At 43.2% G+C, this 72089-nt stretch overlaps 1 protein-coding gene across 1 annotated transcript; it reads left to right on the plus strand.

Annotated features, from left to right (window-relative positions):
* Positions 1-10716: 10716 nt before the first annotated feature.
* Positions 10717-52180, plus strand: RASD2 (RASD family member 2; the record flags this gene model as incomplete). The annotated part of the gene is made up of 2 exons (XM_082266191.1): positions 10717-10987; positions 51651-52180. The coding sequence occupies 2 exons, from the start codon at positions 10717-10719 to the stop codon at positions 52178-52180; spliced, it is 801 nt and encodes a 266-aa protein (XP_082122317.1).
* Positions 52181-72089: the final 19909 nt, after the last annotated feature.

The following is a 72089-nucleotide window of genomic DNA, read 5'->3' on the forward strand; positions in this document are numbered from 1 at the left end:
CTCTCGGGTTAGTGCTATGAAAATGTTTGTGGGGTATAGAAGGCACAGTGTCTGAACGGAAATGCGTTTCCTGCAATAATAGGATCTATGTCCTAGACTTTTGAAAGTGGTATAATATTTGTTAAACCGATTATAATTTAGGGAGGCTACTCTCCATTCTAAGGAGGACGCCATGTTGGAAGGGGTAGAGATGTGCAAGCCAGAGCAATCTTTCTTACACCATGTAGAGACTTAGGTTGATTAGAGGGGAGGAGCAATAGAAGGAAGGGGGAAATGGAAAAGAGGCAAAGAAAAGAAAACAGATGAAGAAGCATATAAACATGTGAGTAAACAGAAAAAGTTTGTAGGTTGGGCTAGACCTGGAAAATGTATGGCAGGGTCAGAAATCCCGGACCGGGCATAATGAGAATCCAGGTCGGTAATGACATAACATAGTTGCAGGTATCTCCCATCAGAGGCCAAAAAGAAATAAAAAAAATAAAACTGAGAGCAACCGTTCCCACCAGAGCCCTGTGTAGTGAATGTCAGATTCGAGTCTAGCAAAACTATGTTAGACATATAACTCAGATCCAAAAATAGCTCTGTATACCCTAAGGTCTGGAAGCATGGAAGACAGACAGAGCCCCCTGCTCCAACTGACATAAAAAACAAAAAAAAAAAAAAAAACTTCAAACACCTATGATAACAAACATGACAGTTCACAAGAGAGGCACCAGCGGGCCAAGATGATCCAAACATCCAGCCCGCTGACGCCTCCCCAGCAGACAGCCACAAGGAGGCCTACACTATCAATGAACAATAGACAGGATGATAACATTGGTAACTTATTGAAGATATCACCGCACAGGCAGACGACAAGCAGACGACAAGTGTCAGAAGGGGCCGACGGTAAGGTAGGTCCTTTGCTATGTGTCTCTTGTAGTCTATTTTAGCCGCCCTGATTGCATTCTTACACTTCTTATTGCATTCCTTATAGTGTTGAAAACTGACAATGACCCCTCTGCCTTATATTTTTTTTAAAGGCCATTTTTTTCTCTTTAACCACTTTACGCCCGCCCACCGTCAAATGACGGCGGAGCGGTGCGACCATTGTTCTGGGCTGCCGTCATATGACGGCGGCCCATTCAGGCAGGGCAGGCGCGCGATCATGTGCGCGCCGCCCTGCACTGTCGGTGGCGGCGTGTCCCCAAGACACAGCGCGTCACCGGCAGGGGGAAAAAAGCCAATGGGCATGGCTGTTTCCCACGTGATCGGCTGTGTTCTAATCACACAGCCGATCACAATAGAGAAGCCCGGAAGAAGGCCGGGCATGCGTGATCGGGAGCGCGCAGCGCGGTCATGTCGGTGGCTCTGTGTTCCCTAGGAACACAGCTAGTCACCGGCAGTAGTAAACAGTCACTGACAGCTGTGAATCCATTCAAAATGTAAATACAGAGCAGTAACTCACTGTTACTAGCTCTTCTCCCCTCACACACAGTTTCCAGTGTGGGGAGAGCAGAGCCAGAAACAGGGAGTTACTGCTCTGTACACCTGTCAAAGTAAAATCACAGCAATAAAGGTCCCCACACAGTCCTCAGCCCCCCCAATTGCACCTGTCACCCAACAGTCACCTCATCAGTGCCCAGAAATTGCCACCCATAAGGCTACGTTCACATGTGAGCGTAGCGATCGCGGGCAGAATCACTGCAATCCGGAAATCATTGCAAATCGCGGGATGCCTGTGCGTTGCCCGTGATTTGCAATAGCACCCCAAACGCTGTGAGATGTTGCCGCGATTTCCGCCTGCCGAATCGCAGTAACATCGCGCAAACAACGCATGGCGCCCAAAAAAGGTACAAGAGTTTCTTTGGGGCGCCATGCGTTGTTTGCGCGATGTTACCGCGATTCGGCAGGCGGAAATCGGGCAACATCGCACAGTGTTTGGGGTGCTATTGCAAATCACAGGCAACGCACAGGTGTCCCGCGATTTGCAATGATTTCCGGATCGAGGGCAGAATCACCGTGATTCTGCCCGAGATCGCTACGCTCACATGTGAATGTAGCCTAAAGTTCACCTGTCACCAGAGACTGCCATCAGTACCGCCGTGCACCATCGCACGTCACCTGTTACCCATCGGTGACCATCGCCCGTCACCCCATCAATCACCGTCACCTGTCACCCCATCAGTCATCGTCACCTGTCACCCCATCAATCATCGTCACTTGTCACCCCATCAGTGATCGTCACCTGTCACCCCATCAATCATGGTCACTTGTCACCCCATCAGTGATCGTCATCTGTCACCCCATCAATCATCGTCACTTGTCACCCCATCAGTGATCGTCATCTGTCACCCAATCAGTCATCGTCACCTGTCACCCCATCAGTAATCGTCACCTGTCAACCCATCAGTCATTGTCATCTGTCACCCCATCAGTGACCGTCACCTGCCACCTATCAGTCACCTGCCACCCATCAGTGATCATCCGCAGTCAACCGTCACCCGTCGCACAGCCCATAACAGCCAGCATGTCAAAAAGGATGTACAGCAGCGAGGAGGCCCTTCAGGTCCTCTCCATGACTGATGAGAGCACCGGGGAGCTCTCATCAATATCCGAATCTAATTCCGAATCCGATTTGGAATTTGAAATCGCTAATAGTAGCGGATCGGAGATGGACTCGGACTATTCCTGTACACTTTCCTTTATACAATGTATTTCGGGGTGTAGTTTTTGCTATATACATGCAACCACTTACCGACCGCCTAACGACTATATACGTCGGCCATTAAAAGCTAAATACTGGGTTTATGGCAGCAGATAGCTGCCATAACCCCAGTATTTTTTTAAACGGCGGGCGGTCGGCTTTCAGATAAGGGTGGTCCCAGTGGCGAATTCGCCGCGGAATTACCCTTATGGTGCAGGGAAATAGGTGCCCCCCCCCTCCCGCCGCGTCCCAGACGTTTTCCCAGCTTACCGGACCCGCCGGCAGCGAGGAAAACTATCTGGTCCCGGATCCTCAGAGACAGGAAGTCGAGTGAGGGCAAGATGGCCCTCATTCGACTCTATGGTCTTGGAGGACCGGAGCTACGTCAAAAGTCGTTGCCTAGCAACCGGTTTAAAGGGTCGTTTTTTTTGTTTTTTTGTTTTTTTTTTTATTTTTCAACAATTTTTTTTTCTGCTTTAGTGTAGTTGTGAGGTGTGAGGTCTTTTTGACCCCGGATCTCACAATAAAGAGGACCTGTCATGCCTATTTCTATTATAAGGGATGTTTACATTCCTTGTAATAGGAATAAAAATTATCAAAACATTTTTTTTTAAAAAACTGTGTAAAAATAAAACATTTATAAATAAAATAAATAGTAAAAAAAAAATTAATGCGCCCTGTCCCCGTTAGCTCGCGCGCAGATGTGAACGCATACGCAAGTCCCGCCCACATATGTAAACGGTGTTCAAACCACACATGTGAGATATCGCCGAGATCGTTAGAGCGAGAGCAATAATTTGAGCCCTAGACCTCCTCTGTAACTCTAAGCTGGTAACCTGTAGAAATTTTTAAATTGTTGCCTATGGGGATTTTTAAGTACCAATGTTTGGCGCCATTCCGTGAGCGTGCGCAATTTTAAAGCATGACATGTTAGGTATCTAATTACTCGGCGTAACATTATCTTTCACAATATGGAAAAAAAATGTCTTATTTTTTAATTTTAAAAAAGTGAATTTTTTTCAAAAAAATTGCATTTGGAAGACTGCTGCACAAATATGGTGTGATAAAAAATATTGCAATGATCTCCATTTTATTCTCTAGGGTCTCTGCTAAAAAAAAATATAATGTTTGGGGGTTCTAAGTAGTTTTCTAGCAAAAAAATGATTTTAGCTTGTAAACACCAAGTGTCAAAAATAGGCCCAGTCTTAAAGTGGATAAATGGACAACTTTGGGTAAAGTGCTACTTGGATGTTGGGCCTCTGTATGTGGCTAGGCTGTGTAAAAGTGTTACACATGTGGTATCGCCATACTCAGGAGGAATAGCAGAATGTATTTTGGGGTGTAATTTTTGCTATGTACATGCTATGTGTTAGAAATATTGCATAAATGGACAGCTTTGTGTAAAAAAAAAAATGCGTTTTCATTTTCTTTCCACATTTTCCAAAAACTTGTGGAAAAAAAATGACATATTCAAAAGACTCCTTATGCCTCAAAAATTATACGTTGGGCTGTTTGCTTTCCAAAATGGGGTCATTTTATGGGGGTTTCCATTGTCCTGGTGCTCCAGGGCCTTCAAAATTGCGATAGGTTGTCAGGAAATTATATGTGTAATTTATGCTCCTAGAATGCCGGACGGTGCTACTTGGATGTCAGGCCTCTGTATGTGGCCAGGCTGTGAAAAAGTATCACAAATGTGGTATCGTCATACTCAGGAGGAGTAGTAGAATGTGTTTTGGGGTGTAGTTGCAAGTATACATATGCTGTGTGAGAGAAATAACCTGTTAATACGTCAATTTGTAAAAAAAAAAAAAAAATCTTCATTTTACAAAGAATTGTGGGAAAAAATTACAACTTCAAAAAACTCACCATGCCCCTTATTAAATACCTTGGAATGTCTACTTTCCAAAAAGGGGTCATTTGGGGGGTATTTGTACTTTCCTGACTTTTTAGTGTCTCAAGAAATGAGATAGGCCTTCAGTACATCAGGTGTGATCAAGTGTGATCAATTTTCAATGAATAGCACCATAGCTTGTGGACTCTATAACTTTCACAAAGACCAAATAATATACACTTATTTGGGTTATTTTTACCAAAGATAAGTAGCAGTATAAATTTTGGCCAAAATTTGTTTAGAAAAATTACTAATTTGCAAAATTTTATGACAGAAACAAAGAAAAATGAGTTTTTTCACAATATTTTCAGTCTTTTTTTATTTATAGCACAAAAAATAAAAAACCCAGTAGTGATTAAATACCATCAAAAGAAAGCTCTATTTGTGTGAAAAAAAGGACACAATTTTTTTATAGGTACAGTGTTGCATGACTGAGTAATTCTCATTCAAAGTGTGAGAGTGCTGAAAGCTGAAAATCGGTCTGGGCAGGAAGGGGGTGAAAGTGCACTGTAGGCAAGTGGTTAATATTACATTTTATGTTCTGGTTTAACCATCCAGATTCAACCTTAGCTCTTCTATATTTGTTGCCCATTGGAATGCACAGGATTGTACCTTTAACCACTTCTGGCTGCATGATGTCAGTTGACCTAGTGGGCTTTTTGAATGGAGATATGTGGGTGGTGCCTGCAGCTACAGGCATCATCAAAATATCTTTTCTTTTAGCTGGCGATTACCTGCAATGTAAAAGCCATCCTAGTGGCTCATTAGCTGCTGGAATGCTTTTACAGGCAGGGGACCTCCCCCTTATGCCACTCCACTGTGCGATTGGGAAGCCAGCGATCTGATCCGACAGTGGCGCGGGATTACCAAAGAGCAGCTATATGACCCTGGGAGGCTGAAGGGGACGTCATGACGTCACTTCCAGCTTTGGCAGATATAAACCCTTTCATTTTTTCCCCTAGATAGCAGAGATCAATGTTTTTTTTTTCATGCTTTCAAGGGTAGAGGAGATATCTAGGGTATTATAGACCCCAGATCTCTCCATAAAGAGGACCTGCCATTTCTTATTTCTATTACAAGAGACATTTACATTTTTTTGATAGGAATGAAAGTGATCAAAAAATAAAATAAAGGGACAGTGTAAAAATAATAAAGTAAAATTCGTTTTTAAAGCGCCCTGTCCCTCATGCTCGCACGCAGAAGCAAACACATATGTAGGTCCCGCCCGCATATGTAAATAGTGTTTGCGCCACACATGTGAGGTATGACTGTGAACATCAGAGGGAAAGCAATAATTCTAGTGCTACACCTCCTCTGTAACTCTAAACTGGTAACCTGTAAACATTTTTAAAGCGTCGCCTATGAAGATTAACCACTTGCCGACCGCCGCACGACTATCTACGTCGGCGGTCAGCCCCTCACAGGCAAACTAACGTAGGGCTATGTTGCTTGCTTGTGAGGGTCTAGGGAGCGAGCGCGCGCCCCCGGAGGCGCGCTCCCGCTCCCGCGTGGTCACGGACCCCCCCCCCGCGTGTGACCAGCGGACCCGATGTCCGCCGGCCACTCAGCGATCGGCGGGGGAGAGGGAGAATGTCAGGCAGCTTGTGTAAACAAGCTGCCTGTCATTCTCCTCGCTGCAAAGACACTGATCACATGGATCTACTATGTAGATCCGTTGATCAGTGTCCTTACAGCTCAAGCCACAGCCAATCACAGTAGAAAGCACGCCCCTAGGGACACACACAGCCCCTCCCTCCCAAATAAAGTTAACCCCTTCACTACCAGTGTATTTTTAAAGTAACAGTGCATATATATAGCACTGATTACTGTAGAAATGTCACTGGTAACCCCAAAAGTGTCAAAAATGTCAGTCAAGGGTCCGATCTGTCCGCCGCAATGTCGCAGTACCGCAAAAAAAATCGCAGATCGCCGCCATTACGCGTTAAAAAAAAAACAACAAAAATGACAAAAATCTTTCCCTTTGTTAGTAAACGCCATAACTTTTGCGCAAACCAATCAAAATACGCTTTTTGCGATTTTTTTTTTTACCAAACATAGGTAGCATAAAACAAATTGGCCGAAAATGTTAAAAAAATTTTGATTTTTACATTTTTTTTGGGGGGAATTTCATATAAAAAAATGTGAAAAATATTGTTATTTTTGCAAAATTGACGCTCTTTTTTTTGTTTATAGCGCGTGATCAAAAAATCGCAAAGGTGACCAAATACCACCAAAAGAAAGCTCTGTTTGTGGGAAAAAAAGGACGCCAAATTCGTTTAGGTACAGCGTCGCACGACCGCGCAATTGTCCGTTAAAGTCACGCAGTGCCGAATCGCAAAATACCCCCTGGTCGGAATGGGGGTAAAATCTTCCGGGGCTTAAGTGGTTAAGTACCGTAGTTTGACGCCATTCCACGATCGTATGCAATTTTAATGTCTGACATATTGGGTATCATCAGCATAACATCATCTTTTATATTTTACAAAAAAAAAATTGGGTTATACATTTTGTGATTTTGCATTAAAATTCATTAAACACTCGCCAACCGCTTACCGCATATATACTGCGGCAGGGTGGCTCTTCCAGGCAAACTGACATATGGATCCCACCCCCAATCATCATCGGGGAAGCTGATGCACGGGTCAGGCGGCTCCAATTGCACACCCGCGATCGCTCCCAGCTGAGAGAGAAGGACAGTCGGCTGTTGTAAACACAGCCGACCGTTCTTCTCCCTGGAATGGTCATAGAGATCAAGTGATCCTTCTATATAGTATCACGTCTCTATGGTCGATTCAGAAGCCACACCCCCCCACAGTAAGAATCACTCCCCTAGGCTCACATTTAACCCCTTGATCACCCACAGGGTTAACCCCTTCCCTGCCAGTGTCATTATTACAGTAACAGTGCATATGTTTAGCACTGATTACTGTAGTAATGTCACTGGTACCCCCAAAAGTGTCAAAAATGGCAGTTAGGGGTCCGATCTGTCCACCGAAATGTCGCAGTCCCGCAAAAAATCGCAGATCGCCACCATTACTAGTAAAAAAAACCAATAAAAATTACATAAATCTTTACCGTAGTTTGAAGACGTGATAACTTTTGCGCAAACTAATCAAAATACGCTTATTGCAATTTTTTTTTTACTAAAAATATGTAGCAGAAAACAAATTGGCCTAAAATGTTAAAGTTTGATTTAAAAAAAAAATTTTTTTGAGAATGTCATATAGCAGATTGTGAAAAATATAATTTTTTATTTCAAAATTGTCGCTCTTTTTTTGTTTATAGCGCAAAAAATAAAATCGCACAGGTGATCAAATACCACCAAAAGAAAGCTCTATTTGTGGGGAAAAAAAGGACGTCAATTTCATTTGGGTACAGCATCGCACGACCGCGCAATTGTCTGTTAAAATAATGCAGTGCCAAATCTCAAAATAGGGCCTGGTCATTAAGGGGGCAAATCCTTCTAGTCTTAAAGTGGTTAAAGTGTATTTAAAAAAAAAAAAAAAACTGCGTTTGAAAAATCACTTCTTAAATACCGTGAGAACTGCTAATCAGGAACACAAGATCTCCGTCTTCCCCCAGTCAGAGCAACCCCCACACAGTTAGAAAGCACTCCCAGGGAACAAATGTAACCCTTTGATCGCCCCTGATGTTAACCCCTTCCCTGCCAGTGTCATTAGTACAGTAACAGTGCATATTTTTTTAGCATTGATCGCTGTAATAATGTCACTGGCCCCCAAAAAAGTGTCAGGTGTCTGATTTGTCCACCGCAATTTTGCAGTCCCATTATAAGTCGCTGATTGCCACCATTACTAGTAAAAAAAAAAAAAAAATCCATAAAAATATTGCATCGTTTGTAGATGCTAAGACTTTTGCCAAAACCATCAATATACACTTATTGGGATATTTTTTTTTTTTTTACATTTTTTTTAATATGTTATAGCAGAAAGTAAAAAATATTTTTTTCAAAATGGTGGCATTTTTTGTTTATAGCGCAAAAAATAAAATACCACCAAAAGAAAGCTCTATTTGTGGAAAAAAAAGGACATCAATTTTATTAGGGTACAGAGTCGCAAAGTAAAGCAGTGCCATAACGCAAAAAATGGCCTTGTCAATAAGGGGATAAAACCTTCCGAGGCTGAAGTGGTTATTAGATCCAGCAATGCATTCTTTCTAGTCGGGCATCCACCAATTGGGACATAAGGTTGTCCTGTAAGACATTTAAAAAATGATGAGCCTTTAATGAGTGAGCTGTTTCTTCTGTCCAGTGAATATCTGGATAGTTGAAGTCCCCCATTATGATAGCATTGCCCTGCCTCACTGCCATTTCTAACTGTAATAGGAGATCCAACACCTCCTCATCCTTCAGGTTCGTGGGCCTGTGACATACCCCCACTATTAAATTCCAACTTGCTTCTTCCCCTTGAAGTTCCACCCACACAGATTTCACCTCCCCCCTTGCCCCATTTGCAATATTGTCTGTTTTCAAGCTGTAAATCATCCTTAATATGTAGGCACACACCCCCCTCCCCTTGACTCTGTCCCTCCAATACAAGGAATACCCTTGGATAGTTGCCAGCCAATCATGTGAGCTGTCAAACCAAGTTTCTGATATTCCCATAAAGCCGAAATCCTCCTTGTGTACCAGCAACTCCAGTTTATCACTAAGTGGCAATCTGTCTCTGCCATAGAACCAGTTACAGACTGAGGTGTTAGCTGAGCTCTCCAGGAACCCAAAATCCTCCTCCCTACACTAATTTCTCAGCCACTTGTTAAGTTCCCTAAGCTCCTGCTGCCTCTCTGGAGTGGCTCAAGGTACAGGCAGAATCTCTGAGAATACCACCTTGCAGGTCCTTCTCTTTAATATAGCCCCAAAGTCCCTGAAATAATTTTTATGACGCTCCACATTCCTCTAACTTTGTTATTTCTACCAATGTGTTCTATGAAAGCTGGGTTCTCCCCAGCCCCACCCAAAAATCTGTCCATCCCATCTGTGATGTGCCGAACCTGAGCGCCTGGTAAACAACATGTTCCTTGATCACGGTCTTAGTGACAAATTTCCATATCTGTCCTTCTAATGAGTGAGTCCCCTACCACCAGTATCTGCCTAACCTTGCCTGTATCCTTGCACCCCTCCTTACCCGAGCAGTCATTCCACTGGCAGCTAGGGGAGGGTGCCTGCTCTAGCAGTGCCACTCCTGAGCTGATATCCCCAACATTATGCAACTTGGCATATTTCTTGGGATGTACCAACTCAGGATTAGCCTCCCTAAGGCTCCTCCCTCTACCCCTTCTTTCGTCCAGCTACCTACCTCTGGCTCCTGTATCTCCATACCCCCTCTCCCTCTATTCTGGCCCCCCCACCAGCACCTGCTGGGTAATGTCCAAACTCCTTTCCAGGTTGTTGATGCTTCGTATTGTTGCCACCCGATTCTCTAGATCCAAAAAATCTGAGCTTCCAGAGAAGTTATTCGCTGTGTGCGCATTTGTTTTTTGGGGAAACCGTTTCTGTATTGGTTTACCAGTAATCTGAAAGAGCCAATTTAAATATTACATATACTGTATTGATTTACACATACTGATCAAAACGACAAAAATGCTAGTAAATCTCTTTCAACTGTAGGCTCCATTCACACCTGAGCGTATCATTTTCAGGTGTTTTTTTGGGCATTTTTCAGACGTTTTTTCAGGCGTTTTTTGGCAGGTGTTTGGAGGCAGGCATTTACATTTAACAAAAACGCTTGTTCTGCCAAAAAAGAAGCTCATGTACTTTTTTGAACTTCAGACGACAAAATGCTCAGATGTGAACAGGGGCCATTCAAATTAATGGGATTTTACTTGCTGGGCATTTTGAGAATTCAGAGATGAGCATTTTATGAGCTGAAAAACGCTCAGGTGTGAACAGGCCTTAGTGCTTGCTCCAATCTATTTCGATTTTCCATACATGTGACAGAGCAGACTGATAAACTCTGATTTCAGTAAACCTAGAATTAGAACCCAGCTTTCTACTGGTCTGAATGTAGTAAACAAAGTCAGATTGACGTACTTTTTGTATTTGGAACTTCTCTCCTTGCATTGCGTATTGAATAAAGCGATTAATGTTAGTTTTTATTACTTTCCCTTGTCACAGTTATAAGCCATGATGAAGACATTCTCTTCTGGAAGCTGCACACTTAGTGTCCCTGCTAAGAACTCTTATCGCATGGTTGTCCTTGGAGCATCCAGGGTGGGCAAAAGTTCCATTATCTCACGGTTTCTTAATGGAAGATTTGAAGAGCAGTATACCCCTACCATTGAAGATTTTCATCGCAAGTTATATAATATAAAGGGAGAAATGTATCAACTGGATATTTTAGATACATCTGGGAACCACCCTTTTCCAGCTATGAGAAGGCTTTCTATACTAACAGGTAAAACATTGCATTGTCATGTTTTTGAGTGTACTGCATTAAAACTGGAAAAATAGTCAGAAAATGAATTCCTACTAAATCACTTCATGCTTGCCCGTTTTGCTGGTATAACATAAGAAATAAGTGCCTATGCTATTTAAAATCCAGTAATACACTGCCTCATCTTGCGCTGCACATGCTCAGTTGCTCACCATTTTTGACATTGTGCTTAAAACCAGAGACCCCAAAGGCTGATCTGCTGACAGCCTAAAGATTTATTGCTGCTCAGGGGCCCTGGGCTTCATCTAAGACTCCAGAGAGAGAGAGAGATAGCATTTTACCCCTGTACAAATTATTATTAAGACCTTATCTGGAATATGCAGTTCAGTAACCAAACTGATAAGAGGCATGGAGGAGCTCAGCGTTGAGGAAAGATTAGAGAAACTTAATTTTTTCTCTCTTCTGAAGAGGAGATTCAGTCGGGGTAATTATCAACATGTATAAATACAGTACATACTGTAAGTGGTCCATATAGTGAACTTGATGTTGAGTTATTTTTCTTTAAGGTCATCACAGAGGACAAGGGGTACTCTGTACATCTGGAGGAAAAGGGATTTAATCTCCAAATATATAAAGGTTTCTTCACAGTAAGAGCTGTGAAAATGTGGAATATAGTCCCTCAAGAGCTGGTTCTCTCAAGCTTAGTAGGGCCTGGATTCTTTCCTAAATGTGCATAATATAATAAGAAACTAACATTTATAGGTAACGTTGATCCAAGGAATGTCCGATTACCTCTTGGGGGATCAAAAAGAAACTTTCTCCCTTGCCAGAGCAAATTTGATCATGCTTTGCTGTTTTTTTTTTGTTTTTTTGTGTCTTCTTCTGTATCAACTGTTGGTATAGGATTGTATTTTTTCCCATTTTATTGGTTAGACTGGATAGGCTTGTGTCCTTTTTTCAACCAGACTAACTATGTAAAAAGAAAAAAAATGGCAGCCTCTGGCAAGATGAAACAGGAGCACACACTCCTTTTGGTTGCATAATTATTAATGTGAAGTGTATGTTCCTAATTAAAGAACATTATTTTTTATCAATTTGTTATGGGTAAAGGGAAAAAAAAGCATATTGTTTACAATTTTCCAGCGCATATTACAGTGGGCATTTTTCAACTCTCTGCAAGATCTGCTTGATGTCATTGCTTCTAGTTGTAGTGGTCATCTCACACTTGTTACATTTGATAACATTTGTTACACAGATGGCTCATAGAAAAGCTTTTGTCTATTGTTCAAGCTACATACTGTATGTATCTTTGTTAATATTTAGTTAAATAACTTATTCTGTTTGTTTTTATATGTAACTTTATTCTCTTTGACTTTTTGTTTCTTTTATACCTTTTGAACAGGTGTGTTCTAAATAAGTAAAGAAAGGATGTGAGAGATGTATATTATTGGGAAATAAAGAAATTAACTGTTTATCTGAAATAAAACATTGAAGGACTGCAAGATTTAAAATATTCAGCTAAAATGAAACCTCAACATATAGCATTTTGGTGAAGGCCTATACCAAAATTAGTGTAAAATATTAAAAAGCTGGAAACAATACAAGGATACGGTTACAAAAACATGTAGCTATTTTATCCGATATCCAGGAATTCTAAGCAAGTTTATAATATCTTGTTCATACCTTCTCTTCTCTCTCCCCTGTGCTATGAGAGCTGTCTGTCATCACCTCTTACTTTTGCCAATTCCTTTATGTGCTATAAGCACTGTTTTTGTGTAAGCAATCCATTGTTTACCTTCTGCATGTCTGCAGCCAGCGAGCACACTTGGACTGAGAAGGAAGGATTCTGTATACTGTTTGCTTGGATAGAACGTTGAAGACAAAATAAAAAAATATCAGGGTGAAGAACAAGAAAAATCTGTCTATCTAAGCATTCTTCTATCTATATTTGGCTGGCTAGAACTAAATGGGTTGAAAGGATGGCAAGCCTTTGACTGGCCATAGATGGAGTGAATTTCTTTCAATACGGATTGCAGGTAAGACATATGATAACAGATTGGGGTACATTCAGCCTGCCCATACATGAATCGAACATCTATGGCCATCTTTAGTTAAATATATGCAGTTGCTGCCTTCTCCCTCCATTTAGTGATCACTTTTTCCGAAACTAAAGGGAAATCCTCCCAAAGGGACAGTGAAAAAAAACCTTGACAGGAGTTTTACCATTGACTATTCTATTCAAATCATTAACGAAAGCTTTAACCATAGACACACTTGAATTTTAACTGCACACCTTTCTGGTTAGTACAGTTGCATTATGAAGCAGGGGAGGGTTACTGATTACATAGTTAATCTGGTTGAAAAAAGGCAAAAGATCATCCAATTCAACCAGCAGAGAACAGCTGTTGAACATGGTTACGTCTAAACACCATATTCTGTGGCACAGAGAATTCCTTATGAACAGATAACACATAGGCATCTAGCTTCTGCTTTGTTTTCAATTACATTGTATGATTTACTTTTTAGAGGGCCTATATTATCAGATTTACTTCTCTTAAATGATATGAATTTCGAAAACTTTTTGGGGAGTTAAGTTAATACCATAGCAATTTTATTAAGCATTGTCATGAAATCCAGTGGAACAAAATATAGTACAGAATCACAAAGCAGGAACATAGTTGAAAAGGCCAGGAGAGGCAGCAGGTCAGGGCAGGCTGAGGCAAAAACAGTAACCAAGGGAAGTCTGACTGTAGTCTAAAGTCCAAATGTAGCCAGACAGGTACCAAGACATGGCTCTGATCACACACTGATTAAACGTCCTAAAATCTATGTAAGTACTTCTGACTGGGACCAAGTGTGCAGCTGCACTATGACAATGGTACAGTATGTAATGTCTGGCAAATGGTGGAGGCTACAGGCTGATCAGACATACAAGTCTCCTCTAGCTCCCCCAACCGACTTAAAAGGGTAGTAGCCTTACAAATCTTGCTGTTTAATCCCAGGCCTCCCAACAAGGACAATAAAGGAGCCCTGAGATTAAATGGCACCGACTTCATCAGCTTAGAGCGCAGGGCAGACGTAAAGGGTTCCATATCTGGACCCATCAATTCTGGAAACATATTTTTATCTGATTTTACAACCCATTTCACGTAACCTGGAAATACCCTCTCCTCTTGTTCTCTAGGAGGATATTTTCCAGATCACTAGGCTTAGTGTATACTCTGGCTATCCCATCTCTCACAAAGACTTATAGTGAAAAATTCACAGTAAACTTTAACAGTAAACACAGTAAGCTTTTTCACAGTAAACACAATAAGCTTTTTGCACAGCCTGACACAATTGTGGCTCATGGGTTAACACTACCATAACCACAGCTTCCTTGCCTGACAAAACAACACCGTCCGCCCCTTTATCCCACAAACGTAGGATCCAACTCAATAGGGGTTCCCCTGACCTCTGTTTGTATTACTTTGCCAGCTCATGGAGTTTAGTTTGTGTAAACTCCCTTACTACTTTAAATTCAACATCTCTGGGGCTGCGTTAATGCAACTCCCCACCTGCCATATCCTCTCTATCATGTTGCTTTTTCCTATGCTTAGTAATGAGAGGTCTTGCACACATTTCTTACTGGATGATCATCATCTGAAATATCAAACTATCTCCTCATTCTTACTATCATTTGAGGAGAGCACATGGAAATGGCAAGCAGGATGTCTTATCTAAATAAATAATAACCCTTAAACAAATAACTTAATAAGTAATAAAAGACCACACAAGAAATTGGTTTGGACAAAGGCCGTGGCTGTTTTTATTATTGGCTTAAATAAATATAAATACTTTGATACTTTATTTACATCTTCACTTTAAAGAAAAACGTCCAATGACCCAGTCACTACGGCTCGGGGTGACAATATAACATTAACATTTTTTTTAACCAACATTTTCCAAGTCACAGCAAAAATATTACACAATAAACTTAGTCGTCCACCCAAGCACTTTAGCTAAGGGGACAGCAAAAGCCAACAATTAATAACTGGCCGCGACAAACTAGCCAGAAAAGGGAGGGGGGGAGGGAGACAGCAGTCCGATAGCTCTTGAGGAGATGAAGTGACCCGGAGTCCCGCGGTCACTACTTAAATAGCCCATTACAGAACAGGTTAGAGCTGGATTAGCTCAAAAGAGCGGGAGGATTCGAGCGGGAGCGGAGCTCCACGCGCAAATCTGCCCAGTGATACCCCAAAAACGAGCGGGAAAGCCGCAATAACTCAAAATTCTGCCCAGAGACCTGCAACTTTGAGCGGGAAGTTTTGACCAGGAGTAACATAGGTCAAAAGTACAAACCTGGCCTTTACCTGCCTGGCTAATCTAGGCCTAATAGGAAACCTAATTAAATTATTTTACACCTATATTCTTTTCTTTTAAACCCCTGCTGTCATTCCATAGAGAAAATGAGAGGTTATAATAAACCCCATTTTCTCCATATTCTTACAATCCCAGTTTTGGGATGTGACAATGGCACGTATCCTAGCTTTACTAACCGATTTACGGCCCTTCCTTTTCCTTAAAGCATTAATTGATTTGGACATGAGGGCTGCACATGGCTCTTGCAAATCATCAGCCCGACTAGCAGTTGAACGTTCACACTCTGAAGCAACTGCTAGCTGGTCTTTTAATACCTTAGTTTCTGTGTCTGCCTTCTCCCTCCTTTGTGATTCAGCATAAAGAGCATGAAGAAAGTACCAACCAACTGTGGACACTGTCCTCTTCTCTGCTTTACTTAAATCTAAACCCTTAGGGCTAAAATCTACAAAATTATCTGGGAGTTTACCCCTCAAGGCAGTTTTAGATCCAATGGAGGTTATACAGGGCAAGAAGTTGTTTTCAGAATATTCTGATAATGGCATTTGCACAACTAGGATCCTGGGCCAGACAAATACAACAAGGTTAAACAAAAACTGGTGCACAACGGGGAAAGAGGAGTACTAGAGACCTCGCAAGTTTCACTAATTGGGCAGGGGGTCAAACAAATAATGGATAAAAATTCAGACAAAAAATACTCAACAGGATAGTTCATAATCTAGAAGTCTTTATCAAGAGGACAGAGAGGGCAATCTGTAAAAAAGATCTCGTGAACCGAACAGTTTGTTGTTTACCGGGCGCCCGAGTTCGGCACATCGCAGATCTGGCAGACAGATTGATGTGGGGGGCTGGGGATGACCCAGCGGTCATGGTGCATGTGGGCACTAATGACAAAGTTAAAGGTAGGTGGAGGATCCTTAAGAACGATTTCAGGGACTTAGGTAATAGATTGAGGAAAAGGACCTCCAAGGTGGTTTTCTCTGAAATACTGCCTGTACCTCGAGCCACACAAGAGAGGCAGAAGGAGATTAGGGAACTTAACAAATGGCTGAGGAATTGGTGTAGGAAGGAGGGGTTTGGGTTCCTGGAGAACTGGGCTGACTTCTCAGTTGGCTACCAGCTCTTTAGTAAGGATGGGCTGCACCTTAATGGGGACGGTACAGCTCTTTTGGGGAGAAAGATGGCCACCAAGTTGGAGGGGCTTTTAAACTAGGAGACGGGGGGAGGGCTCAGAAGTAGAGTCAGTCAGGAGGGAGCAGAGGACAGAAGGCAGCTGTAGTGTCAGCAGCAACAGTAGGTCCACAATGTCAATTGGCAGGTCTGTGCGGGAAAATCTCAGACCAAACAGGAATAAACATAACCGCCAATTGCGCTTAACTTCCGTAAAACTAAGAGGGGTATATGCTAATGCCAGGAGCCTAGCTAATAAAATGGATGAGTTGGAAATGTTAGTACATGAGGAGGACATAGACCTTGTGGGAATAACGGAGACTTGGTTCGACCCCTCACATGACTGGCTGGCCAATATCCAAGGGTATTCGGTGTACCGGAAGGACAGGGTAGGAAAAAGAGGGGGAGGGGTATGTCTCTATGTCAAGAACAATATAAAGGTGATAGAAAGGAGTGACATTACGGATGGGATGAGCATGGATTTAGAATCTGTGTGGGTTGAACTCCATAGGGAAGGAGAAAAGGGGAAAGTAATTGTGGGGGTTTGCTATAGGCCACCTAACCAAGGGGAGGAGGTAGAGCTGGAATTTTTAGCACTAATGGGTAAAGTGGCAAAATTGGGATCAGTCATCGTATTGGGGGACTTCAATTATCCCGACATTGACTGGGAAGAGGGGACTGCACACTCACAGAAGGCCCGTCTATTCACGGAAACCTTACTGGATAATTACATGTCACAGTTGGTGGATTCCACTACCAGAGAAAACGCAGTCCTGGATCTATTGCTCACTAATGACCCAGACATAATCTCGGAGGTAGGAGTCCAGGACAACCTGGGCTCTAGCGATCACAGGATGATCACATTTAGTGTAAATAACAATATAACAAGGCAAGTGGGGAACATAAGAACCCTAAACTTCAGAAGGGCAAACTTTCCAAAATTGTACTCATTGATGGAAAGGGTAAACTGGGACCAAACCCTGGGATCCCTGACCACAGAGGAAAAATGGGAATGCTTTAGGAACATATTAGGCAAAGGCATCTTGCAGTGCATTCCTATGGGAAATAAATTTAGAAGAGACAAAGCCAAACCTGGCTGGCTAAACTGTAGCGTCAAAAAACTTATTAGGGGGAAAAAATTGGCCTTCAAGAAGTATAAATCAGAGGGCACAGTATCGGCTTTTGAGCAATACAAGGAGGCAAATAAGAAAAGTAAACAAGAAATCAAGATGGCTAAAATCAACTTTGAGAGACAAATAGCAGAGGATAGTAAAAAAAACCCAAAGAAATTCTTTAAATATATCAACAGCAAAAAAACTAAGGCAGAGCATATTGCACACATAATTAACAATGATGGAAGGATGGTTACAGAGGACACTGAAAAAGCAACCGTGCTGAATGCTTTTTTCTCGTCAGTCTTTACACAGGAAAAGGAGGGGGTACACTGACCATGACTGTATGGTTAGTAGTAATACACAGGACTTGCCACTATGGCTAACAGAGGGGGAAATCAGGGAAAGGCTGGATAAACTTAACACAAACAAATCACCAGGACCGGATGGCGTACATCCGAGAGTACTCAAGGAACTCAGTAAAGTTATATCGAGACCACTGTTCCTGATCTTTGCTGACAGTATTAGGACAGGAGATGTACCAGGGGATTGGAAGAAAGCTAACGTGATTCCAATATTCAAAAAGGGCCAGAGGCATATCCCGGGAAATTATAGGCCTGTCAGTTTGACATCAGTAGTATGTAAACTTCTGGAGGGGATGATAAGGGACTATATCGTACAGTTTGCTAAAGACAACAACATCATCAGCAGTAATCAGCACGGGTTTACAAATGGGCGTTCTTGTCAAACCAATCTCCTAACATTCTACGAGGAGGTGAGCTGTGAGCTAGATAGGGGGAGACCAGTGGATGTGGTGTACTTGGATTTCGCTAAGGCGTTTGATACAGTTCCCCACAAGCGCTTAATTTATAAAATAAGGTCTGCAGGTATCGATAGCAGGGTTTGCTCTTGGATACGGAACTGGCTAAAAAGGCGTGTCCAAAGGGTAGTAATAAACAGCGCATACTTAGACTGGTCCTAGGTGGTAAGCGGGGTCCCCCAAGGCTCAGTCTTGGGACCAACCTTGTTCAATTTATTCATAAACAACATTGAGGTCGGGATCAGTAGTTCGATATCAGTTTTTGCAGATGACACAAAATTGGGCAGGGCAATAACTTCACAACATGAAGCAGATATCCTACAGAATGACCTGGACAAAATAACGGAGTGGGCAACGACATGGCAAATGAGGTTTAACGTGGAGAAGTGTAAGGTTTTGCACTTGGGGACTAAAAACATAAAAACACAATACACGTTAGGAGGGGAGCCCTTGGGGGAATCAAAAATGGAGAAGGATCTGGGAGTCTTGGTTGATGATAGATTAGGAAACAGCATGCAATGTCAAGCGGCAGCTGCCAAAGCCAGCAGAACATTAGCATGCATAAAGAAAGGGATGCATTCCAGAGATAAGACTATAATCCTTCCATTTTATAAAACTCTGGTCCGACCGCATCTGGAGTATTCTGTCCAGTTCTGGTCGCCAGTCCTCAGGAGGGATGTGTTGGAGCTGGAGAGAGTCCAGAGAAGGGCAACTAAACTAATTAGGGGATTGGAGGACCTTGACTATGAAGAGCGTCTACAATCGCTCGATTTATTCTCCCTGGAGAAGAGACGTCTGAGGGGGTACATGATAGCAATTTATAAATATCTTAATGGGGATCCCAGCTTAGAAAAAAAGCTGTTCATTCGAAGGGATTGCATGAGGACTCGAGGGCATACAATGCGATTTAGAGGAGAAGCGTTTTATCCTCAGGCAACGCGGGGGGTTCTTTACTGTTAGGGCAACAAGATTGTGGAATTCTCTACCACAAGAGGTGGTTTCTGCGGGTAGTATGGTGGCTTTCAAAAGACTCTTAGACTTACATCTCAAGGATCAGAACATTCAGGGGTATGTGAGATGATTACAGCCACACACACCTACACAGGTTGAACTAGATGGACTATTATCTTTATTCAACCTCACCTACTATGTAACTATATATGTAACTATGTTTATAAAAGGTCCATAAATATATGAAATCCCAGAAACACACTCTGTAGGCAGCTCTTGTGACAAGTAGAAGATGCTTGGAGCCAACTGAAAGGAGAAAACAGGCGCCACTCTAAGTGCAGAATCTTGAGATTTATTAAAAGAACCAAAAGAAAGGTACTCACAAAGAGAGCAGTATAAAAAGCATCATTATGTATGTGGATGATCGCTCCGGTGTTTTGATCAGGATGCCTTGAGCGGTCGCGGTATGCAGGCTGTAATCGGTGGCAATCCGTACTTCCTGGTCGCGGGGACACTCTGTTGCCGATCCATCGTCACTTCCGGGATGCGTAATTGCGTGATGGCGCCGGAGGCTCTGAGGAAGAGGCAAGGCCTCGAAACGCGTTAGCCTTCCGTTTATATGAGACATCGGACTCTTCTATTTTGATGCTGTTTCATTGGAATCTATATGCTGATCTACCACGCATGTTTGTGAGTAGTTGATTTTAAACTATTGTTATTAAAAGCTTGCTGAGGATATTGCGCTAGGCTGGTGCGCCCTTTCTTTGTGTTTGTTTTACTACGCCGGCGACGCGTTCTCGGAGCATGCGCTCCTTCCTCAGGCCGATAATGCGCCATTTTGGATATGGGATTAAAGAGGTTGTACACCGAGAAAAAAATTTTTTCTCTTCTTTACATCCTGAAAGAGAAACCCATAATAAGCTAGTATGCATCGCATAGTAGCTCATTATGAAATACTTACCTTAGAACGAGCCCCCGCCGTGCCGTCCACTTACCTGTATGACGGGCGACATGTATAGTCGCCCGTCTTCCGGGATCGCGGCATCCGGCCATCTGATTGGCCGGAGCCGCGGTGATGTCACTCCCGCGCACGCGCGCGGGAGCCGACGGTCACGGCACGGGGCTCTGAAGGAACGGCACGATCTGCCGTTCCTTCAGAGCGCATGCGCCAGTGACGTCACTGGCTGCATTAAAGGTAAATATCTCCTAAACGGTGCATGTTTAGGAGATATTTACAGTACCTATAGGTAAGCCTTAATATAGGCTTACCTATAGGTACAACTTCCTGAGGAGGGTTTACTTCCTCTTTAAGTAGAGTGGAAGTCCGGACCAACTAGGTCCTAAAGCCCACCCTATCTGCCAAAAACGGCAACTGGGTATGGGGACTGCTTAAATATAATAGTGTAATACAGATTATGTAGATAAAATGAACTCTAACAAATTGATAACAATATATAATTTTAGCAATGGTTGAGAAATGGTAAAAGAAGAAAAATGATAAATAATAATAATGAAAATAATGAAAATAAAAATAAAATAAAAAATAATAAATAATATAAAAAATAATAATAAATAATAAATAAAAATGTAGTAATGAAATAAAAATGAAGGATATATATATATATATATATATATATATATATATATATATATATATATATATATATATATATATATATATATAAAATAAATTAATTTACATGACTATAATATGTAAATATGTAATTAATATATAATAAATATATTAAATAGATATGGAATAAATATGAATATAACAATATGAATATAAAATAAATATATACATATAATCATGTAGATCCATATGTATATATGAATAAACAGCCACATTATACTGTGTAGAGGATCAATGGATGGAATCAAAAAGATAATAAAAGTGCTGCCCTTAGTGAGAAGTGTACCTGTCATGTATGAACAGGTGTACCTGTATAAGCAAGTGTGCTTATTACGTAAAATAATTGAAAAATATTATACCTAGGGGCACATGCACGGAGGCAAATGAGGCAGTAATGCTTGGCTGAAGCTCCGCTCCCCGAGGACAGATAACCGCTGTATAAGGAGAGTTTCTGGATGTATTTTACCTCCCCGCTCTCCTTGAAGGTACCGGATAGCCCCTAGCTCAAGGCAATATGGTGTTGGTCGTGCACCGGCACAAAAACAAGACATAAAATATCAGACACACTGACCCACGCCCCTGCCAAGATGGCGGCGGCTGTGGCTTCTACCTCAGCCTCAGCACATATGACTGTGTGCCCAGTGCGGCCTGCTCAGTGCTCCATTCCCCCTCTGCTTTCTGGGTCACTCTCCACTCAGCCTAACCACAGTACTAACTTGCAGGAGAATTTAGACATTGAACCAGCATCCCCAGCTAAGACAGATGGAGTATATGTTCCAGAAATGATTGACTCAAACTTCTGACCATATTATCAACAGTCTCACTAAGTAGATTAGAGAATTGGGTTTCAGGAAGTAGTGGATGACACAGAAAACTACTCCCAAACGTATTACTGCAGAAATTGAAATTCTTTTATTACAATCTCGCCTGGAAGAAAATAGGGCTCGGCGCTCTAATTTACGCATTCGGGGCATTCCTGAATCAATGACTGATATACATGCTGGCACTCTTCCAAGAATTGCAAATCTACATCCCAGTTGACTGGAGATGGACAGAGTCCATCGTGCACTTACACCCAGGAAAACAGACGGTCCACCTTGCGATATTATAGCTAACTTTCATTATTATTGTACCAAGGAACAACTTCTTTCTGCAGCTAGGGAGAAAGATGTATTGAACTTCCAAGGTCACACTTACCAATTATTTGCAGACCTCTCTCCCCTCACCATTAATAAACGCAGAGCTCTGAAACCCCAGCTTCAAATTCTGCAGCAACGCCAAATCTCCTACCAATGGGGTTTCCCCTTCTCCGTCCACTTCACCTTTCAAGGCACTAAGCACGTATGTCGTACAGCGGAAGACCTGCAATCCACCCTTTAAGACCTACAGTTGACAGAACCATTACTAGTCACTGACAACCCGCGTTGCAGATCATCCTAGAGTTCCCCACAGTCTCACTCCCTGAAGACCGGTAAGAAAGCCAGACAGAGCCTGCATAAACATGGCCGCTTCATCTCTCCTACCCCTGACCCAACAGACTCAATGGATTGAGGTTATTTTGGTCTTTATCATTGGTTACACCTTATTGATGATTCTCTTTCCTATCTGGACTTCCTGTACACATTGGACGGAATGGTTTTATTGGCCTAATAGTTGCTGGCTCTTTCCCTCCTCTTTTTCTGCCATATATCCCAAATCGGATACATGTCAACTTTTGGTTGTCACCCTTTGATAGAAACTGGACTGGAATTCTCAGGCCCTCATTTTAAGAATTCTGTTTACTTCTAGGGATATTTATGTGTTTCACGTTAATATCCCTTTTTGTTTTTTTATATACCTTTTTACAGGTATTCTTTTAACAGGTACTTGTTGTTGATACCTAATATGTATGCCCTCAGACCCCCGCTGGCTTGTCAGGCCCCCCTTGAGGGTTCTTGGTCTGGTGTATCGGGGATCTGCGGGCATAGTACAGGCTTTTTTGCCCTCCTAGCTTATCATATTTGTTATGTCTCATGGTTCAGTTTTCTGTTCCCTCTAGGGATGTTCCGTGCGCTCCCACCAGTTACCCACAGGAGTCTGCATTTTATGGGACTCTTGACGCTGACCTCCTTTCCCTTGGTGGGAGACCTTTGTTCCCCCATTAACGGATACTACTTTTTTATGAGTATGCATATGTTTTTGCTTCATAGTATGTTTTTAATGCCACTTTATGCCCTCCTCTTTTTACCTCCCTTTTCTTCCTCTTATGCCTCTTATTTCACGTACTGCCTCGAGATCAGGACTTGCACTTCCAGGATATTACACAATTTTTCATAGCACATTGCCTGACAACCTATTATGGCCCCTCTGACGATTCTATCCCTGAACGTTCAGGGACTTAATAACCCTCATAAACGCACCAACGAAAAAAATGAAATGGACCTAAACTGTAATTTTTTATATTTGAGTACACCTCCATCCCAATTGAATACATATAAAAAGGAGATGATGGCCTGTGGGACTTTTAGATGAGGTGGACCTCATAAAACTCAAGTTGAAGTCACCAAAACAGAAACACCCTGCATCCTGCTGAGCACCGACGCAGAAAAGGCCTTTGACAGAGTTGAATGGGCCTTTATGCAGTCGGTGCTCAAGTATATAGGAGTAGGTGAAATAATGCTGGAAAGAATAACTAGGGTATACTCTAACCCGACCGCAAGAGTAAAGGCAAATGGGGTGTTGTCGGAACCGTTGAGTATAAAAAATGGCACAAGACAGGGGTGCCCACTATCCCCCCGGTTATTTGTGCTGACATTAGAGCCCTTTTTAAACAAAGTCCGACTAAATCAGGATATAAAGGGAGTCTTGATAGGTAAGGAACAATATAAGACTGCAGCATACGCAGACGATTTATTGTTCACATTGATAGAGCCAGAAATATCATTACCAGTACTCCTTGAGGAAATTAAACAATATGGGGAATTATCAAATTTCAAAATAAACTATAAGAAATCTGAAGCAATGGGAGTGGGATTATTAAAAGTAAATAAGGATAGAATAAAGAGCAATTTTGGATTTGCATGGGTAGAAAAAGCAGTGAAATATCTAGGGACTTATATACCCGCAAACCTAACCCAGGTATATGAACTAAACTTCACTCCCCTGATTGGAGAAACAAAGAAAATCTTAGAACAATGGAGGGGTGGCCTCCAGTCATGGTTTGGAAGAGGAAATTTAATTAAAATGAACATTCTGCCAAAATACTTATATATCATGAGAGCACTACCAGTTAAAATTCCGAACAGTTTTTTCAAAACTATACAGGGTGTGCTGGGTGGTTATATCTGGGCGAGCAAAAAAACGCGTATAGCGCGTAATATTATAACACTACCTAAAAATATGGGCGGATTGGCCATACCCGACTTGCGAAGATACTACCACGCCATTCATTTAAATAGAATATTAGACTGGTGGCACCATCAGGAAACTAAAAGATGGGTCCAAATGGAACAAGCACAAACGATGGTCTCATTAAAGAGAGCAATTTGGTGATATGAGACACTCCCCAAATCCCTGAAGACACACCCCTTGCTGGGAAATACAATAAGAATAGGGTTCCAGCAGAGCCTGAGACAAAATTTAACCTCAAGAGAATCCCCATTATATCCGATTTTGGGAAACCCCAAATTTACTCCAGGCCTAGAGAGACAGCATTATAAAAAACTGTGGGAAACAGGACAAGATGGTATCAAAACATTTGCGAACCAGCGGACGTGGCCTTCAATCAGTAGACTAATAGATGGGGAGGGAACATATAGGCTACTCTTATGGGAGGCATTTCAGTTGCGACACTTTCTAGAGTCGCTGCCAGAGCCGAAAAATTTAAGAAACCACTGACGCATTTTGAAAAACTCTGTGAAAAAATAGGAGGTATAGATCGCCCATTATCTATTCTATATAAAATGCTTAACATTCCGTTGAACTAACCAAACTTGAAATGGCTGGAAAAATGGAAAGCGGATCTAAACATAGACATAAAGGATACACAGAAACAGAGCATGTTTAGGGCAATATTTAGACCAACTAAATGCACTAAAATTCAGGAAATAAACTATAAAATCTTGACGAGGTGGTATAATACACCAGTTAAGATGCATAGGTGGTATATCCAAGAATCAGATAGGTGTTGGAGATGTGGAGAAGGGGAAGGTACAATATATCACATTTTCTGGAACTGCCCTGAGATAAAGAAATTTTGGTCAGAGATTGGTGACATAGTCCAAAAAGTTACAGACTTTAAAATCGAGGGAGAAGCTGCCTTCTGCCTTTTACAGATTCCAGGGCAGTCAGAGAGGAAATGTGTTAGATCAGTATTGCCACACATGTTGAATGCTGCAAGAGCATGTATTCCCCAACACTGGAGAAAAAGACAAGCGCCCTCCGTGTATGAGTGGGTAAGAAAATTAGAACACATCAATAAAATGGAGGACCTTGTGCTATCTGCACAACATAGACAGGAGCAATATAAAAAGACATGGAGAATTTGGAATTTGTTTATATCCTCGGATGCGGGTAAACAATTGTTACTACCATCATCTCAGATCGCGGAAAATACGTGAGAGGGAAAGGGTCGCTAACTCTGCCTGAAGGGGGCTGGAGGAGTGGGAGAGGGGAGGATAATTATTGTAAGGGGTTCCCCTTTATTTTTTTTATTTTTTTTTTTTTTAGTTAGGTTGTTGGTTGGTGCTTGGGGATGTAAGGTGTGCGATTGTGTGATAGTGGGTATGAATGAGGGGAGAAAGGGGGGGGGTAATACAGAAAAGAAGAGGGAGAGAGAAGGGAATGAACAGATAGAAAGAAGGAAGGGAAACAAGGACAGGATCAGAAGGTAAGGGTCAATTAAATATAAAGATGGGAAGAAAGACAGGACTGAACGAGTAGGAATAGAGAAGGAGACTTGATGTCTTAGCAATATCTTGTCTTAGTTGAATATTCTATAATTGACTGTATATTAATGAGTTGGAAATCTCGGGAGGACCTTATTAGTCCTCGGAGATAAGTAAATGGATGTGGATAATGTCTTTGCAACCCATTGATTTAATATGGTGCTGTATGATCTGTAAAGATTTCTCTGAAAACTCAAAATAAACGGATAAATAAAAAAAAAAAAAACTCAAGTTGAAATATATCTGGTTTATTGTATAGAACAAATATACAAAAGTAAAACAACATGAATGTTTGACATACACAAAACAGAACATGGTTATACAAATATATTAAAATATCTCGTAACAGTAACAATATGCACATCAATAGAAAATGTCTTGAAACTCGACGCACGGTTCGTGGGTCACATTGCCCACTCGTCAGGAGTAGGGTTGAGCGAACACGGACTGTATTATTCGTGTTTGTACCGAATAATTGGATTTTTGTTACCCGAACACGGACCCGAAAACTTTACTGTATGTTCGGGTAAAAATCCATGTTCGGTCATTTTATTTCCGGGTTTTGTATGCATTGGCGCGCTTTTCATGGCGGGCTTTCAACAGCCAATCAACAAGCGTTTAACTGGTGTGCCTTAAGCCATCCCAGCCATGCCTACAAATGTATTAGTAGCTGTGATTGGCCACCTGAAGCATGTGACCAAGTCTTTATAAGTTCGAGACCGAGCGCCGCTGTGTCATTATGCTGTAGTTCAGGGACAGAGCACACATCGTGCTGGCTGCTGATTAGGGACAGACAGGCAAAAATCATTTGTGTCCGAATAGAATTGAGGGACAGGTCGGAGTGTTTTAGGCAGGGCGAGTTGTAGGGCATTTTAGGGCGAGGCTGCTGATTTTTAGGGTCAGTGTTCTACAATCTATTTTGCTGTGTGGGGGGGGTTTGCAGTGACCGATCTTATCAATCCTTTTAGGGAGAGGCTGGAGATAGGCAGGTGTCAGTGGTCCACATCAATTTTGCTGTGTGTGGGGTGCAGTGAACACAATCTTTTTGCCCACTGAGGAGGAGGGAGAAAAGTCTTTTCTATCAGTCACTGTGTGCAGCGTTTTTCCTTCAGTGTTGCTGTGCTGACTGTGATAATACACTGCTGTGTTCACATGTGCTATTATTGAGTGATTTCAAAAGTTATACACTTTTTTCTATTCCACTATTCAATATACACCCTTGGGTTAAAAAAATTAAATTGTGGCATAGTCTGTACTAATCTAGTTAAAAATTACAAACTTAAAAGGGGAATTTTTTTTTCCTCCATAGCCTGCAGCAGAGCTGACCGATATAAGACACTGCTGTTCACATGTGCTATTGATAAATCACACCAATTTTATATCATATTTTCTATTCTGCTATTCAATAAAAACCTTTGGGTATAAACAATTAAATTGCGGGATAGTCTGTGTTGGTACGTGTGAGATACACCTTTCCAATTTTTGGGGTGCATCTCATACTTCCGAGGATTTGAGGGTGCTGCCTGTTCCGGACTCCTCCTACTCCTCATCCTGCCTTTGGGGGTACAAAAAATAGTAATTGGGGCCTAGTCTGGTTCTGTACGTGTGAGATACATACACCTTTTTTTTGATAATATTTTCTATTCCGCTATTCAGTAAAAACCTTTGGGTATAAACAATTAAATTGCGGGATAGTCTGTGTTGGTACGTGTGAGATGCACCCCAAAAATTGGAAAGGTGTATCTCATACTTCCTACTCCTCTTCCTCATCCTCCCTTTAGGGTACAAAAAATTTTAATCGGGCCTAGTCTGTGTTTGTATGCGTGAGATACACAGTTTTTTATCCTTTTTCCTATTCCGCTATTCAATATACACCCTTTTGGGGGTAAAAAACATTAAATTGCGGCATAGTTTGCCTATTTGACTGTGAGATACACCCGTGCGATACTGTTGTTGTTTTGTTCCGCTATTCAATAAACACCTTTCTAGGGCAAGATCATAAATTACAGAAATATGAGGAGACCGTCAAATAGGGGCCGTGGCCTGGGTCGTGGTGCTGCTGGTAGAGCTCCTGTTGCAAGGAGAGGACGTGGTCGATCTGTGCCAGCTACACGCACAAGTGAAACACCTTCCTCAAGTGTGAGTAGGTGACAGAACCTGCATCAGTATTTGGTAGGGCATCATACGCCTCTAGAAGTGATGAGGCCAGAAGAAGTAGAGGCGATAGTAGATTGGTTTGCTGCTGACAGTGCCTCCAGTTCCTTCACATTGTCTCCCACCCAGTCTACTGCAGAAAGGTCAGAGTTGGCACCTGCAGCCGATGTCCAACCGTGTTTCACCTCACCCCCTTGCAAATCAGGCAAGCAGTCTGAGCCCCAAGCCATACAGCAGTCTCTTCTTCTTTTTGAGGACTCTGTCAGCAGGGTTTCCCAGGGCCATGCACCTAGCCCTGCCCCAGAAGTGGAAGAGATTGAGTGCAGTGATGCCCAACCACTTATTTCTCAAGATGAGTACATGCAAGGACCATCGCTCCGATGATGACGAAACGCAGGTGCCAACTGCTGCGGCGTTCAGAATTGTGGAGACCGACAAGGAGGGCAGGGGTGAACACTGGGTGGAAGATGATGTGGAGGACGATGAGGTCCTCGACCCCACATGGAATGAAGGTCATGCAGGTGACCTGACTAGTTTGGAGGAAGAGGCGGTGGTCGCACAGAGCCACCAGCACAGCAGAAGAGGGAGCAGGGTGCAGAAGCGGAGCGGCCGTGCCCTAGACACTACGCCTGCTACTGCCCAACGCAGCAAGGGAACGAGCGCAGCAAAGCCAGCTCAAAGGAGTTCTCTAGCGTGGAAGTTCTTTAGAAAATGTGCTGATGACAGGACACGAGTGGTTTGCACCCTGTGCAATCAGAGCCTGAAGCGAGGCATAAACCTTCTCAACCTGAGCACAACCTGCATGATCAGGCATCTAAGTGCAAAGCACGAGCTGCAGTGGAGTAGACACCTTCAAAACCAAGAAACGTCTCTGGCTCATCCTGCTTCCTCTTCTGCTGCAGTCTCGGCCACTCCATCCACATCTGTAGTGATACCGGCACCTGCCACCCCGCAAACAGACGATCTGTCAGCAACACCACCACCTGGGTCGCCAACCATCTCCACAATGTCCCGTGGAAGCGTTCAGCTTTCCATCTCCCAAACACTTGAGAGGAAGAGGAAGTACCCCCCTACCCACCCGCGATCCCTGGCCCTGAATGCCAGCATTTCAAAATTCTTGGCCTTTGAAATGCTGTCATTCCGTCTGGTGGAGACGCACAGTTTTAAAAACCTTATGTCGGTGGCTGTCCCACAGTACGTCGTGCCCAGCCGCCACTACTTTTCCAGGCAAGCCATCCCTTCCCTGCACAACCAAGTGGGGGAAAAAATCAGGTGTGCACTGCGCAATGCCATCTGTGCCAAGGTCCACCTAACTACCGATACGTGGATCAGTAAGCACGGTCAGGGGCGTTATATCTCCCTAACGGCACACTAAGTAAATGCAGTGGCGGATGGGCCTGAGGCGGATAGCAATTTGGCGCATGTCCTTCCACCACCGAGGATTGCAGGGCGCTTCAGTTTGCCTCCTGTTCCTAACTCCTCCTACTCCGCTTCCTCATCCTCTACCGCCTCCTCATCCGGTCAGCGTAACACCTTCACCACCAACTTCAGCACAGCCAGGGGTAAACGACAGCAGGCAGTTTTAAAACTTGCCTGTTTGGGGGAAAAACCACACACCGCGCAGGAGTTGTGGAGGAGCATGGAACAGCAGACAAATGAGTGGTTGCTGCCAGCGAGCCTCAAGCCCGGCCTGGTGGTGTGCGATAACGGGCGAAATCTCATAGCAGCTCTGGGCCTAGCCGGTTTGACGCACATCCCTTGCCTGGCGCATGTGCTGAATTTGGTGGTGCAGAGGTTCCTTAAAAACTACCCTGATATGTCAGAGCTGCTGCAGAAAGTGCGGGCCGTCTGTGCGCACTTTCGGCGTTCTCACCCTGCTGCTGCTCGCCTGTCAGCGCTGCAGCGTAACTTCGGCCATCCCGCTCACCGCCTCATATGTGACGTGCCCACAAGGTGGAACTCCACCTTGCACATGCTGGAAAGACTGCGCGAGCAGCAGCAGGCCATAGTGGAGTTTCAGCTGCAGCACGCACGCGTGAGTCGCTCTGCGGAACAGCACCACTTCACCACCAATAACTGGGCCTCCATGCGAGACCTGTGTGCCTTGTTGCGCTGTTTTGAGTACTCCACCAACATGGCCAGTGCAGATGACGCCGTTGTCAGCTTAACTATCCCACTTCTATGCCTCCTTGAAAAAACAATTCGGGTGATGATGGAAGAGGATGTGGCACAGGATGAGGAGAAGAGGAGGAGGAGGATGCAGAGGTAACATTTCCAAGGCTTTCAGGGCAGTCATTCGCAAGGGGCTCCGAGGGTGGGTTCCTGCACCCACAAACGCCAGGGACACAATTGTCCAGCAGGGGCACAGTTCTGGAGGATGAGGAGGAGGAGATGAGGAGGAGATGGAACCATGTTCACAGCAGGGTGGCACCCAGGCCAGCTCATGGCCATCACTGGTGCGTGGCTGGGGGGATACAGAGGACACAGACGATACACCTCCCACAGAGGACAGCCTTTCGTTGCCTCTGGGCAGCCTGGCACACATGAGCGATTACATGCTGCAGTGTCTCCACAACGACCGCCGAGTTGCCCACATTCTAACTTGTGCTGATTACTGGGTGGCCACGCTACTGGATCCCCGTTACAAGGACAACGTACCATCCTTAATTCACTCACTGGAGCGTGATCGCAAGATGTGCGTGTACAAGCGCACGCTGGTAGACGCGATGCTGCTGGCATTCCCACCTGACAGCGGGGCCACAGTGGAAGCACAAGGCCAAGGCAGAGGAGGAGGAGGAGGAAGAGGTCGCCAACGCAACCAGGGCACCGCCAGCACCTCAGAAGGCAGGGTTAGCATGGCCGAAATGTGGAAAAGCTTTGTCAGCACGCCACAACAAACAGCAGCACCAGCAGCTCATATGGAATGTCTTAGCAGGAGGCAGCATTTCACCAACATGGTGGAGCAGTATGTGTGCACACGCCTACATGTAGTGAATGACGACGGGTCTGCCCCCTTCAACTTCTGGGTCTCCAAATTGGGCACATGGCCTGAGCTTGCCCTTTACGCCTTGGAGGTGCTGGCGTGCCCTGCAGCCAGTGTATTATCTGAACGGGTATTTAGCACGGCTGGGGGCGTTATCACAGACAAGCGCAGCCGCCTGTCCAGAGACAATGTGGACAAGCTCACGTTCATTAAAATGAACCAGGCATGGATCCCACGGGACTTTTCCGTACCTTGTGCAGAATAGCGATGGATACCGACCTTACCCAGCCATTGTTCTATTTTTGCTCTTTCTCACTCTTTTGGGGTGTACCCTCATTTAAAATTTCTGAAAAAAAGCAGTGTTGGCTACCTCATCCTCCTCAGGGCCAGATTAACATAGGGGCTATTGGAGCTGCAGCTCCAGGCCCCTACCTTAATATAGGCCCCGGGTTGGCCATATTCACTGTTACCGCTCTTCTGTCACTTGTAAACACAGAAGTCTGGCTTCTATGCTCGCTTCCCCAGGCAGCTCCCTCAGAACCTCCCCACACAGCACAAAGGTCGGACAAGGAGGGACAGTTGCTGATGCATGGATGTGTTTATGGGCTTCAGAGACAGCATCCCATGTTGAATTAGGCATGCATGGCTGCACCCTTCCTCCTCTGGGTGCATGCCAAGGCACGGTCCTTAAGGCCCTTCAAAATCCTCAGCACCAAGCCCATGATGCTCTTAATCCGGCCCTGGTCCTCCTCCACCGCTGCTTCCACCTACACCGCCCATAGGTGTGCGCAGCCTATTGCATTAGGGTGTACACCCCAAAGTTTAAATACACATGCATGTGTTTGCCTACATGTACATGGCCCCGATACATTACTCTCCCTGCTGGCAAAGTGAAATAGAGCAGAGCAGGTCCGAGGGAGATCTTTCCCATCTCCTCACTGGCAAACAGAGCGATAATGCTAATGTGCCCTAGGTGATTAGGGTGTGCCCAGGTACACCCGGCACACCCTGTGCGCACGCCTATGACACCGCCACATCCACCACCACCTCAACCTCCCTCCTACTCCATATGGGCCTCGTCCTTCAGAGATGAAGAACATTGTTTTATTTTTCTGTTTTTTTTTGGTTGTTTTAAGTTATTTCCCTATCCACATTTGTTTGCAGAGCACTTGCCATGCTCTTAATTACGTTTTGCTGCCATTTGCAGCACTCTAGCCCTTTCCATTGGTGTTTTAGAGCCATTTTAGTGCCTGAAAGTTCGGGTCCCCATTGACTTCAATGGGGTTTGGTGTCCGGGAAAAGTTCGGCAAAAGTCTGGGACACGGACCCGGACTTTTTTTTCACGTTCGGCCGAACCCGCCGAACACGGACATCCAGGTGTCCGCTCAACTCTAGTCAGGAGTGTAAGTGTGCAGGCAAGTCTGAAAATAAATTATTATTGTTGTATTATAAACATGCAGGGTTGATGGCTATTGGAGTATGAATGCTCAATAATAACCCATGTGGGGAGACAGCATACTCACAAATATAGCCGCGTCATTGTGCTTAAAACCAGTGCATCCATATGGCGGTGGCCAAATAGTCCAACAGGGAGCTGAGGGTGCAGGATCCAGAGGCATTGTGTCAATTCAAGGAGAGCAATGAGAATGTGTTGTAAGTATATCAAACACCTGGCCAGTCTCTAAATGTAGGTAAGTAAGCAGCTACTTCCTGTAGGATAGCAGCCAACAAATGATAATGGTCATATATACTGTATATATATATATATATATATATATATATATATATATATATATATATATATATGTATTGGATGTATCAGAGACATGAATATGGACCAGGGAATGAAAAATAATAACCAAAGGGAAAGGAAGGGTGCCCAGGTAGATGAAGGTAAACCAAGTAGATAAGGATGAGAAGATTTGTTAAAAGACTAAGTAAGACCAATAACCATGGAGTGCATATGTGAAGTGATAAAATAAAAACATGAGAAAACAAAGAAAAGTGGAGAGAAGGAGAGAAAAGGTTAGAGAGTGAGTGGAAAGTGCTGTGAACAATTATAGCAAGGTGGCTGTGTGCTTACCATAAAGGAATGAATGCTGTTGTTTGGTATCCACCCTGTGTTCAAAGATTGGACTGTCTGATCACTCATCCTCACCTTAAATGTCTTATAAAGCATCATGGATCCCGCCCCCAAGGCCGTGTCTCAGGTGGTTTGATTGCAGACAATTGCCTGCTATACAGGATGTGAAGCCATCTTCTCTCCTTCTCTCCACTTTTCTTTCTTTTCTCATGTTTTTATTTTATCACTTCTCATATGCACTCCATGGTTATTGGACTTACTTAGTCTATTAACAAATCTTCTCATCCTTATCTACTTGGTTTACCTTCATCTACCTTGGCACCCTTCCTTACCCTTTGGTTATTTCTTTTTATTCCCTGGTCCATATTCATGTCTCTGATACATCTAATACATATATATATATATATATATGACCATTATCATTTGTTGGCTGCTATCCTACAGGAAGTAGCTGCTTACTTACCTACATTTATACTTTTTCATTTAGAGACTGGCCAGGTGTTTGATATACTTACAACACATTCTCATTGCTCTCATTGAATTGACACAATGCCTCTGGATCCTGCACCCTCAGCTCCCTGTTGGACTATTTGGCCGCCGCCATATGGATGCACTGGTTTTAAGCACAATGATGCGGCTATATTTGTGAGTATGCTGTCTCCCCACATGGGTTATTTGTGAGCATTCATACTCCAATAGCCATCAACCCTGCGTGTTTATAATACAACAATAATAATTTATTTTCAGACTTGCATGCACACTTACACTCCTGACGAGTGGGCAATGTGACTCACGAAACGTGCGTCGAGTTTCAAGACATTTGTATTGATGTGCATATTTTTACTGTTACGAGATATTTTAATATATTTGTATGACCATGTTCTGTTTTGTATATGTCAAACATTCATGTTGTTTTACTTTTGTATATTTGTTCTATACAATAAACCAGATACATTTCAACTTGAGTTTTTATGACTATTGGGTCCACCTCATCTAAAGTCCTGTGGGCAATCTTCTCCTTTTCATAAACGCACCAAAGCTTTCCGTACATTTACATCTCTGAACAGGGGAAGACTGGCAACTTTTGGCCCAGGGAGCAAATACAACCCAGAGGCCCATTGTTGTAACGCTCCTGCGTTTTCTGAAACAAGATAGATTTGCAGCTGCAGAAAAACTCCACTCAGCAGTCATGTAGAGATACGTTGAAATACCAATTCCAACTCCCAAGACTCATCACTGTGGTCTGTCTGATTCAGCATACAAATATACACACTCAATAAGATGTTCGTGGAGTGATAGATGTATATAGCAGTATAGTGGTGATGAGCTGAAGAGACAGGTATGAACAGTGACAATAGGTGAACAGCACTTGAGAGAAATGTTCATGAGAGTATAGATGGTAACAGGTAGGATGCAGATAGGTTAGCAATCATGTATGGTAGTAGGTGGTAGGACAGCAGATGACATACAGGAGAGACTAACCCAGTGCAAGGATAGATGTTAGTAGGCTCAAGAGCTAGCAATCTAAACAACAGTGCAGATGATAGTTACAGTCCTTAATATGCAGAGCTAGATAGTGTAAGCTTAGTAGGAAGGTTATGGAGGATTCCCCTGCGGGGTACTTATCACTAATAGCAAGCAGTAGTAGAGAGGTTCGGTATGAGCGAGTGATCGGGTAGCGGGATACAGGGATCAGCAGCGAGGTTCCGACAGCGAGGTACGCTTGTAAGCATATGAGCTTCAAGGCAGGTTGAAGAGTGAAGGGTGAAAGCAGCATGCCGGGAGTGATCGGGTGGCGAGACACAGGATCAGATATGGAACAAGTTCAGGTAGCGAGATACAGGAACGAGTAACATCTGGTATGCTGACTTCAGACAGGGACGATCCAACCATGTGAGTGAGAACGCCGGCGGTTGAAATAGCCGCTCTGCGGCGCTCAGTGATGACAGCATCGGTCTTAAAGGTGTATGCGCACCTACCAGAAGAGAATGGTGGGACGCATACACTGAATTGGAAAGTGGAATAAGGGTACCAGAGGTACCAGAACATTACAGTACCCCCCCCCTTAAGGCCGGCTCCGGAAGGCCTCTAGAACTGGTTTTTCCGGGTATTTCGCATGAAAATTGCGAATCAGCCTAGGGGCATGTATATCAGGTATCCAGCCAGGTGTCGTCTTGGGGCCCATAGTTCTTCCATCGTACTAGATATTGGAGTCTTCTTCTGTGGATACGAGAATCCAGAATCTCCTTTATCTCATATTCTTCTCCGCCTTCAACTTGTACAGGAGGTGGAGGTGGGATGGTAGGCCTTATTCCTTGGTCAGGAACATGGGGCTTCAGTAGCGACACATGGAAGATGGTCTGTTACATAGTTACATAGTTAGTGAGGCTGAAAAAAGACACAAGTCCATCCAGTTCAACCTATGATGTGTGTGTGTTTGCTTTTAACCGTACATTGTATACCCCTGTATGTTGTGGTCTTTAAGGTGTCCATCCAATAGTTTTTTGAAACTATCAAGGCTCCCCGCTGATACGACTGCTTGCGGAAGAGAATTCCACATCCTTACCGCTCTTACAGTGAAGAACCCCTTACGCACTTTAAGGTTAAACCGCCTTTCCTCAAGTTTTAGTGAGTGGCCACGTGTCTTATTGTATTCCCTTACTCTGAATAGTTTGTTCCTTATGCTAGGGTCGCCAGTACAGTATTTGTACATTGATATCATATCCCCCCTCAATCGTCTCTTCTCCAGAGAGAATAAGTTCAGTGCTTGTAGTCTTTCCTCATAGCTGATGTCCTCCATTCCCCTAATTATTTTTGTTGCCCTTCTCTGGACTTTCTCCAGTTCCAGCACATCCTTCCTGAGGACCGGTGCCCAGAACTGGACAGCATACTCCAGATGTGGCCGGACCAGAGTTTTGTAGAGTGGAAGAATAATCTCTTTATTTCTGGAGTGACTCCCCTTTTTTATACAACCCAGTATTCTGTTGGCTTTGCTTGCAGCGGCTTGGCATTGCATGCCACTTCCAAGCCTGTTGTCTACCAGTACCCCCAGGTCCCTTTCCATCCTAGACTCACCCAGAGGTTCCCCCCCAAGTGAGTAGCTTGCTTTCTGGTTACTGGCCCCCAAGTGCATTACTTTACATTTTTCTACATTAAATCTCATCTGCCATGTAGTTGCCCACCCCGTTATTTTGTTCAGGTCTGCTTGCAAGATTTCCACATCCTGCATAGAAGATATCGGCATGCCTAATTTAGTATCATCTGCAAATACTGAGATTGTACTAGATATCCCCTCCTCTAGATCATTTATGAATAAATTAAACAGGATTGGTCCCAGGACAGAACCCTGGGGGACCCCACTTTCCACACCCGCCCAATCAGAGTACTCCCCATTAATCAACACCCTCTGGACTCTCCCCTGGAGCCAGTTCTCTATCCAGGTACTCACCTTATGATCCATACCTACCTTCCTTAGTTTGTACAGTAAGCGTTTGTGGGGAACGGTGTCAAAGGCCTTTGCAAAGTCCAGATACACCACATCCACAGGCTTACCTTTATCTAGGTGGCTGCTCACTTCATCGTAGAAGGTTAATAGATTGGTTTGGCATGAACGATTTTTCATGAATCCATGCTGATTACTACTTATAATACCGTTTTCATTACTAAAGTCTTGTATGTGGTCCCTTATCATCCCCTCCAAAATTTTGCAGACTACTGATGTTAGGCTGACCGGCCTATAGTTACCCGGGATATATCTCGGCCCCTTTTTAAATATTGGTACCACGTTGGCTTTTTTCCAATCAGCTGGCACCATACCTGTCTGTAAACTATCCTTAAAGATCAAGAAAAATGGTCTGGCAATCACCTGGCTGAGCTCATTAAGAACCCTTGGGTGCAAGCCATCCGGTCCCGGGGATTTATTTATGTTAAGTTTCTCTAGTTTAGCTCTAAGTCTATCCTCTGTTAGCCATGGCGGCACTTCCTGAGGTGTATTATTTAGTTCGGCCTTACAAGCTGGGTTAGTGTAGCCCCCCGATTCCTTTGTGAAGACTGAAGAAAAGAAATTATTTAACACTTCCGCCTTTTCTCTGTCCTCCGTGGCCATTTTTCCTTTATCATCTTTTATGGGGCCAATGTGTTCTGGCCTCGCTTTCTTACTGTTTATATACTTAAAGAACTTCTTGGGGTTCTTTTTACTCTCCTCCGCTATATGTCTCTCGTGTTCTATTTTAGCCGCCCTGATTTCATCTTTACATTTCTTATTACACTCTTTGTAGTGCTTAAATGCTGCCAATGACCCCTCAGTCTTGTATTTTTTGAAGGCCTTTTCTTTAGCTCTAATATACATTTTTATGTTGGAGTTTAGCCACCCAGGGTTTAGTTTAGCTCTTTTAAATTTATTTCCCTGTGGAATGCACTGGCCCACCCCCTTGTTAAGTATGCTCTTGAAGCACTCCCATTTTTCCTCCGTGTTCTTTGTTCCCAGGGTTCTATCCCATTTGATATTTTCTAGCAGCGAGCGCAGTTTAGGGAAATTGGCTCTTTTGAAATTCAGCGTCTTAATATTACCCTTGTGTTTCCTATTACTGTAATTAATACTGAAACCAATTGACCTATGGTCACTGTTCCCTAAGTTGTCCCGTATTTCTATATCCGTGAGCAGGTCTGTTGGTAATGTGAGCTGTACTGCAGCTTTTCCAATAAGTTTCCTGATTGGGAAGGGTCCCAAGAATAGAGGCCCAAGCTTTTTGCTAGGGATCTTTAATCTTAAGTTTTTTGTTGATAGCCAAACGAGGTCCCCAATAGCATACTGAGGAAAAGGTCTTCTACGAAGGTCATAGTACTTTTTTTGTTGACTATGAGCGTGTGAGATGGTAGTATTAAGTAAACCCAGAGAGTCTTTTATTTGGGTAAGATAGTCTGAGGCTACTGGGTTACTTGATGGAAGGATGCGTGGTGGAAGAATAGTGGGATGAAACCCATAGTTCAAGTAGAACGGACTCTGTTTGTGCGTACTGTGGGTTGCGTTGTTGTAGGCAAATTCTGCCAGAGGGAGGAGATCCACCCAATCATCCTGTAGGTATGATGTGTAGCAACGTAAATATTGCTCGATGCACTGGTTGACTCTTTCAGTCTGTCCGTTGGTCTGAGGATGGTAGGGAGAAGTGAGCTTTCGCTCAATTCGTAGTATGTGACATAGTTCTTGCCAAAACTTGGAGATGAATTGTGATCCACGGTCAGACAAAAGAGTTTTTGGAATACCATGTAACTTAAAGACATGTTTCATCAGTAGTTCCGCTGTTTGTTTGGACGAAGGTAGTCTGCGAATAGCAACGAAATGTGCCATCTTTGTCAGATGGTCCACTGACACTAAAATGGTATTAAATCCTTTGGAAGGTGGTAGTTCTACTATAAAGTCCAAGGACACAACTTCCCATGGAGTCTGGGGTATTGGTAGACTGCATAGTAGACCGGATGGTTTTGTAGTGTCAATTTTGGACCTGGCACAGACGTTGCATGAAGAGACAAATTTTTGTATAGATGTCTTCATATCAGGCCACCAAAACTGCCTGGTAAGCAAATTAAGGGTCTTTGTCATACCCATATGTCCTGCCATAGGCACATCATGTGACAATTCTAAGATCTTGGTGCGCATAGTAGGGGGTATGTAGAGTTTGTCGTTGTAGTAGAGGAAGCCTTCTGCATCAGCACTTAGTTGTGGTGGAGGTGAATCCAAACCTATACTGTGCAGAATCTCTTCCTTCAAGGAACGGACAACCCCAATAATACGCTTGTAGGGTATTATAGGAACGGAAGGGATTTCGGAGCAATTATCTTCAGTTAATCGTGATAGCGCATCCGCTTTTTTATTCTTGTCTGCAGGTGTGTAGGTCACTAGGAAGTTAAATCTTAGGAAGAATAGTGACCATCGTACCTGCCGGTGGGAGAGGGTTTTGTTAGTCTGAAGATATTGAAGATTTTTATGATCTGTATATATGAGTATTGGTAATCGGGTGCCTTCAAGTAGATGTCGCCAATTCTCCAGAGCCAGTTTTATAGCAAGCAGTTCCTTTTCACCCACTGGGTAATTCACCTCTGGGCTGCTTAGAGATTTAGAGAAGAAGGCGACTGGATGGAGTGGTGAAGTATTCGTTGGTCGTTGGGAGAGTACTGCTCCTACTGCCATATTTGACGCATCTACTTCCAGAATGTATTGGAGGGATGGGTCTGGATGGCGTAGTATGGGAGCAGAGGTAAAGCTTGTTTTTAACAAGCGAAAAGCTTCATTTGCTTCATCTGACCATTTAAATGGTTTCTTAATACTTGTGAGTGGTGTGAGAGGTCTCACAATGGCAGAGAAGTTCTTGATGAACTTCCTATAGAAGTTTGAAAATCCAAGGAATCGCTGTAGTGCTTTGCGGGTGGTTGGTATAGGCCAATCCTGAATACAGGATATCTTACTCATATCCATCTTGATTCCTGTTTTGGATATGATGTATCCTAGGAATAATACTTCTTCTTTATGAAATAAGCATTTTTTTAGTTTCACGTATAGATTGTGTGTGAGTAATCTGGATAACACAAGTCTTACATGTTTTATATGTTCAGACAAGGATCGTGAATAAATAAGTATATCGTCCAGATATACCACAACACAGACATCAAGTAAGTCTCTAAAGATATCGTTTATGAATCGTTGGAAGGCTGCGGGAGCGTTACATAGCCCAAATGGCATTACAAGATATTCGAACAATCCGTATCTGGTTCTGAATGCTGTCTTCCACTCATCTCCATCACGGATTCGGATTAGATTGTATGCCCCTTTCAGGTCCAATTTTGAAAAGTAGGTAGTTCCACGCACTTGTTCAATGAGTTCAGGGATAAGCGGCAAAGGATAACGATCTTTTACTGTAATGGCGTTCAATTGCCTATAGTCGATAATAGGCCTGAGACTTGAGTCTTTATTGCGGACAAAAAAAAGTCCTGCAGCTGTGGAAGAAGTGGAAGGTCTAATAAAACCTTTTGTCAAATTCTCATCCAAGTATTCCTTGAGATGGGAAAGTTCATCCTGCGAAAGAGGATAAACATGACCAAAAGGCAATTTAGAATTTGGGAGTAGATCAATAGTGCAATCATAATCCCTATGGGGAGGCAGTACTTGAGCATTTTTCTCAAGAAAAACTTCGGACAGATCCTGATAGCATAGTGGTGCAATCTCATCTGACACCACAGACAGGATCTTTCCATAAGACGGGAGGTTACACGTACTTTTGCAATAGTAAGAGAGGAAGGTTAGGGTCCGTTTCTTCCAATCTATGGTTGGTTGATGTGTGTGTAACCAGGGAAGTCCCAAAACAATGGGAAAGTGGGGCGAAGACAATAGGTCGAAGGTAGTGGTCTCCGTATGAGACTCGTTAGTGGTGACTAGGAGTGCTTGTGTCTGATTAGTGATTGGGCCAGAAGATAACGGAATACCGTTAATAAGACTCACAGAGACAGGCTTAGGTTTTGAAATAATAGGTACTTTATTTAAAGTAGCAAAACGTATATCGATATAATTTCCGCAAGATCCTGTGTCAATCATGGCCTTAGTGGTAATCCTAGTCTGGTCCCACTGCAATGTCAAACGAACAAAAAGATAAGGGTTAGTAAATGAAGTTGTCAATCCCCCTAGGAGGACATGTGAACACTCACCCTCTTTTTTGCGGACAAGGGGACAGACGCTTATCATGTGATCCGGGGATGCGCAGTACAAGCAAAGATTACTGGATCGTCTCCTGGCTCTTTCAGTAGTTGATAAAGGTGGGCGTATGGTTCCTACCTCCATAGGAGTAGGGTCAACGGCCGAAATCCGAGAAGGACTGGACAATGGCATTCCCATTTTTTCAGCCTTTCTTTCTCGCAGCCTCCTGTCTATGTTGATACTGAGTTGTATCAAAGCATCCAGGGTGTCCGGTAAATCCGCTCGGGCGAGCTCGTCTTTAACGGCTTCTGAGAGGCCGAGTCTAAATTGAGTTCTCAGAGATGTATCATTCCACCCTGAATCAAGGGTCCATCTTTTGAACTCTGCTACAAAGTCTTCTACAGGTCTCCTACCTTGTTTCAAGGACCTCAATTGAATATCGGCAGTACTCTGCCTATTGGGGTCATCATATAGACTAGCGAGTTCCGCTAGAAATAAAGCATAGGAGTTGAGAAGCTGATCATTTTTCTCAAAGAGAGAGTCTGCCCAGGCCCGTGGATCACCCGTTAGGTATGAAATAATAGTACAGACTTTGATATGATCAGTAAGGTAGGTACGAGGTTTTAGCAAGAAAAGTAACTGACAGGCATTTTGAATTCACAAAATTTTTTGCGATCACCTGTAAACACTAGAGGAGGATTTATTTTGGGTTCAGGGGGCTGAGCAGCGGCAAGTTGTGATAGACGGGTTACCTGCTGCTTCAGAGCCTGATTGTCTTCTTTTAATTCAGTAAGAGCGTGTATTAACGCAGTCACTTGTTGTATTACTTGTGTCACTTGAGTGGGTAAATCTGCTGAATCCATTTTAGGTTCGTTCAATCTGTAACGCTCCTGCGTTTTCTGAAACAAGATGGATTTGCAGCTGCAGAAAAACTCCACTCAGCAGTCATGTAGAGATACGTTGAAATACCAATTCCAACTCCCAAGACTCATCACTGTGGTCTGTCTGATTCAGCATACAAATATACACACTCAATAAGATGTTCCTGGAGTGATAGATGTATATAGCAGTATAGTGGGGATGAGCTGAAGAGACAGGTATGAACAGTGACAATAGGTGAACAGCACTTGAGAGAAATGTTCATGAGAGTATAGATGGTAACAGGTAGGATGCAGATAGGTTAGCAATCATGTATGGTAGTAGGTGGTAGGACAGCAGATGACATACAGGAGAGACTAACCCAGTGCAAGGATAGATGTTAGTAGGCTCAAGAGCTAGCAATCTAAACAACAGTGCAGATGATAGTTACAGTCCTTAATATGCAGAGCTAGATAGTGTAAGCTTAGTAGGAAGGTTATGGAGGATTCCCCTGCGGGGTACTTATCACTAATAGCAAGCAGTAGTAGAGAGGTTCGGTATGAGCGAGTGATCCGGTAGCGGGATACAGGGATCAGCAGCGAGGTTCCGACAGCGAGGTACGCTTGTAAGCATATGAGCTTCAAGGCAGGTTGAAGAGTGAAGGGTGAAAGCAGCATGCCGGGAGTGATCGGGTGGCGAGACACAGGATCAGATATGAAACAAGTTCAGGTAGCGAGATACAGGAACGAGTAACATCTGGTATGCTGACTTCAGACAGGGACGATCCAACCATGACGGTTGAACGAACATGTGAGTGAGAACGCCGGCGGTTGAAATAGCTGCTCTGCGGCACTCAGTGATGACAGCATCAGTCTTAAAGGTGTATGCGCACCTACCAGAAGAGAATGGTGGGACGCATACACTGAATTGGAAAGTGGAATAAGGGTACCAGAGGTACCAGAACATTACAATTGTGCAGCGACTCGGCTCCCATCCCAGACATTATAAAGCAAACAAATAATAGTGAGGATCTTACCTCACTGATCAGGTGCTAATTAGCCTGCTGCAGCCTCGACCTCTGGGTCTCTTCCCTCCTGCGGAGCTACATAGGATGCTGGGAGGAAATGATAGGGGTTTATCACTTTCCCTCTGCCAGCACCATTGCTGACCTAGCCAGCTGATCCCACTGGGAAAAAAATTAGTGGATAGTCATGTGCACTGCTTCAGTATTACTGAAGGCCAGTGTTGCCAACCTACCAAAGTGAAATTTATGGACATGATACCCAAAATTTACTGACACACATAAGTCCTTACTGACATTTCAAAAAGTTACAAAATCACAGTTTTAAGCGGAAATTTCAGTATTTAAACTACAAACAAGTATCTTATGCAATTAGCAATGTGATTTAAAGTAGATCTGAAGGCAAAATACATGTCTTATTTTCATTATAGTAAGGGTGGTTATAAGTTATAACCCATCAGTATTTTTGTCACCTATGTTTAACTGGTGAGATGTCCCCTTAATTTCTGTGCCGAGAGAGAGAGACACCGCTCCACACTGCCCGCACAGAGAGCGAGACCCCGCTCCACACTGCCCGCACAGAGAGTGAGACAGCGCACCACACTGCCTGCACAGAGAGAGAAACCGCTCCACACTGCCCGCACAGAGAGCGAGACACCGCTCCACACTGCCCGCACAGAGAGCGAGACCCCGCTCCACACTGCCCGCACAGAGAGCGAGACCCCGCTCCACACTGCCCGCACAGAGCGAGACACCGCTCCACACTGCCCGCACAGAGAGTGAGACAGCGCACCACACTGCCCGCACAGAGAGAGACACCGCTCCACACTGCCCGCACAGAGAGCGAGACATCGCTCCACACTGCCCGCACAGAGAGCGAGACACCGCTCCACACTGCCCGCAGGGAGACACCGCTCCACACTGCCCGCAGGGAGAGGGAGAGACCATTCCTCAAGAAAATTGCTTGATTCCCGCATCAACATAATAAAGCCTGGTACACACCACTAGTTTTTTTTTCCTTCAACCCAGCAAGTTGAACGAAAAAAATCTGCCAGCTCCGGTCAGAGTCGCAGCCGCTGTAATAACTATCCAATGTTAGTACAGTAATCTCCCGTGCTGTTCCTTTTTGTTCCAACAGGAGGACTGCCCTTCCCCCCCCCCCGCCAGATCACTCGGTCAGTGCTCTCAGCCATTGGAGGCGAGCGCTGATCGGGAGCTTGTTGGCTGCTGATTATGCAGCATGCTCGTCTGACAGAGGCCAGCCAAAAAGCCAGCTTCTGTCGGACCAGCTGCCTTACACATTCTATGCAATAAGGTGAAACCCTTTTTTGCTGCAGTTGCCCCCAGTGCCCCTCCTTTTTCTTAGCTGAGCCAATCCAGTGATGTGCACGAGCCCAGCGGATCCAGCCGCTGTCTCTGTCCTCATTGGATAGATTGATAGCAGCGGAAACCATTGGCTCCCGCTGCTGTCAATCAAATCCAGTGACATGGGAGCGGGAAGCAGGGTAGAGTCCCACTGTCTGTGTCAATAGATGCAGCAGTGGGACTTGGGAGCGCGCCTGCACGGTGTGCCCCCATGAAAAGCGGTTCTCCATGATGGCACCCGATGAAGGAGCGCCGGTGGAGAACCCCAGAAGAGGACGATCTGGGCTGTTCTGTGCAAAGCTATTACGGGGGCAAGTAAGTATAACATGTTTGTTATTTTTTATTGAAAACAATTCGAACCTTTACAACCCCCTTAACAAAAATCCCCAAATCTTCTGTTATGTGCTCCACTTGGTGCTCCAGGTGTAGAATATCACTTTGAACTCCACCTTATATCCAAAACTCTCGTGTATTATATGTGCAAAAAATAAGGCAAGAGCACATCTAATACCTACAGAAAATTATGGAAATAAGGTGGATTTGTAAGAGAACCATGTCATTGCCTGGGGAGGTTAACATTTAGGATGTTAAAGCAGGCAGTGAGGAAATGTGATATCCCCTCCTCACTGCCTGTCAAATGCCTCTGAAAAGTGACCTGAGCATGGTTCTTTTCAGTAGAGTGGCAGTGCCTGCTGCAAATGCATACAATCCTTTGGGTTCACACGGTGCACTGTAGTTTGGCTGCAGTGCTGGTGTACTCACAGTTTTCCTTAGCTGCAGTCCCATAGACTTATTTTAGGTTGTGCGTTTTTCCTGCTGTTCTTTTTATGAAGTGCATCAAAGTTGCAGCTCTTTTTGTTCATTTTAACCACTTAAGGACAGTTTTACCCCCTTAATGTCCAGGCCATTTTTTGCGATACGGCACTGCGCTACTTTACCTGACAATTGTGTGGGCGTGCCGCGCTGTACCCAAAAAAAGTTTATGTCCTTTTTTTCCCCACAAATAGAGCTTTCTTTTGGTGGTATTTGATCACCTCTGCTGGGTTTTTTTTATAAAAAAAAAAACACACAAACAAACACATAAACACACAAAAAAGAACGACCATTTAGAAAAAAAAAAACAATATTACTTTCTGCTGTAAAACATTCCCAATAAACAAAAATGTAAAAATCTAATTTTTTCATCATTTTAGGCCAATATGTATTCTGCTACATATTTTTGTTAAAAGCAATCCCAATAAGTGTATATTGATTGGTTTATGCAACAGTTATTGCATCTACAAACTAGGGAAAAGATTTGTCATTTTTATTTATTTTAGTATTTTTTTTACTAGTAATGGCAGTGATCTTCAATTTTTTGCGGGACTGCGACATTGTGGCGGACAGATCGGACCCCTAACTGACATTTTTGACACTTTTGGGTGGGTCCAGTGACATTAATACAGTAATCAGTGCTCAAAATATGCACTGTTACTGTAATAATGACACTGGCAGGGAAGGGGTTAACACCAGGGGCAATCAAAGGGTTAAGTGTGTCCCCGGGGAGTGCTTTCTAACTGTGTGGGGGATGGACTCACTAGATGAACACAGAGACCTGTGTTTCTAAATAGCAGGAACACAAGACTACCGGTGTTCATTACTGACATAATGGCGTACTGCCTTGTTTACATAGGCAGCCCACAGTTCTGTCTCCATGGGGAGCAATTGCGGGTTTCCGGTGGACTTAGCACCTGCCGTACCTGCTGATTGGCTTCCCCTCTATTACACAAAATGACATATGGGTACGTCGTTTCGCGTAATAATAGAGTAAAACTGCGACGGCTGGTAAGCAAGCGGTTAAATGTACAGCCTAATAAAGTCTATGGGACTGGGGGTAACATGCAGAAAGAATGCGGGGACACCAGGACTGCAGCCAAATCGCACTACATAGGAGCAGATACTGCACAGGTTGCTGAAATAGAACTAAAGAGGAATTTGGAAGAGAGCAGGAAGGGAGGAGGAGGAGAGGCCGGTCACAGCTCACTTACTTGAAAAGGCAATGCACGGCTTCATGCTTAGGATGTGGCTGCTCAGTTCAAACTTTCCCGCCCACCGGGGCCGGGACAAGGGGTGGGCAGGAGGGGAGGCTGCCCTGGGTGCAATGGTTTATTAGCAAAAAAGAACAAAAAAGGGCGCACCGACCTAGCGCATTATCCTCAATATAAGGCTTTATTAAATAACATAAAAATGGCTACTCACAGACGTAGATGTAAGTAAGGCATATCAAGCTGAATTGCTCGAGAGTCCGTGTTTAGTCCATATAATTGTCCATGATGAGATGACTGACGCGTTTCGAGGCCTAGCCTCTTCCTCAGAGTCCACTCTGAGGAAGAGGCTAGGCCTCGAAACGCGTCAGTCATCTCATCATGGACAATTATATGGACTAAACACGGACTCTCGAGCAATTCAGCTTGATACGCCTTACTTACATCTACGTCTGTGAGTAGCCATTTTTATGTTATTTAATAAAGCCTTATATTGAGGATAATGCGCTAGGTCGGTGCGCCCTTTTTTGTTCTTTTTTGCTTTTAGTACCGGTGGACTACCCCAGTCCGTTAAGGGCAGCAAGACTTGAGCCATCTGAGAAGCCAGTTGTTAATCCCGCGAAGTGTGTGGTCGAGGGGTCTGGATACCAAGCGCAGGAGAAGGGTGGTTACACCTTATTGTTTTTTGCAATGGTTTATTGCAGGGATGGGGGGCGCCTTAACCCTTACCTAAGGGAAGGGGGGGCGCAGTGTGGCATCTTTGCCCTGGGCACTGGATGACCTTGTCCCAGCACTGCCACCCACACAATCCTCTTCACAGACGGACACACACACGGGCTTCCCGGAGTGTGGGCGGGCACATTTAAAGAGGGGCGGGAGGAGGCAGAGCTTTTCTGGAGGGTGCTGTGCAGTGTATGGAACAGAGACACTCAGTCCTGTGACTGGTGAAGCCAACCTCCCTGTCACAGGACACTTAGCAAATCACAGCACGAACGTTCCTGCTCCCTTCTGACACCGGCCGAACAGTAGACTCGGCCAGCTCCGGAACTTACTGCACACGCGTAGTTCCAGCTGGCCTTTTTTACAGTAATTAAAGCGGCCTGGGGGGAAAATGCCTCCCTTCCCCCTGGCCCAGTCCGCCCCTGTCTCTGAAGTCCCAGATTTTGTGCCTTCAAGAAACCCACTTCTCGATCCACTCCACTCCCAAATTTTTCAGCTCTAAATATCCACAGGTTTACACAGCTTCTGCTGATACCAAACAACATGGGGTTCTTATAGCCTTCTGTTGCAATACACCTTTTTCAGTCCTTAAGGAGATAAAAGATCCTGATGGTCGTTACCTGATTCTCACTGGGCATATTCTAAATATAGCAGTCACCATTGTTTCTTACTATGCTCCCAATAAAAATACTTTACTCTTTTTTTCACACCTTATACAGGTTACAGATCTGAAACCTTTCATGTACAAAGAGGAACGCAACAAGGTTGTCCATTGTCACCTCTGCTCTTTGCCCTAGTCTCCGAACCATTGGCCCAACACATTAGATTAAACTCTTCCATCAAAGGTATTGAGTTAGGGGGGTCACCAACATAAACTTTGTTTATTTGTTCATGACGTTCTTTTATTCCTCTACTCCCCCCACATCTCCACTCCCAGTCTTATTAAGACTCTACATGAGTTTGCCAACATTTGACATGTAGGCTCGAACTTTCATAAATCCACAGCCTTAAACATTTCCTTATCCACTGAAAAACTCCATCTGGCCCAGTCTGAATTACCGTTTTCCTGGTCCCCACATCACCTTCCTTATCTTGGAGTTAAACTTACTGCAAACACATCTAACTTATTACCCAGTTTTAAACGTTTTACCCAGTTATCCCCTACATCTTTCCGCAACTGGACCACGTCGGGGCTTACTCGATTGTATAGTATGATCTCCTCTTCTGATTTTTTTACCATTTCCAGACTAATGCAAATCTTTTCTTCTACCTACCTCTGAAATATTTTGATTCTTGCAAATTAAAAACTTCTATTCTCCACTTATGTCAAGAGAGAGCTTTCGCCCCTTCAAACATATCTGCTATAAGGAACCTGTAATGACACCCCGGGTATGAAAGGGGTTACAGTCGTTTAGGACATTTCATTCCTGAACACAAAGGCAGCGACCGGACACTCCACTCAGCCGAACAAGAAACCCATACGAATAATCCCCCCCAAGTACGAGACGAGGCTCTGTATTGAGGGTCAAGCAGGAATCAGACTGTTGATTGAAAAGGAATACATGCTTTATATACACGTTAGAAGTAATGCAGTCACTACATGAACAATGACCCAAATCCAGCCCCCAACATCACACAATGGTTACATAATGAGCCCCCAATACACATTACTCTGAGTTTCAATACATCACTTAGCAGACAACAGGTGAGTTCATTAGCACACTTAACAATAGGTGAATGGAAAGCCACCTCAGACACTTATTCAGACAAAACAACATCGTTAGACAGTCAGTCTCCACATTAAACTTCCTGAAATGCCTATATTAGGAGTTGTACTTCCTGGTCAGAGACCTCACAATGTACAGGGAATAAAATCTTCATATTTCAAGAGAGACATCATTCCTGAATATCACTGTCCCATTTGGAGCAATCCAAACCATATCCCCAGTGCCCCCCAGTTTCATGGTCACCCCGCGCCCAAAGTGACTCCCGTCACATATGGCTCCCTCCTTGTAGGCTTGATCCTTCTCGGGTAAACTTGGGGATGTCCGGAACTAGGCGCCCGGAGTGACATCTGTTTGCCGGGACAACCCATCAGCATTGCCATTTTGCTTACCGGGTCGGTAGCCGGTAGGTGAAGTTGTAAGGTTGGAGGACTAAGCTCCACCGCAGCAACCTGCCATTGTCTCCTGCCGTTCCTGATACTCCTTCAGCATGTTCACATGAAAGGTTCGCTGGATTCTTTCATCTGCACAGCTGGCAATAACATAGGTAGTATCACATACCTGGGCTACTACTTTATACGGGCCCTGCCAAGATGCCTGCATCTTGTCGGTCTTCACCGGCTTGAGCACTAAGACTTTCTGCCCAACCTGGAAGATACGCTGTCGGGCCCCCCGATCGTACCATCTCTTCTGTCTCCCCTGGGCCGCCTGGAGATTCTCCCTTACCATCAGAGACAGTTGCTCCATGCGGTCCTTGAGTTCCAGAACATAGGGCACTATGGGGGTCCCCTCCTGCTCTGTCGCTCCCTCCCAGTGTCCTCTAATGAGATTGAGGGGTCCGCGGATCCTTCTCCCATAGAGTAACTCGAAAGGAGAGAACCCAGTAGATTCCTGGGGTACCTCTCTGTATGCAAATAACAGCTGAGGCAGGAATCTCTCCCAGTCTCTGCAAGCATCTGAAAAGGTCCTCAGCATTTGCTTGAGGGCCCCATTAAAGCGTTCGCAGAGACTGTTAGTCTGGGGGTGGTAAGGTGAACTCAGCAAGGGCTTAATATTGCACACCTTCCACAACTGCTGGGTGAGCACAGCGGTAAATTGGGTTCCCTGGTCAGAGAGAATCTCCTTAGGGAACCCCACTCTAGTAAATATCTTAACCAAGGCATCAGCTACTGTCTCTGCTTCAATATTGGACATAGCTACTGCCTCTGGGTAACGGGTGGCGTAGTCCACCACGGTGAGAATATACTTCTTCCCGAATGGACTAGGCCTGGCCAAGGGACCCACAATGTCAACGGCTATGCGGTAAAAGGGCTCCCCAATAATAGGCATGGACATAAGTCTGGCCTTAGGGTGGTCCCTCCACTTACCTACCCGTTGACACGTGTCACGCGTTTTGCAGTATTGCACATCCTGGTTAAAGTTGGGCCAGAAGAAATTCTGTGTAATCCTATGGGCTGTGCGACGGGACCCTAGATGTCCTGCTAGTAGTACATCATGCCCGATTCGCAGAATCTCCAGCTGGTATTTCTTAGGCACCACCAGCTGTCTTTTCTGCAAAGGGGCTTTACTTATCATGGATAGCTTAGGGATCCTATACAGTCTATCCCCCACCCATTCATAAAGCTCCCCATCTGTTCCTCTTTCCTGAGTATCTGCCTTAGCCCTATACTTGTGTAAGGTTGGGTCCTCCCGGGTTTCCCTCCCGAATGCCTCTGGGGTATCCCAGCCTAGGGGAGCCTGATCTACGGTACATGTCGATGAAGATAGTCTTACCGGGGTCTCAGCAGCGGGCGGGCCAGTTCCAGCAGCATGAGTCTGGGCACGGGTAGTCACTGGGTTGGCTTCAGCGGGGCCCATCGGGGTTTAAGCAGAAACAAGGGGGGGCAAATCATTCCCCAGTAGTACATCCACTGGCAAATCCTTCATCACCCCCACATTCACGTGTCCCGAACCAACCCCCCACTCCAGGTGAACACGGGCAATGGGGAGCCGGAAAATGGTGCCTCCCACTACCCTTACGGCTACAGTGTCTCCGGCGTGTTGGCTTTCTGGGATGAGGTTCTTCTGTAGTACGGTCATGGTGGTGCCAGTATCACGTAGGCCATTGGCTACTTTTCCATTAACCCAGACAGTCTGCCTGTGTTGCTGCCTGTTGTCCTGGTTAGCCGCTTGTACTGGATCAGCCTCATGCAGGAAATCCCAATGTTCTACCTCCTCAATGCAGTGGGCCGCAGGCATGGGTGTTCGGGGGTTCCCCCCTGCTGGCTTTCTCCAAGACTGGGACTGCCTGGATGGATTCACTGGACAGTCTGGCTTTTTGTGCCCTAGCTGTTTACACACAAAACACCTGATGGGTTGTGAATAGTCCTGGGAGTTGAACCTGGGCTGCTCAGAATAAGTGGCCGCTGGAGGTAGTGCTGTAGGGCGGTATGTCTGTGGTTGGTAGGTGGCAGCTGGAGGGGGTGATCGATAATCCACCTGAGCTGTTGTCCTGACTACAGGGTTATCCAGTTTGCGAGTGTCTGTGTATTCGTCCGCCAGGCGAGCTGCTTCAGGCAAGGTGCAAGGTTTTCGGTCCCGGACCCACTCTCTGACTTTCGGGGACAGCTTGTCAAAGAAGTGCTCTAGCAGGAACAGCTGCAGCACCTCTTCCCCGAATACTGCTTGGCATCCAGCAACCCTGTGAGATGCCGTGCAGTGTAGGTGGCATGCCCACTCTATATATGAGTCTCCAGTCTGCTTGCTAGTCTCTCGGAACCACCTCCTGTATGCCTCATTAGGATTGGCTATGGAGAGCGGCTATTTTATATACAGTATAAACAAAATATTTGGTGATCAAAATAGTGGAAAGTAAAAAAAAATAGTGGAAAGTAAAAAAAGAAAAGCCAATCCTGTATACAAATAACTTCACTGAGTTATGTTCTCTGTTTTTAAAAAAAATCATAAATATGAGAGGGGATATTGCCCATGCCAGTTTTTTTTTTTTTATGTGTGAAACTATAGCAATTTATATTTCCTGTGGAAAAATGTGAAATATCTGCTTGACCCTTTGTAAATAAGCCCCATAAAGTCAACAGTTGCATGTGCTTTCTCTACAGGTGATGTGTTCATCCTTGTCTTCAGCATAGATAACAAAGAAACGTTTGATGAAGTCAAGAGGCTGAGAAAACAAATCTTGGAAGTGAAGTCATGTGTCAAAAATAAGACAAAAGAAACTGGTGAATTTCCCATGATGATCTGTGGAAATAAAACTGATTGTGGAGAGCATCACCGCAAAGTGTGGACAGAAGAAGCAGAAAGGCTAGCCTCTGAAGATGAAAATTGTGCTTACTTTGAAATTTCTGCGAAAAAGAATATTAATGTGGATAAAATGTTTCAGGTTCTTTTCAGCATAGCCAAGCTTCCTAATGAAATGAGTCCTGCCCTTCACAGGAAAATATCTATGCAGTATGGTGACACATTTCAACAGAAGTCCTTTCGGTTAGGAAGGCTCAAGGAAATGGATGCATATGGCATGATCTCCCCTTCTGCTAGACGTCCTAGTGTCAACAGTGATTTGAAATATATTAAAGCAAAAGTTCTAGGAGAAGGACAGGGGCGGGACAGAGAAAAGTGCACTATACAGTGAGGATATTTGAAGATAACTGCTATTTTAGAATGGCTTTCAGAATAATTCAGGGAATATAGGTTTTCACAGATTTGGTTGTCAGTTACCTATATCACACTGGAATACCTATTTTTGAACATGGACCTAAAACTCAAAATTTTATAGAATGCAGGGTCTTGATATTTGATAATGAAATCAAGTGTTCACATATTTTAAATTAAACAAACAACGTAGATCAGTGCGATTTTACACTCTGTAAATATTAGAGGGCAGTGACTGAAGTTACCCTTCTGGATATTTAAAAAAAAAGTTAATTTTAGCGTTTTGGTGTAATCGGTCAATAATATGATATTCAATATACTCTTTAATGAGTATTGGTACAAGTATCTTGAATTGTCCAATTTATGTTAATGAACACACTAAAATAGAGTGAAAACTCCAGTGTAATATATCCTATGATACTTAACTTGTTTTGTTTAAAGTTGTTTGAATCAAAGGTAAGAGTTAAAGCAATTCAATTGATATATTTAAGTTCATAATTAGTATCTGGACACACTACTCATTACAGTCTTGGTAAATAAAAAACAAGCAAACCTTTATGGTCAATCTTATGTGGCTAATAAGTAACAAAATCTATGTGGCATCTAGGGAAGCTCTAGCTGGGGTTGCCACAAACAGATTTAAATTCTGGTTTAGCTATCTAATTTTAATACTGCTATGTATGGTGTCTGGTTTGGCTGTTCCAGTGGGAATAACGCTTGCAGGTTTCATTCATATTGTTGTAATTTTAAAAGTTATATATATTGTTTAGTGCTTAAGTGCAGACCAAATACTTTTCCTTTCATCTCCACATGATGTCAGTTCCACTAAACAAACACGTTAAAAATTAAACAAAGACTAGGTATTTTAGCTTGCAGGTAGTATGATTAGGCTCTTAACTTCGAGCGAGGGGGGTTATAACTTCTGTCAGTTTTTTTTTTTTTTCGCAATCTGTTTCCCATTGCATAGATTTTCCTGCACTTCCTGTCCCATAGCAAAACAGGAAGTGAGAGGAAAACACTGCAAATAAAGGGAATTTCTTGGGGAAGTACTAATGTCCCCATTGGAACACTTTTCTCTGGGGACAACGCAAAAATTGGGATTTTCTTTTACTTTCAATTTCAATGATAACGGTCAAATAGAGAGGGTGAATCTCCCTAACAGGGGCATAGACAGCACTAAAAACTGACAGCGGTTTGAACTCCTCTCACTCTTTCCAAAACGAAAATCAAAGCTTTGCCTTTAATTATACATTAACTAATGTATGCCTATTTATTTCCCTAATATTTGCTTTCACTGATCATATGTCAACATCTGTTTTCATACATTTTGTTTGTTATATAACATAACCAATTTGTAAATAACTTATCTAGTGTATTATAGGTAGCTTTCATGCTTTACTATATTCACATGCTTATAATAATGAAGTCACATTGGTTTAACTATGCTTGTTGAGTCATCACCTTTTTAACCACTTGCAGATCAAGGCTTTTTCTGACAATTGTTTACACAAATTTACACAAGGAAAAATCTGTATTTTTTTTGCTAGAAAATTACTTAGAACCCCCAAACATTATATGTACATTTACAGTAGCTTACAAAAGTGAGTACACCCCTAACATTTTTGTAAAAAAAAATGTATATCTTTTCATGTGACAACACTGAAGAAATGGCACTTTGTAATACAACCTGTACACTCACTACTTTACATTGTAGCAGTGCAAATTTACTGTCCCCTCAAAATAACTAAACACACAGCCATTAATGTCTAAACTGCTGGCAGCAAAATTGAGTTCCCCCACAAAGTGAAAATGTCCAAATTGGGTCCAATTAGCCATTTTCCCTCCCTGGTGTCATGTGACTTGTTAGTGTTACAACCCCTGTCTTGCTAAAGAAGCTGAGAGTAATGGTGATGGACTGGCCAAGCATGTCTCCAGACCTAAACCCTTCAAATGGAAGGTGGAGGAGCGCAAGGTCTCTAACATCCACCAGCTCCGTGATGTCGTCATGGAGGAGTGGAAGAGAACTCCAGTGGCAACCTTTGAAGCTCTTGTGAACTCCATGCCTAAGAGGGTTAAGGAAGTGCTGGAAAATAATTGTGGCCACACAAAATATTGACACTTTGGGCCCAATTCTGACCTTTTCACTAAGGGGTGTACTCACTTTTATTGCCAGCGGTTTAGACATTAATGGCTGTGTGTTGAGCTATTTGCTATTTTGAGGAGACCGCAAATTTACACTGTTATACAAGTTGTACACTCACTACTTTACATTGTAGCAAAGTGTCATATCTTCAGTGTTGTCACATGAAAAGGTATAATAAAATATTTACAAAAATGTGAGGGGTGTACTCACTTTTGTGAGATACTGTGTGTGTATAATCATTATACACTGCTCAAAAAAATTAAAGGAACATTTTGAAAACACATCAGATCTCAATGAGGAAAAGGATCATGCTGGATATCTATACTGATATGGACTAGTGTGGAATGTGTTAGGAACGAAAGGATGGACATCATTTGATGGAAATTAAAATCATCTACCTAAAGAGGGCTGAACTCAAAGACACCCCCAAAAATCAAAGTGAAAAAATTATGTAGCAGGCTAGTCCATTTTGCTGAAATTTCATTGCAGCAACTCAGAATGGTACTCAGTAGTTTGTATGCCCCCCCCCCCCCAACGTGCTTGTATGCATTGTGTGAATGGTACTGAGTAGTTTGTATGGACCCCCATTGTGAGAATGGTACTCAGAATGGTACTCAGTAGTTTGTATAGACACCCACGTGCTTGTATGCGTAGTTTGTGTAGCCCCCCATGTGCTTGTATGCTTGTGCTTGACAACATTGGGGCATGCTCCTAATGAGACGATTGATGGTATCCTGGGGTATTTCCTCCCAGATCTGGACCGTGCCCCCAAACAGACTAAAGTGCAACCTGTAAGCGTCAGATGGACCAAAACATAATGTCCTAGAGGTGTTCTATTCGATTTAGGTCAGGCGAGCGTGGGGGCCATTCAATGGTATCAATTTCTTCATCCTCCAGGAACTGTCTGCATGCTCTCACCACATAAGGCCGGGCATTGTAGAGCACCAGGAGGAACCCAGGACCCACTACACCAGCGTAGGGTTTAACAATGGGTCCAAAGATTTCATTCCGATTCCTAATGGCAGTCAGGGTGCCATTGTCTATCCTGTAGAAGTCTATGCGTCCCTCCATAGATATGCCTCCCCAGGCCATCACTGACTCACCACCAAACCGGTCATGCTGAACGATGTTACAGGCAGCATAACATTCTCCACGCCTTCTCCAGACCCTTTCACGTCTGTAACATGTGCTCAGGGTGAACCTACTCTCATCTGTGAAAAGCAAAGGGCGCCAGTGGTGGACCTGCCAATTCTGGTGTTCAATAGCAAATGCCAATCGAGCTCCACGGTGCCGGACAGTGAGCACAGGGCCCACTAGAGGATGTCAGGCCCTCAGGCCACCCCTATAAAGTCTATTTCTGATTGTTTGGTCAGAGACATTTACACCAGTGGCCTGCTGTAGGTCATTTTGTAGGGCTCTGGCAGTGCTCATCCTGTTTCTCTGTGCACAAATTAACAGATACCAGTCCCGCTGATGGGTTAAGGACCTTCTACGGCCCCATCCAGCTCTTCTAGAGAAACTGCTTGTCTCCTGGAATCTCCCCCATGCTCTTGAGATTGTGCTGGGAGACACAGTAAACCTTCTGGCAATGGAATGTATTGATGTGCCATCCTGAAAGAGTTGGACTGCACGTGCAACCTCTTTAGAGTCCAGGTATCGCCTCATGATATCAGTAGTGACCAGTAGTGACACTGACCCTAGTCAAATGCAGAAACTAGTGAAAAACGGTCAGAAAAAAGGAGTAGGGGAAAAAAATTGCAGTGGCCTTCACCTGTAAAATCATTCCTATTTTAGGGGTTGTCTCATTGTTGCCCATCTGGGGCACCTATTGTTAATTTCATTAACAACCCCCTCCGCTACTTAACTTACCAAATCAATATCCCAGGAGTTTAATTGACTTGATGCTGTACTCTGAATAAAAAGTGTTCCTTTCATTTTTTTGAGCAGTGTATGTGTGTGTGTGTGTGTGTATATATATATATATTTTAGCAGAGACCTATTTTTTGGGTAGAAAATATAAAGCTCTTTTCACATACAGGCGCATTTCATAAAAATTTGAATATCAAAAAGTACAGTTATTTCAGTAATTCAGTTCAAAAAGTGAAACTCGTATTTTATATAGATGCATTTCTTTATTTTAATTTTGATGATTAAGGCTTACGGCTAGTGAAAACCCAATATTCAGTCTCTCAGAAAATTAGAATATCACATAAGACTAATTAAAAAACAAATAAAATTGTAATACAGAAATGTTGGCTTACTGAAAAGTATGTACAATATAGTATGCACTCAATACTTGGTCAGTGATATCATAATCATTAAACCAGGTATTGGTACTTTGGCAGTGTGGGCAGGTGCCATGTCCTGCTGAAAAATGAAATCAGCATCATAAGTGCTTTAGAATTTGCTGGTAGAGGGCTGTGCTGAATTTGGACTTAATGAAACACAATGGACCAACACCAGCAGATGACATGGCACCCCAAATCATCACTGATTGTGGAAACTTCCCACTGGACCTCATGGAACTTGGATTCTGTGCCTCTCCACTCTTCTTCCAGTTTCTGGGACCTTGATTTCCAAATTAAATGCAGAATTTTCCACAGTCTGTGATTAAATAAAATGGCGTGCTGCTCCCCCCTAATCCATTCCAGATCCTTATCCAAGCATGCAGCCTGGCAGGCTAGGAAAGTGGGGGGGAAATCTACCAGGCCACATGCCCTCAACATGGGGGGGTGCTTTGGGGGCACTGCCCTCCCACCTTAAAGCACCTGTTCCCCATGTTGATGGGGACAAGGGCTTCTTCTCCACAACCCTGGCCCTGCGACAGCCCAACCCTGCAGACAGGGAGGACCATTTTTAAAGGAGGCTTCCAGATTCTGATAAGCCCCCCCCAGTCACAACCCCCAAAACTAACGGACATGGTTATGGGGAAGAGGCTCTTGCCCCCATCAACATGGGAACAAGCCGCTTTGTGGTGCGGTGAGCCCCCCTGCCCCAAAGCACCCACCATGTTGAGGACATGAGGCCTGGTATGGTTCAGGAGGAGTGCTCACTTGTCTCCCCTTTCCTGGCCTGCCAGGCTGCATACTCAGATAAGAGTATGGTATAGATTTTGGGTGGGGACCCCCACACTTTTTTTTTTTTAATTTTGTCGGGAATAAAAAAAATTGTGAAAAACTGGAATGGGGGGGGGGGGGGTCCCCGCCCCAATCCATATCCAGCCCTTTCGGGCCTAGTACAGATTTTTTCACAATTTTTTTATTCCCGACAAGGTTTTTTTTTTACATTCAGCAGTCAGCTGGGAATCCTAGCTCCAAAAATTTGCAGAACCTAGCCTTAATTAATTAAAGAAAAACAAAACATAACATATACCTCAATATTTTGCTATAATATGAAGGATGATGTTACGCCAAGTAAATATATACCTAACATGTCATGCTTTAAAATTGCATGCATTTGTGGAATGGGTTACCAGCTTAAGGTTACAGAAGAAGTCTAGTGCTAGAGTTATTGCTCTCGCTCAGACGTTCGTGGTAATACCTCATGTGTGGTGAGAACACCATTTAGATATGTGGGCTTGACCTACGTATGCGTACACCACTGCGCGTGGGGCGCTTTAAAAAAAAAAATGTTTTATATTTTTATTACTTTTTTTAATTTTTACACTCTCCCTTTAAACATCTTTTTTTTTATCACTTTTATTGCTATTGCAAGGAATGTAAACATCCCTTGTGATTACAATACAGCATGAAAGGTCCTCTTTCTGAAGAGATCTGGGGTCTAAAAGACCCCAAATCTCTCCTCTAACCTTAAAAGTAAAACAAAATTTTAAAAATTGATCTTTTGCTTTACAAAAAAAAAAAGGCATTCTTTACATGTGGTCGGAACTGGAACTTACACCATGAAGTCGCTCCAGTCCTCCCAGGGCATAGAGATGAGCGGAGACCATATTTCCTTTGCTCATATCTGTGCTAGGGATGATCGAACGGTTCGGGTCGACCATCAGTTCGACCCGAACATTGACTGTTCGAAATTCAGCCGAATTCCAAACTTTTTGAGGAAAAAGTTCAGAATTCGGCAACCAGAACCGACCAAAATGCAATGGGACAGGAACTGGGCTGTAAAAGCCCTTGATTGTACCAGAACCATCAGTAAAAGCCAATTGAGGGAGCAGAAGGATGCTAGGAATGTGATTGGAGTTACTAGGGGGTCCAGAGGCCAATCAGTAGTGAATACGCCCCCCAGTATATAACATAGCCCCGCCAAATCTCTAGCACTGTAATACAGGGGCTGTGGAAGAGAGTGGAAGCAGTTCTGTTGAGGAAAGGGATATCTAGTGTAGTTAGGGTACTATATACCACTATAGTTAGATTTAATAATCTAGTTTCTGTAGGGAAAGTGTTAAGTGTCAGGGTGACTGTAGTGTAGTGTAGGGTGAACTGACTCTGACTGCTATGGCAGGGTGACCAAACTCTTCCATGTTAGGGTGACCGCCATAGAAAAAAGATCATTTGTCTTAGAATTGCAGTAGAGCAGGGTAGTGGCTCCGTTCCTTTCACACCTGGCCGTTTTTGTTGCAGGCGTTTATTGGACTTTTTTGTGGACGTCTTTGGAGGCAGGCATGACATCTGAACTTCTGTGTAGGGGTATATATACACACACATATATGTATATATACACATACACACATATAGGTGTGAAAGTAGCGGAACCCTATGCCTGCGCTAATGAAATTATTTGCAGGCATAGGGCTCCGCTCCTATCACACCTATATGTGTGTATGTGTATATATACATATATGTGTGTGTGTGTATATATACCCCTATACAGAAGTTCAGATGTTATGCCTGCCTCCAAAGACGCCCAAAAAATGCCCAAAAAAACGCCTGCAACAACACACCTGGGCGTTTTTGTTGCAGGCGGTTTTTTGGGCATTTTTTGGGCGTCTTTGCCCGCAGGCTTCCAAGGGCAAGGAGCTCCATCGTAGACCATTCTTCTTGGCTCATAAGAGGCCTTTTCGTCCCTCTCAAAGGGCTCAAAGCGCTCAAAGTATAACTCACAAGGAATTAATCCCGCAACAACTTTATATATCTCTTCAAAGTTATCAAGCTGAAAGGAAACCACCTAAATGCCCTCTTCAGAGTTGTCAGTGAGAATGCAAAGAAAAATTAACTTCTGTATAGGGGTATATATACACACACACATATATGTATATATACACATACACACATATAGGTGTGAAAGTAGCAGAACCCTATGCCTGCGCTAATGAAATTATTTGCAGGCATAGGGCTCCGCTCCTATCACACCTATATGTGTGTATGTGTATATATACACATATGTGTGTGTGTGTATATATACCCCCATACAGAATTTAATTTTTCTTTGCATTCTCACTGACAACTCTGAAGAGGGCATTTAGGTGGTTTCCTTTCAGCTTGATAACTTTGAAGAGATATATAAATGTAACGCTCCTGCGTTTTACGTATGATGTGGATTTTCAGCTGCAGAAATATTCCACTTCAGTAGTCATGTAGAGAAACGCTGAGACACCATTCCCAACTCTCAATGACTCATCATGTGTGGATGATCTCAATTCAGCAAGTAAATACACACACTCAATAAGATGTTTCCTAGAGTGACTTATGTATATAGTAACACAGTGATGATAGGCTGAAGAGACAGGTTGGGTAGAGATGGTAGATGACAGACACTTGAAAGGAAATGTTCTTGAAAGTAAGATAGTAGCAGATGGGATGCAGATAGGTTTAGCAATCATGTATGGTAGTAGATGACAGAGTAGCAGGTGGACATACAAGAGAGATCAACCCAGTGCAAGAACAGGTGGTAGTAGGCTCAAGAGCTAGCAATCTTAGATAATGCAGATGTAGTAATAGTCCTTAGTATGCAGAGCTAGATAGTGTAAGCTTTAGTATAAAGGTTATAGAGGTTTCCCCTGTGGGGTACTTATCACTAATAGCAATGTAGCAGAGGAGAGGTTCGGCAAGAGCGGATGATCCGGTAGCGGGATACAGGGATCAGCGCAGCGTGGTTCCGACAGCGAGGTATGCTTGCAAGCATGTGAGCTTCAAGACAGGTTAGCATCAAGGCACAAAGCAGTTTGAACGAACACATGTGAGTGAGAGCCGGCGATCTAAATAGCCATCCAGTCCGGCGCTCAGTGATGACAGCATCAGTCTTAAAGGTGTATGCGCACCTTACCAAAAGAGAATGGTGGGGCGCATACACTTATGAAAGAGTAATTAGGGTACCCAAAGGTACCAGAACATTACAATAAAGTTGTTGCGGGATTAATTCCTTGTGTGTTATACTTTGAGCGCTAATGAATCTTACCTGTTGTTAGAGTTAAATCGTGAGAGCTCTGGTGTTGGTGTAATGAAAATACCGGGCTTTTGTAGTCTTCTGAAAGAGAAGTATAGCTGGAATGTATACTTTTTTGCTCATGGTTATTGCAACCTGCTGATTTGTCTTAGGATTTTTGAAACTGGTTTGTGAATGTCACATGACCACCATCAAATGGAACATTAGTTGGGCTGGTCCCCAAGCTCAGTGTTCCTCTTGGGATAAGGGGCACCGACAGCGGTGCCTGTGTGGTCAGATCAGCATTTTATGTCCAATAATCCACAACTATGGATTTAGCCCAACCCTATCTGCTGGCCCAATGCAATGTCATTTAGGGGTATTTTAACAGGAGAATATGAGTACTTCAACTACTGGAAGTGCCTTTGTTATCCCTTAGCACTGGCATTTGTTCTGACATCAGTTTAAGATGTTTCAGTGATCATTCAGAATTCATTGACCGGTGCACTTGACCTCCTTCTGACCTGCACTTTTGCATTCCAATAGACTCAAATTGAAATGATATACAAAATATACAAGTAGGCACTTGGTATCCACTTTTAATGTACATAGAGGAAGAGGTGGAGCTCTAGGAGGAAAAGGTGGAGCCTAAAGAGGATGGGTGTGGTTTACAGGTGACAGGGCATGGCTTAATGAGGCAGGGGCGTGACCTTGACAGGAAGGGGTGGACCATATTTAAATTTATTTTACAGTTTATCATACAAAGCAATACAGTAGATTGTATCTCAGTGTAGTTCAAGAGAGACATTGTGCATCTTAAATGTAAAGCAACGTAAGAAAGAATATCAATGATACAAGATGACAACAACTCAAGAGATTTAAAGTTCCTGTTACCATTTTAATAGCAGTGCTGTTTTACTAAAAGCTGGTTTTTGACTGCATTAGAATATGAAAAAAGTGATACCTCTGATTGTACTATTTGATGATATCCAAAAATTCCAAATCTTGTCTAGAGTTATAAGTTGGGAATTAGGGTTACGTTTCAGGCAAAATGACAATTTAGCATATGAAAGATACTCTTGAGATGGAAAGGAAAAGTCCAAAGCTATACATTCAAAAGGTATTAGTTTGCTGTTTTTGACTAGGTCAGAGACCTCAGGCCAGCTTTTAAGAGTGATGGATATAACATTTTAAAATGTCTAATGGTAATGGGGTCTTTAACTGTTTTTCATTAGGATAATTTGCTTTTATAAAATGATCCCAGGCATTAAGAGTTAGGTGGTCTATATAAGATTTGATTTTCGTTAAGAGGTACACTAATAATAAGGTGTGTAAGCAACCCATGGAGATATAAGACTGTTCTAGAGCATTCCAGTGCTTCAAAGGAATAGAAACGATCCAATGTTTTGCTTGATCTAGTTAGTACACTGCCAAAAACTGATATGGACTCAGTAATGTGTTAGGAACTATAGGACGCCACATCATTTGATGGAAATGAAATTTATCAACCTACAGAGGAAGTGGAAAAAATGATGCAGCAGGCTAATCTATTTTGCTGAAATTTCATTGCAGCAACTCAAAATGGTAGTCAGTAGTGTATATGGCCTCTACGTGTTTGTATGCATGCCTGACAATGTTGGGGCATGCCCCTAATGAGACGATGGATGGTGGCCTGGGGTATTTCCTCCCAGATTTGGACCAGGGCATTACTTAGCTCCTGAACAGACTGAGGTGCAACCTGGCATAGTCGGATGAACCGACACATAATATCTTAGAGGTGTTCTATTGGATTTAGGTCAGGCAAGCATGGGGGGCCATTCAATGGTATCAAATCCTTCATACTCCAGGAACTGGCTGCATACTCCCGCCACAAGAGGCAGGGCATTGTCATGCACCAGGAAGAACCCAAGACCCACTACACCAGCATAGGGTCTGACAATAGGTCCAAGGATTTCTTCCTGATACCTAATGGCACTCAGGGTGGCATTGACTAGCCTGCAGAGGTCATGATTTGACCAGGCACCTATGACACTACACAGTCAGCTGACTCTAGTGCAGGAGTGAGTGTGTTGTTCTTTTCTGTTGGCATCTGATTTTCTCTACTAGTAGTTCCTTTAGGGGTAAAAAGATTAGGGGTGACGATGGACACCCTGGATTTGTGCTATTTCTAATCTGCAAGGGTTGGGGCAGCATACATGGGCTGAAGGAAAGGTTTATAGTGCCATGATAGCAGAATATATGTTCACATCCAAATCAAACCTTCTCAAGAACCTTTAACAGGTATTCCCGAGAGTATACTTTCAAAGGCCTTCTCTGCATCCAAAGTTAAAAATGGAGAAGCCCCCCCTCGTCCCACCAGTTGCTGCATGGTGGAAAAGATTCAAAATATGTCTGGCAGCATCTGACCAGGGTTCATTAACACAGGCATAAATCTCGAAATCCTAATAGTAAGAATCTTTAATAATATATTTTCAAGTCTGTATTTAACAATGAAATTGGTGGAAGTTCTGGACTGATACTGGCTCCTTCTCAGGCTTAGGCAATGTTACAGTCATATACAAACAATAGTGCACTGTCCCTCTAAGTGGTTAAATAAACATGTGTAAATAATCAAATTTTATAAACATATCACGTGAATGAAAAACTATGCAAATCTAGTGCAAATAACACAGAAAATGCATATAAAAAATATATATAAAAATATTTAGCATAACATGAGTCCTTATCCCAAAGGTTATAAAGTGCAATATTAGTCCATGATAGATAAAACGGTGAAACAAAGTGCTCGATGTGCAGTCACTTTCCAAAAGTGCAGAGTGCTCAAAGGTGCTCCTTAAAGACAAATTGGCTGCTAACCCCACAGAGTGGATCCTGAATTACAGGGATTACATAAGCCTGTATTCCATCCAGCACTGTGTGTCACCAATATCAGTGGATATCCACAATCGCAAACTTCATGTTGATCCGATGGCTAAGAGACTTTCAATCTCCTCTCAAATGCTCATCAACAATAACCATTCAAAGCAAGCAGGGAGAATCTCATTGTGTAATACAGCAAACTTTTATTAAAAAACAATCTTGTTCACTTACAAAAAAGTAAATGAAGGCGAGCTTCAAATAGGCGTTATTGCTATGGCCGCTGTATCTCAAACTCCAACAGCACTTGGCATTGGCAGCATCACACACACTCTCTCCTACCAACGCGCTTCCCCAAAAATGGTATCGTCTGGGACTGAGTTGGCTCTGAAGAAGAGGATTATCCTCGAAATGCATCAGCCAATGGGATTTTTCATCTCCTCGCTTGCTGATTGATGGACTAACTGTCACATTTGTATTTCTGCAAGGACTTCATTGTACTATGTGATAAGCTTTTATACATTTGTAACATTGTGAGTATAATACTTACCTTTTATTTCATATAATTAAAGCTTTTTTAATGCACTAGGTTGGTGTGCTCCTTCTTTGTTTTTTTGTGGTTTCAGACTACCAGGCTTCCCCATTCTCTGTGGGGCAACAAGACTAGGCATATACTATACAGCTGAAAGAGAAAATATTTTGGCATGTACTTCCTGGACGTGTCCACTCTCGAGCACAGGAGAGTTTGTTCTTGTTACTGTTTTGTATAGGTTGAGACATTGTAAATTATTCTTCCAATTTTCAAGTACTAAAAATTTTAGTTATTTCCTTAAGGGTATACATTTTCTGACCTGTACGTGGATGAAATAGGGCAATTTCTGTTTAATGGCCCTTTCTTTAATATGTTGTTGTGTCAGAATTTTACCAACTTTATTGCCATTATGGTAAAAATACCACTTCCGAGCTGAAAGATGTCGATCCGGTTGAGTGATTTATAACACCGCCTAGCATATTGTGACTGCAAGCTAATAGCATGAGAGGGTGTTTGTTTATTCAAGAGTTCTAATAATTATTCAAGAGTTCTAATAATTTTATCTGACAAAAAAGCCTGTTCAACTGCTGTGTCCTGTTTTTTCTGCTATACTACTTATTTGTATGAGAATTTCAAGCATATATGCATTGTGCAAATTTTATAAAACAAAGGAGTCCGCAACAGAAGGCCCATTCAGTTCCAAGAATTGTTTTAAAGATTTGGTTATGAACGCTAAATTAATTGAACATCATTTTGTCACATACTGTATGTATTCTACCTCTGATGCGTACTGATGAATCAATAACAACTAATACAGGCGCATGACCAGACCATACAATATCATGGATTTCAGATTTAAGTACATTTTAAAGTAGAAACATTTCTCTCAATAATAAATTAATTCTGTAGTATGTGAGATGAGAATGACTGGTGAGCATGGACTTTTTGCCACCTGCAGCCTAATTATTTCTCTGTGTTTTTTTATATGTTTCATACATTGATCTTCTGTATTTTTCATCTATTTTTCCCAATAGCTTCACCCCGCCCTGTTTTTGTCAATAAGGCTTCTAAATTACATTCAGTATGGCTTATTGCAGAATTTAGCTGCATTTCAAGTTACAAAGAGGGAAACATGTAGCAAGGACAGAACAGTCTGAGAATTTAGTAGGATTTTGATTGTCAAAGTAAGTCTCATGTAAGCAAAGTGCATCCTCTCTAGTTTACATGCATCCTGTCAGACCATGAATCTCTTAGTTGTGCTATTAAGCCCTTTTACATTCATGGAGGAGACTTTAAAATGCATACCAAGTAATGGGATTGATGTGGTAGAACATTAGCCCTCTGGTAAAAGAGGAGAATATTTGTATGGAGAGATGAAGACATGGTTACCTTGAGGCTTCAAAATGTCTGCAGGAGTTTGACCAGATAATAGTAAAGTAAACCAGATGTACCTGTGGTTGAGGCCTGACATCTCTGAAATGCAGGAACAAACAAATGAGGTTTGACAATGGACCCTTGGAGCAGAAAAACAAACAGTCAAAACGTGTAGACAAGTAGCAGGAGATAACTTTTAGAATTGTTGACTAACAAAAAAACGAGCAATCCCGTAAGAGAATCTGGGCAGTTGAGTACCACAACAGTCTGTGGGGGGGGGGGGGGGGGGGGGAATCATGAGATAACTCCGTACATTTTAAAGTATCTTCAAAAGCTCGCTGGAGCGCATATTGTGCAAATGTTGGTGTACAATAACTGCATCAACCCTTGTTAGCCAAGGTGGGGCAAACTACACTCCATTCCGATGGGCACTTTTAGGTGAGGTTTTTTTTTTGCAAACCGTGTCTACTGCATCCAATATACACCAAGTGAGGCCTCCCTTCAAAATGTTGATGATGAAAGTTTTACCTTCTTGGAAAATTATCAATTTAACTGGATACCCCCAACAATATGGGATTTTGTGGTTGTGTAAAGGTTTGGTAATAGTGGCCACATTTTCTACATTGCTGACTACAGCAATGTATGTTGCGAAAGGTCCACAAACAATGACAGACTGGTTAGGCACATACTGTAGATATTTTTGTCCACTTGGTTGGTCAATGCCAGGAGCCTCTCTTTGATCTAACAAAAGTGTATGCGCACCAATGTATCTCTAAGCAGCTTTGTAAAGAGGTGAGTTGGTTTTGGAATCCTATGAATGTGTTCAATACTCAGTTCTCCAGTAGATATGTAAGGTAATGCTTTTGCAAGGAATTTGAGAAGTTGCTCTATAATTCTGCAGACGTTATGGTTTCTGAAATGCCTCTGGTTTCAATATTACATCTTCAGATCCACCTACTAGATTTTTATCCATGTGATCTCATCTTCCCTATCATAAGGGGCATCCACCAGGTTGTTGAAGGTGTTGGCAAACTCCCCACATCTTATTTTCAATAAGCCTGACACTGTCACCAATATCACGCATCTCTGTTTTAAATTGTTGTAATAAAGACATGATATCAGAGTGTATTGAATGTCCCAAAGGCATTAATACACTGCTCAAAAACAAAAAAAATTAAGAGGAACACTTTTTAATCAGAGTATAGCATCAAGTCGATAACACTCCTGGGATATTGATCTGGTCAGTTAAGTAGCAGAAAGACAAAACAGGCGAAGCGCATCTAAGTGCAGACAGTTTTTATTTCAATAGGCACACAAAGTATAGCAACTCACATGGAAACAAAGTATACCAGTTGCTATACTTTGTGTGCCTATTGAAATAAAAACTGTCTGCACTTAGAGGCGCTTCGCCTGTTTTGTCTTTTTGCATTGTCCACAGAACCGACTTCCCTGTGCGGTAGAGCTGGCCCTTTGTTGCAGACTGAGACAAAATTTCCAGCCACACAGATACATCTACCGTCGAGGTTTTTTACCTACCTGATGGACTTGACTATGCCCATGTGTTATGTTATTTAAGGTATCCTTTTAACCTTGTTTGATGTTTTCATCCCTCAGCCATCCTTACACTTATCACACCGACTTTTATTACACCAGACCAGAGCGCAAGCTATCTATTCAGTTAAGTAGCAGAGGAGGTTGTGGCAGAGATGTACAGACCTCTAAAGGTTAGACAATGCCACCCTGACTGCCATTAGGTATCAGGATGAAATCCTCTGACTCATTGTCAGACCTTATGCTAGTGCAGTTGGTCCTGGGTTCCTCCTGGTGCACAAAAATGCCCGGCCTCATGTGGCGAGACTATGCAGTCAGTTCCTAGAGGATGAAGGAATTGATACCATTGAATGCCCCCCCCCCCCAACAGTTGCTTGACCCAATCCAATAGAACACCTCTGGGACATTATGTTTCGGTCCATCCCATGCCGCAAGGTTGCACCTCAATCTGTTTAGGTCAGTGATGTAATAGGGTGGGCAACTACATGGCAGATGAGGTTTAATGTTGAAAAATGTAAAGTAATGCACTTGGGTGCCAGAAACCAGAAAGCAAGCTACTTACTAGGGGGGGAACCTCTGGGTGAATCTAAGATGGAAAAGGACCTGGGGGTACTGGTAGACAACAGGCTTGGCAGTGGCATGCAATGCCAAGCCGCTGCAAGCAAAGCCAACAGAATACTGGGATGTATAAAAAAAGGGGATTCACTCCAGAAATAAAGAGATTATTCTCCCTCTCTACAAGACTCTGGTCCAGCCACATCTGGAGTATGCTAAAAAAGGAAAAAATAACCGCGCTAAAGTGAATAATGTAAAGAGCAGCGACTTCAAGTGCGACCACACCCTCAAATAATGTATAGAAAAATAAGCCGCGCTGCGTGAAGTGGGTAAACAAAAATTAATGTCCAAACAAAAATCAATGTCCCATATAACAACTTGATTGACGCTGAAGACATAGATCACACTCCACAGTCTCTGTAGGAAATGTGCTTACCGGATAGCCACTAAAAGTCTGCAAAATTCATATGCCGAGATATAGTCACAGATCCGGGAGATGGAGGTTGTCAGAGTCCTCAGCGAATATTGTGAATGATATGCAAAAGAAAAAAACTTACATAGTGTGATACCGTAATGTAAAGTATCCACCACCAATAGGGAATCCCTATCAATCGTGCAGCAGCTCACCAAATGAATAATGAGTATAGCGTGAATAGCCCAGTGTAAAGAGAGAAACGTGGAACAAACCACCACCAATTGTGAAGCCTCTTACCAAAAATAGAGTCAAATGAGCAAATAAGTAAATCCAGATCGCCAAGAAACCAGAAACGTCACTCAAAAGCCCTGTTGGCCTCTTACCAGATGACAAATATTCCAAGCAGTAGATCTAATAATGCTTTCCCATCATACGTGAAGCTCCGGGACCAACAGCATCAATGGTGTTAACTATGAACTCGGATAGCCACAGATGACAAATATTCCAAGCAGTAGATCTAATAATGCTTTCCCATCATACGTGAAGCTCCGGGACCAACAGCATCAATGGTGTTAACTATGAACTCAGTACCAAGATACAGCCCGAGTGAAAGAAAAACGCCAATAGTGTAATAAAATAATGACTGGTTTAATAATTAAAAGAAGAACACTCGCAAGCATAGTAGATAAAATCGCAATCGTAATGGATGGGAGCCGCCGGCCGGACGGCAAGGCACATCCGCTCCTAGGATAACTTCCGGGATGACGTCAGCACGCCGCGACCTGACGGCGTTTCGTCCAAGAAGACGTTATCAAAGGTACGGACGGCGTGCTGACGCCATCTTTTATAGAAAAACTTGATAGTGATACCGGAAGTGCTCGAACAATTCCGCCCTAAAGCTGTGAACCGGACATCCAATGACCGGAACTCGGGTAGATCTGTCTCACCATTTTAACTGAGGGCAGATATCAACTTTACTAACCCGGAATGTCCCATATTAAGGGCAAATGTATTTAAAGGTGTAGCAGGCCTATTTGGCACAGCCGATATAAATAAAATATAATTAAACGATAAATGTAAAAAATATATATATGGGCATTATATATAACTGTATCGTCTTGTGCTCAGATGCGCTGAGACCACAAAAATAATTGACCATATTGTGTATAATAGAGTCAGATCGTGGCGGAATGAGTTCAAACTCTACCCGGGGATCAACATCATAAATATAAACCAAGTGCAAAATGTTACAAATACATTAAACAGTTGAAATTGTATCTCCAATAAATGAATATGAAACCATAAATGATTAATACCTTGCAACAAATTATGCTAGCCATCATATAATGTGTCATCAATAGTACTTAATAAGCATCATAGTATATGATATATATAATTTTAAGGGAAAGGGGTAAATTTGATCTACATCTAGTGTTTGTAACAATATGACAAATTCCCACGAGTTGAGCACACTGAATTGTACATATAATAAATAATAAAAATATTAAAGGAAAATACACCTCTAAATGAAAATTAAGAATTATCCAAAAAGGCGTTAACCTCAACATCAACATTCAGGCCATATGGCACATAACATTTTACACGGTGTATCCAGGACATCTCAAGTTTTGAGATGCCCCTCACAAGAGGTTCACCCCTCCAATGAGGCACAAAGCGATCTATGCCTAAAAAAAGGGTGTGTCTAGGATCTTTATTATGTACTGCTGCATAGTGTTTGGATACTGAGTGTTTAGGGAAACCCTTCCTTATATTTGCCACATGTTCATTTAATCTTACGTTAAGTGGGCGTTTTGTCCTGCCTATATATTGGTGTCCACAAGGACACTGCAATAGATAGACAACCCCAGTAGTTGTGCATGATATAAAAGGCTCTATATTATGCTTACGTCCTGTACTATTGGATACAAATTCTTGAACTCTTCTCCGTTTATTAGAACTAAGGGTACAAATTTGACAGCGGTTGCACCTATAGTATCCCGTAAGTTGTTGCAAAAAACTGGGTTTGGGGACAGGGGGTTCCAAGATATTAGGAGAGACTTTGTCCCTCAAAGATGGGACCCCCCTAAAGACCACCTTAGGTTTAATAGGTAAGTTCTCACGAAGCACCAGATCATTGTTTAATATATGCCAATGACGAGCGACCAAATTCTTTATGGTCATATGTTGACTAGAGTATGTGGTCACGAATGGCAGAGTAAAAGGATCTGTCTGATCTTGCCTCCTAGATTTACTCAACAAGACCTGTCTGTCAATTGATCTTACTTCAGACAGAGCATGTTGAAGGAACTCCTCATTATATCCCTTGTCCAGGAATCTTGTAGTCAGTGTTTGTGCCTGTCTATCAAAGTCACGTATATCGGAACAATTCCTTCTAATGCGAAGGTATTGTCCCTTGGGGATAGCTCGCAGCCAAGGAGCGTGGTGGCAACTCTCGACAGGAATATAGGAATTCCTGTCGGTGGACTTGAAATGGGTGGAGGTGACAAATTGTCCATCCCTGATGGAAATATTCAAGTCCAAAAAATTAACACCTAATTGGCTACATTCATAATTTAAATGTATGCCTCTATCATTGGAATTAAGGTTATCCAAAAATGACGATAGGTCATCATATGTACCGTCCCATAGGAGGAGGACGTCATCGATATACCTAGCCCACAGAAGAATCTGTGGGCGGTGATATGCATAGATGACGTCCTCCTCCCATTGGGCCATAAACAAATTGGCCAGGGACGGGGCATACTTGGCCCCCATGGCCACGCCAGTGATTTGACGATAAAAATGGCCGTTATACCAAAAGTAGTTATGCTGTGCTGCAAATTTGAGTAACTCCATGATAAAGGAAATTTGAGCTTCCGGTAAATTAGAGTCACGAGTTAGAAACATGTTGACGGCATCAAGACCCACCTCATGCGGAATTACCGTGTAGAGAGATGAAACGTCGGCTGTGACCAGCCATAGATGTTCTGTAGGGCTTAAGTCCGCCAACATATTAATAACATGTTTAGTGTCCTTGATAAATGAAGGTGTGGCTTGAACCAAAGGTTGCAAATACGTGTCTATATATTTCCCCACCCGGGACGTCACAGAGTCAATACCACTGACTATGGGACGCCCCGGGGGGGAAACAAGACTTTTATGTAATTTTGGCAAATAGTATATCACTGGAGTGCGAGGACACTTAGGGACCAAAAAAGCCTTTTCTTTATTGTTAAGGATACTGGAATTATAGCCCCTCTCTACCAATGATTGTAAAGTTTTTTTATATGAGGCTTTGGGGTCCTTGGGTAACAACACATATGTTTGTCTGTCACCAAGGATACGCTGCATTTCATCCTCATAATCTTTTTTATCCAGTACCGCGATACCTCCCCCCTTGTCTGCAGGCCTTATCACTAAGTCCTTACGCGCACACAGGGAGTCTAGTCCCTTTTGCAAATGAGATGAAAGAGAAGATTTATGTACTTGAATATTGTCCAGATCTCTTAACATGACGTCCCTGAATACTTTTAATGAAGGAGCCAAACCACCAGGGGGATTGAATAGTGATGCATTAGCAAGACCAGAGTGTTGAAACTCCGTGCTCACCACTCTATGTTCTTTAATAGGGTTACTCAAGACATAACGTTTGATATTGACCCTACGGACAAATTTGTGAATGTCCATGTAGGTCTGGAACTTGTCCAGCCTCTTAGGCGGGGCAAATTTCAAACCTTTATCCAAAATCAACTTTTCTTCATGACTCAATTCAACACTACTTAGATTAAAAATCCCCGTGCCTGCTAGCTTTTTGCTTTTTTTGAGTTGGCACCTCCTGCCTCCTCTAGTTCCTCTTCTGATTCTGCCGGACGTTTTACACCTTGTAGGGCCCTGGGAAAACCCCAACCAGGGTAAACTGAGCCAGGATCAGTAGAACTATGGGGATTACTGTTATCTCTTATTAGTTCCCTTGAAGAGTGAGGGGTGGGATCATTATAAAAGCCCACTGTATTGGTCTTATGGGAGGATTGTGCATCACTCGGGGCCTCATTGTCCTTGAGTGGGTAAAACCTGTTCTGGATCGGAACATTGTATTGGCGATTATCTGCCCTATTGAAAGAATGTTCTCTATCCTGCCACTG

The sequence above is a fragment of the Pelophylax lessonae genome (genome assembly GCF_965119305.1).
Source record: "Pelophylax lessonae genome assembly, chromosome: 8".
Lineage (NCBI taxonomy): Eukaryota > Metazoa > Chordata > Amphibia > Anura > Ranidae > Pelophylax > Pelophylax lessonae.